We start from the raw sequence: 72,089 nt of genomic DNA, 5'->3' as shown, positions 1-72,089 counted from the left end.
CATCATACCAAACTTCAAGAGCATTAACTGAACTGACTATCAACCTAGAAAAATCACTTGCGGAGCTCCAAACCATGAACCACTTGAATTTAGGACACACATCAACGTCCCAAACATAATTCCAAATCCACAAATCAATATATTACAATGCGGAGCAATGGAGATCAAAATACTGAACACTGGCAATACTGAACAACTAAAAAATTGACCACAACACAGATACTCATAACTCACTCAACACTTCATGTGGACCTCTTATACTTGCACTAAATCAACTAGAGATATCACTCTACAAACCCTTTAATCCACAAACAATGATCATCAATATATAGTATAAACCAACTAACTAAACTTCACTGCATCATTGCACTAGACAGAGAAAATATGTTGACATCAATGACAATAGATCTCTCAAACACTCAAAGATATCTCATAAGCACATATTTGCAACACTCATCCAACAATATCCAACAATCTCCCCCTTTGGCATTGATGGCAATGTATGATGTGAAAAATAATCAATGTCAAAGAAATCAACAACTCTCTCAGATTACTCTCCCCCTTAATCATGACTCTCTCCCAACACTGTTTTTCACATGGATCTCTCGCCCTTTGACATCAATAGAAAAGGTAATTATTTGCAAACAAAAAATATCACAAATGTGAACATCTGACTACTCCCCCTGAGTAGCAGCCTCCACACATCAATCTGGATCACAAGATATGACTATGAAATGCACCGGACTGATGCATACCAATGCACCTTAGTTTTAATCAAGAGAGGAAATCACCCCTAACTTCTCTCTAAGATACTCAAAAGTATCTGATAGCCCTGAAAATTGATTGCATAAAATTTTCAAAATTTTTAGCCCAAAACATTGATTTTCAGGTTGTTACTTATATCCTCTGAAACAATTCAAGGCTTAGGGTTTAGGAGTTATCAAAACTTCTTATATTTTTGTGAAGAAAACCCTAGAAATGATATATTTTGCTGTTACTTTTTCCCACTTAAACCAAGGGTACCCTTTCCATGAACGGGGCCATTTTATTTCCTATGGCAAAATTTGGTCATCCAGTTTGTGAGATGAAATTTCCTAAGTCAAGTGCATAACTTCCCTATTATCAGTCCCCTTCTAAATTTTTTAAATGTTCGTGCTTCTTTTTTCTTAAGTCTGGCAAGTGCCAAATACCCCGACCATCTGATAAAGAATAGATATATCTAATGACAAGTGCTTCCCCATGATCAAACATGCAAGGATTTTAATGACCACGATATCACGAGATGATGTCACGTGTTATCAGTGAAACCAGCAGGGTTAGCAACATAACCGGTTGAAAGCTTTGTAATACCAGTTCCCAAGCGGTAAAGTCTGGTCTACTAACAATCTCATCAATTTGCACATGATCAGAGTGAATGGGGATGTTTTATCCTGAGGTAAAAGGTGCTTGAATTTTAAGTCCTGAAGGAATTGGCAGGCAATATGCACAGTGGTAAAGATCGAATAGATCGGGTGGCCCTTGTATTCCCGCAATGAAATTTGTGAGGTGGTTATGGACTGTGGTATTATAAGATGATACCACTTGTCCCTATCTGATCAAGAGGACTTGCAGGGAGGTTGCTGACGGAGCTTGATCAAAGAGTGATGTGGCACTATCCAGTCAAGATTTTGCGGGTCCACACATACAGTTGGAAAGTCAAACTACTAAGTTGGCAGGGAATGACCATTAGATTTGCCAAGTTAGATGAGAAGTTTGGAGGGATTTTTGGAGGTACCGGTTATAACTCACAAGAAAGGGAAAAATGAATGGGATTCAAACTTTTCAATTCAAGATTGATTTAACAGTCAAAGATGATAGCTCAGAGATGTGAAAGGATTTGGATAAGCTTCCAGTTCAGGTGTGATGAATCATGAGTTCTCTAATGAATTCAAATATGTGTTTGTCGATAGAAATCCTGAAGCAGGAGATTGTACACTAAAAAGCAAAATAAGATTAGAATAAAATCATTCACATAAGGTGAATGCATGCCAATAGAAAAGGAGTGATGGCCTAAGAAATGGTGGTGACTTGAGTTATAGGCATAATTGCTAGAATGCGTAGCTGACAGGTTGAGTAGAAGATTTCAAAGTGATGATTCTTCACATGGATTAGGACCACCATTTTGAAAGGAATTTATCATTATAAATTCACTAGGTAGATGATAGAATGAGTAGAAACAAATATAAGTTTTTTAATCTTTTTGAGAACAGGTTTTCATCTGTAAGAGGATTGTGTTCGAACAGAACTATGAATGGAGTCGTTGTGTATTTTATGACACTAGATGGATGATCTTTCTCTAGTTTGATGTTGTTCATTAAAAGAGGGGATGTGAAAGCTCAGGGGATTTCCAGAGAGGGTGTGAAATCCTTTTCTTTTCAAGAAAAGTCACCTCAGGCCAATTCCCCGCTCTTACTCTGCATTTTGTTGGTAGATTGTTCCAAGAGGGAGCTCGTGGGGAACTAAAACAAGGATTTGTTTGGCTGAGGACTGGCAACCAGTCATCTATGCAACATTAGAGAAGTTGTAATGCCTCCTCAACAAATCCTATTTATCCCCAAGTTCCTCTTTCCATTTTCTCCGATCCGGGGCATAAAGCCTGGAGATTTTCCTTTAATTTGAAGGGAAGTCTTTTTTCATGTCGGGATCTATTTTCCTTTTCAAGAAGAGAAATGCTATGGAACATAATGAGCATCTCAGAGTCCATCTAGGAGTGTCTGGGTGATATCGGCATGACTCGAGTATTTTTGTTTCTACCAAAAATCAATTGGAAATTTTGGTTCCACCTCATCATGGGTGCCTGCATGCAGATAAGGAATGTTTTGTAACAAGAATTGTGTACAACCTTTAAGGCTCAGTTCTGTTGACAAGTGTCTAATGGCCTGAAGTTTGTCGCTCCCTTGTTTTCTATAAAAAGGAATTCAAGGCCATTAGTTAAGGTCCAAATTTTTCTGAAAAAGATCTCTATAAAATAGATCTTTTCTGCAGGGTTAGGTCCAAAGTAGTTCTAGAGAGTCATTGGAAATAGCAGGAGACTATAATGTTATTTTGTAGAAAAAATTGTAATAAAATAGTTGCAGTTTCCCCTTTTCAAATGGGTCACTCTGTATTTGATTTTGTTAGCTATCATCTGATAAAAGATAGCTCATAATATTTGTAGACACCTAAAAATGGTCAACGCTTGCGGAGTCATACTTTAACATTTGCGCATTGCCTCGTTTTAGGTTTTTGCGTCGCATTAACATTTCTCCTATGATTCGTACTTGGTTTTTATCATTTGCGAACATTGAGTCTTTCTTCTACATTCTTCCTTTATCTCGCTCTCGAATTTGGTCTTGTCAACAACACTATCCAGTCATGATTTTAATCGATTCTATCTTATTGCATCAATGTGCGTGCTTATTTGTCATCATTTTGGACATCGTCAATCCTAATTAGGGTTTTTTCCTCCTGTCAATCTTGTGATCGATTTGTCATTGATCGTTGTCCTCTTATCAATCTTGTCCTCTGGCGATCGATTTATTATCAATCCTTATCATTTTCAATCTTGTCGTTTGACGATCGATTTGTCATCGGTTGTTGTCATGTTCGATTTTGTCATTTTGTGATCGATTTGTCATCAATTGTGGTCATTTTTGTCGTCTTGCAATCTATTTTGTCATCAATCCTTGTCCTCTTGTCAATTTTGTCATCTTGCGATAAATTTATCATCGATCATTGTCTGTCTCAATTATGTCAATTTGGATCAATTAGTCATTGTTCCTCGTCAATTGGCGCATTTGATCAACCAAATCATTTATCATATTGGTCATTTATCAATCCAAAATCAAATCAAATCGAATTAATTATCTTTCATCAAGACCTAATTCATCCTCTAGGGTTTCGTGATTTCATCATTTAACCTGGTTTGTTATTTCCTCCTTTAGGATTAATAAATTATTTATTTATCCTAAGTTTTCTTGTCACAATTAAATGTTCATTTAATTGGCTAATTATTCTTCTTTGTGAATTAATTAATAAATGACAAATTATTAATTAATTTACCTAATTTCTAATTTCCATCAATTTTCTAATTTCTTAATTCCTCATTTCTAATTTTCTAATTTTCTAAATTCTTAATTTCATTTCTTCCTATTTCTCTCCTAAATTCATGGGAATGACATAGAAGTTTGTCATAATTTGTCATAATTGACTATCAATCAATTCTTGACATAGAAATTTGTCATAAATTGTCATAAATCATCAATCAACAAATTTTGCATAGAAGGTGCATAATTTGTCATAAATTTGTCATAATTGACATAATTGATTTGCAATTTCCATTTGAATTGAATCATGCTAATTTGATCCATCTCTCCAATTTGTCTATAAATTGGATGAATTTCTTCAATCAAACCCCTTGATTCTTGATCCCTAATCAGACTATTGAATTTCTAATCACTTTGTCAAATCACGCTTTGAGTATTCTTGTGTCAATGTCAATCTTGCTTTCACAATTAGGTTTATGCACTTGAAGGTGAGATCTACAACAAAACTATTTGGAGAAGAAAGAAGAACAATGGAGCCGCATGAAGGGAACATCTGGTTTGCATAATCTTTTTGAATGTTTTATCTTTATGTCTCTATTGAATGTGTTTAGGATATATCATTGCAATTGTGCTTTCGTGATTGAGCTAATGGTTAGTATGTTTATCTTGTTTGTGATGATTTCCGAATTCCTATGCTACATTAATTGGTGAACCCAACGTGAACATGCTTGGATCTAATATTTTTTTGAATGTTTTGTGAAGTTGCAGATTTTTTTGTGGAGAAATTGCAGATTTTTCATCTCAAAAAAATAGTCATAATCAATTGATCACGTAAAATATTTCGTGTAGAAATAAAATAATGATTTTTGGGTGTATTAGATTACATTTTTACCTTTCCAGATCATTTTACGGTTTGTGATTTGGATAAATATTGAGGAAGTTATGACATTTTTAATTATGCTGTTGTAAATGGTCAAAATTTTCAAAAAACAAAATCATGCAACTTTCATCTAGATTAATTTAGCTTGGCAAATTAATCATCTATTCATGCAAATTTTATCTAGATTAATCTAGGGTGGTAAATTTGATAAATTTCACATAGATTAATCTAAGAGGACAAAGAATCACAACTTTTATGGATTAATTTTGATGGTGCTTCATTTCTCTTGATTCTCTAACATTGTTGGTAGCTTTGTGGCGAAATGCTTGACAAAGAATTATTTCACAAACTACTAATGAATTTTATGCAGGTTCGATAGTCAAAGACTAAACATATCAAACTTCTGACTTGGGTTTTTGCAGGTTGCCTTGGAGAAACAACTAAACTTGGTGTTTGTTATTAATGTTTTAGGCACCTAGTGATTTCTAATAGGTTGGAATGAACATGTTTTTTCTTTGATTGTTGAGTGTGACATTGGAGTAGGAGAGTATGCTCTCATCCTTTTAGGGTGATCAGAAATCCAGATCTTCGATACCATGCTTTTGTCTTTGATTGTGTGTCTCCTTTAGAGGGCCTGCCTTCCCGACCACTTTGCTTTTGCAAGCAAGTGATAATCGTGAGAAGGGAACGACCCAAAGTGAGTACGGCTAGAATTCCTTGGCATTCTAACTCACTATAAAAAAATACCTGATGAGCGAAAGCTTTGAAGGAAGGGTTACGTGAGAATTGCAGTTACTTGGGAAGTGATGACCCTTGAACTCTTTCTCATATCAACATCTAAGTAGGGCCTCTTGGTCTAAATCGTGCTTGCGCGACTACATTTGTTTGGTATCTTGATGGGCTTAATGTCTCAATCACGCTTGTGTGACATCAAGGAGTAACACTTAATAGAAATCCTTACTAAACACCTTGTTTTAGAGGCCAAAAACCCTTCTAGTTGCTTGAGAAGGACAAATTCGGATACTTGGAAGAGATACTAAGTTCGCCATGGGGAGATTTCCATGGGGACTGATGCTTGGCTGCCCTGAGAAGTGAGTGCCGTAGAGGGGAGCCCGTGGGGTCAAGCATCTATGTATTCTCCTTGAATCTCATAATGAGTCTACCTCTCAAGTACCTAATGTCTTTGCCTACCATAAGAAATGTGGAAATGAGCATGATTGTCTTGAGTCTAAGTTGCAATATCTTGTATTCTTTGCTTGTCAAAAGTTGAATTGCATCCCATTTCAAAAAGCAAAACAAATTGATCCAACATAAGATTAAACACAAGAGACATTCATCCAACAAAAGTTTATCAAGATTCAAAACTCATCTTCAAACATGGCTAGCAAACATTGTTCAAAATCTTATCTCAACAAGCATGTCACTTACATTTAAGTTCATCCTAGGTTGCATTTTGCAAAGTTCATTGTCAAGTACCAAGGTTAGGTTTCATCTAGGTCATACTCCTTTGCATATCAATAAGAATCATCCATTTGCATGTGTCCTCTTGCATTAGAGTCATACCATTGTCATACATTGCTTACCCTAGGTCTCTTCATTGAGCTTAGGTCATTCTCATATCATATAAGGTCACTTGCATATTAATTGTCCCTTTGCATATAGTCTCAAAAACTAGGTTTTGTCATACTTGAGTAATCCAAATCTTTGATAAACCCTAAGTCATTGTTAGGAAGTCTAGACCTTATCAAACCTTTTGTCCTTTTGTCATCAATGTCATTTCGTCAAACCTAGCTTAGTATCCAAGCATATAGGGGAGACATTGTCACTTTGTCCATTTGTCACTTGGTCCTTTTGTCCTTTGAGGTCTAGACATCATTTCAATTTCCTAAGGGTCTCTTTTAGATCTGCATTCCAAAAAGTTTGTCAAAATCTTGAAAAACAACAAAAAACATAGATTGCACTCTTGCCATAGATTGCATTTTCATCTATTTAGGTTGCATTTAGTTGCATATCATACATCATCCTTTTAAAATCAAAAATCCCAAAAACATTGCATAGTGACATGTCTATTGAAACAAGGTTTCAAGCACCAATGATGCAACAAAGATTGATGTATCAACCGACAATGCAATCAAATTTTAATCCAAGGCAATCACAATTATATCCAACCCAACAACAAAGCAACATTGATCAAACTTTTTATGATGTAAATGTCCAAATACAAAAACTAGAGGAGAAACTAGCTCAAGAAGAGGAGATATTGGAACAAAGAGTGAAAAACATTGAGAAGAATAGATCACAAATGTCCAAAATGTTTCAAAAATTGCCAGGTCGAAATCCAAAGATTGAGCCAATAGATGTAAGATCTCTTCTTGAACGATCAGACATACCAGCTCTCCTCTCACAAATAGAGATGATGAAACAATTTCAAGAAAAGAGACAACATCAATTTCAACATTATGTGCCTCCACAACAAGAACAAGAAGGTGTTTACTATCAATCAGATTTTCAACCAATGGTCCAACATATACAACCAATACAACCAATCATCCAACATATACAACCAATGGTCCAATTTCAACAATATGTCCAACCAACTATTCAATGTCAACAAATGGTTCAACCAATGGTGGAATATCAACAAGTTCAATCAACATATCAATGTCAACAACTAGAACCAAACATTCAAAAACAAAGGTTGCAGCACACACCAAGACAAGTTTCAAACATGTCAGAACAATTGAACCAAGTTCAACATCAAAACATGACATTAGATCAGAACCAACTCCTTGCCAAACAAGTTCAAATTCCAGGTCCAATCATGTCAAAACCTCGAAAGAAAGGTGGCTTTATTGCAAGGCTCTTAAGGAACCTACCAAGTGAGTTCTTTGAGGAAGATCAAGATAATACAACTATGTCTAGCAATGCCTCATCCCCCCGCAAACAAATTGACTCTCCAGTGGCATCTATCCCTACACCTCTAGAAGTTTCACAAGAACCTTCCATATTGTCCTCATCAAACAATATACCCAAGGATGCAATTATCCAAGGGCTATCCATAATTGATTGCCACGATAATCCAATTCATGATGCACATCCTTGTCATGTTTCAGAGATACAAAACCCAATGCAACCATGCACTTTATTGCCATTACCTATTTTAGAGGACCCCACTTGAAGTCCCTCTTCCTCATGTTCAAGCATTGATTCCTTGCCAGAATCCATCATAAATGTTCAAAGTGCATCCCCTTCATGCCAAATCATTGATTCCTTGTCAGAATCCTCCATGCATATCCAAAGTCCAACCTCATGTCAAGAGGATAATTTAGAGCATGAAGAAACGTGTCCTAAAGAAATTCAAGATCAAGATCTCGAAACCTTATCATCCCATCCAATTGTTGACCAGGACCCCATGTTCCTAGATACTCATGATGATTCCCCTATTCTTGTCCATCCTATCCAAAGTCCTATTGACACTCCATTCCCCAAGAAAGATCAAGATATCCCAGTTCATCCAATCCCAAATGATCCCCTTCCATTTCATGAAAAAAATGTCCTTTCAAATCCTATTGACATTCCACTTCCTAAGAAAGATCAAGATATCCCTTCCATCCTTTCCGATGATCCCATTGAAAGTCAAGAGCACAACACTTTTAAAGAGGAATCCAATGATCTTCCTCCTTGTCAAGATCAAAGTATCCTTCCAAATTCATTTCCAACACAAGACCCTATCATTCCTTTAGATCCTCCACAAGATCCACTTGTTCCTTCATCTCCTTGTCATAATGCTCCATATACACTCCAAGATCATATTTCTTGTGATGATCCCATTATTCCTCCCATTCCATCTCTTGAAGAGCCTGTCATTGAACCATGTCCACTACACAATCCTAAATCCCCTCATGATTCTAACGTGTCAGTGCAAGATGTTCATGAACCCTCGACATGCACAATGGGTTCTTCCACTTTGGTGCAATCTGATCCACTTCAAGATCTCATTATTTCTCTCATATCATATCCACCTCATAATGGACTCCCGTCTTCTTCCCAAAGAAAAGAGTATCCTACAAGTCAAGATATTCATAAAGGCAAAGGATTAGACCTTCATGAGAAAGAACCCCTCCATATCAAAGAATATACTAATGGTCATGGCTACAAAGCTCACACTCAAGGCACTGATATCCCTTCAAAGTCAAAATCCAAATGTCCACCTTCCCCATCATCGCTTCCATCCATTCTAGGTCCCTATATCCCTCCATCTCCTATGCAACATCAGCAAAGGCACACATCCTTGAGTAAATTCCATCCATCCAAAAGAACTCCATTTCATTCCTATCCATCCATGCATTCCTTTCCCCCTCCAAGCAATTTGGATGCCAAGCATAAATGTCATAAGTCTAGAAATCCACATGTATTCAAGGATCAACATGTCCAATCTAATCAACATGTCAAAACAAAGAAAAATATGATCTATAAAGAAAAAGAAATATCCAAAAGGCCACAAATGCCCACTAAGCAAAATAAAGCAAAGTCAAAATATATATGGGTTCCTAAATCCCTTGTGCAAGCAATGCACTCCAAGGAACCACAAAAGCATGAAAAAATAAAAACCATGTGGATCCCTAAGCAGCTTCTTGAAGCACAAAAAAAATCCAACTTGGCATCCAAAGTTGCTATTCCTCCATCCAAACCTCTCAAATCTGTTCCTCCATCACCTTCTTCATCCATTTTGGGCCCTTATGTCCCAAAATCACTATCCTTTCCTCCATCCAAATCTCAATATCCAAAATATGTCTTTCCTCCATCAGTCCATCACCCCTCAAGGTGTGTGCCAATGTCGATCTTGCCTTCATTTCCATCCAGTGAAGCTGAATTCTTCGAATACCCTATCCATTATCCAATTCATATTTTCCATCCTTCGATCCCTTTGATCCAATCCTTTGCATAAATCCTCGCCTTAGTTTCATCTTATTTTCCATGTCCTTATCCTACCAACGTCTTTGAGCATACTTTTAAAGGTCATGGTCCATTTATTTCAAGGCTACTATCCAAACAAAAAGGCACTTGAGTCCTTCTTTCATCCCCTATCATGTGTCCATCTTCTATTGAAAAAGTCAAAAAAATGCAAAAAAATGAAAAAAAAAAAAAGAAAAAAAAAAGAAAAAAAAAAAAGTAAAGCAAAAATAATTTGTCCACTGGTGAAAACCTAGCAAACAGGCGCCTTGGGCAAGTACCATGATGAAAACCTGGCAAACAGGCATCATGCGTAATTTATGAACTTCTTGCACACCACACTTGGGGGCAGGTTTTATCCTCCTTCATATCTTATTGCCCTTCATTATCCTATCATACCATGTCATACTCCTCCATTATCCTATTGTCCCTCATGTCCATTTCCTCTTTCCACCTTTGATCTTGACAAGGCTAAGGATCGTCATGAGCGTCATGCATATTGTTTGCAACTTTTAGTCTATCATAGCTTTTGGTCATTTATCCATTTGCTTATTATAACCTTTCATCCATATTTCCTATCTTATTGCAACTTTCTGCCACTATCCCTTAGCCAATCCCAACCTTCAGTCCATGTCCCTTATCCATTCTTGGTCTTGCTTATCCTATCCATATCTTATCACTATCCATACACTCTTTCTGTTCCTTGATCTTGATCTAACATAAGGACGCAAAATTTAAACATGGTTTCAAAAACCTCTTGACATGTCCCTCATGCCATGTCACTGCTTTACATTGTCATATCCAGTCTCTTGTCCCATCACGCAATAGCCTTGGAAATTGCATCTGTATTGTCTCCATGATAAAAGACCTTTGTCTTCCCTCTATCCACCAACATTTCAGCAATCCTATTTATTCACTTGTCATATTCCTTTCCTTGCTAGACACTGGGGGCAAAAGTCATTAAAAATGAAAAATGTCCTGAAATAAAATCATAAAAATTGAAAAATGTCCTGAAAAAATCTCTAAAAATTGAAAAATGTCCTGAAATAATTCAAAAAAAATAAAAAATGAAAAATTGTCCTGAAAAAAATCTCATAAAAATTGAATATGATCCTGAAATAATCCAAAAAAAATCAAATAATGTCCTGAAAAAAAAAAATCTTTAAAAAAATTGCATAACGTCCTAAAAAAATCCCTAAAAAGTCAAATAAAGTCCTGAAAAAAAATGAACAAATTTTTTTTCAAAACATTAAAATCCAAAAACACGCATTTTGCAATAAATGATCCCTTTTGTGCATAGACAGCTCATTGAGTATACCTCCAATGACTCGCAATCAAACATTGTGCTTTAATGGAATCATGCACTTAAACAAATGAACTTTTTCACTCAAACCAGACATTCAAACTGATCAACATTGTCATATCAATCACCCTCAAAATCATTCGTCCTTGGCACACTATCATGGGTCTTATACAGGGTGTGGTATACTCGAAACCAGACTGTGTCCTGTCTTAGACGGGGTACCACATGTCTTGAAACCAGATAGCATGATCGTCCTATCAGCACATTCAACTTTTGACAACGAAGATCAAGGTGTTTGTTTGATTTGTTGGAATTTGTGCATCTTATCTTTCTATTGATTTATCTTCAATCATGTTTCCATGTTGCTCGATGATGTCACTGAGTGATTTAGAGTGACCGGGATGGTTCATGGTCCTTTTCTTTTGATTGTGATTGTTGTTTGCCTATGATGTGTCTGTCTTTTGCAAAAAGGGTTGCATTTCAACTCTGGCCTTCAATGCCATGATGCTACGCATCCATTTTGCTATATTAAAATAAAGGTTCTCACCTACAAAGTGCATTACTGAAAGCAAGTTTTTCTTCATCTCTAACTATTCTCTGTTTCATTTTTCTTCTTACTAACATTTCTTCCGTCAGTTCAGATAGTCAGTTCAGTCTAGTGCTCCGATTTCCAACCATACATGCTACATCCTGCATCCATTTGGTTAGTACATTTGCATTACATTAAGCATCATATCAAGTCTTTTATCCATTTCGTATTATAAATGTATCAAAAACACATAAAAATGCATCCATACATGTTCCACAATGGTACATAAATACTGCATAAGTCATCCATACATGGAAAATAACATACGTCATAACATCATATCGATGCATATCATATATCATCATAATATCGGAGTACAAAATCAGACTGTCTGTCCTAAGTATGGCCCGCAGGCTGACTACAAAATGTCAAACTACATAATATCCACTGTCTGTCGTCAGGAGCACGTGCCTCTGTCACTGGGTGCTCCCTCTGTCCTCCTCATCCTTGCAAGGTCTTGCGGATGATGTCCCTCCTGGTCCTGGCTGTGGTGGTCTCATAGGTCCACTCACCCCCATGCTACTCAATGACCTCCGAGAGTGTGCCCTGCTCTCTGTCCTCGATCGTGCCCGATATGAAGGTGCTCTCTGCTCTGGTGGAACTGCACTCTCGTATAGTGTCCTCCAATGGCGTATCTCCTCTCCGGTCTCTACCAGCATCTGTCCTAGCTCCCGTACACTGGCATCCCGAATCGACCCAATATACTCAGTGACTCTCTGTTCTTCTCGCTGTGCCTGCGCTATAGCTGTATCTCGAGCCGCTGTGAGTCTGGCTATCTCCGCTCTGAACTGCTCATGCTCTCTCTCTAATGTCGCAATATGATCCTGCTAGCTCGCTATGGTAGCCCTGCACATCTCCATCTCCTCTGTCCTAGCTGTCTCCGGCTCTATGGGTATATCCTGCAATGCCTCATGCTCGCCTGAATCTGGCTCATCCTCGTCATCCCCATCATCCTCGTCTCTGTCCTCATCATCCCCATCATCCTCATCCTCATCATCCCCCTCATCCTTGTCCCCGCCCTCATCCTCCTCCTCATCCTCATCATCCCCCTCCTCCTCTCCTGTGAGTGGGAAGTCCTCTTGTCTCCTCGGCACTGGAATATCCGGATCTGTCAATGGCACTGGCCGTCATCGTGCAAACCATCTATCATACTCATATGTCATCCCAGTGTCTACCACATCTGATCTCCAATCCCACTATCTCTGCTGTAGCTATGAGAAGTCCGCATATGCTGTGTGTAGTTGAATCATACTCCCCCACTGACTCGTCTCTCTATGAGATCGGGCAAAGTGTGCAGTTCTCCTAGGTACATCCTGCCTCTCTGCAAACTGTCATCTCACTCTCTCTGGCAGGTACAATTCAATCACTCTCTGGCGATTCACTGGTCACCCAATCAGGTACCTCTCCTGTCTACAATATGGTAGCTCATCACTATCATCTGACCATCCCGGGCAATCACGATATGGCCTCCATATGAACTCTCTCATTCGGTCTAGCTCATGTCGCCAATATAATATGTATCCAAAAGGACCCTGTCTCAGTGCTCCCCCATAGCAGTACACATATGGTCGGTGTGGCACTACCTGTCTATCTGTAATCGGTTGACATATGGCTATGTGCTCAAATGCCCATACTTGTAGCAATGTGACTCCACAGCTCAAAGTCTGCACTCCCTGATATGCTATCTGATGCAGTTGAAAATAGAGCATAGCCAATACACATGGTCCCCATGCATACACTGTCCCCTCTGTCGCCATCTGCTCTAGCACTCTTCCCCATCCAATAGGGAATCCATGTCCTCGTCTGTCTCCTACTAGTAGACATGCTATCACCATGGCTATCACCACATATCATCGATCATACTCTGATGCCATAGTCTCCCAGCCAATCTCCCTCTCGACAATATCCAGATCATCTGCGTCACACTCAAATAATCTGCACAATGCATCTCTCCCTGTCACTGGGTCATACTCTATCATCTCTCCATGAATCGGATGCGAAGGATACGCCATACATCCTCCAGTGTCACCGTCGCCTCTCCAGTCGCCAGATGGAAGGAGGAAGTCTTTGAATGCCATCGCTCTGCCAATGCGGTAAGCAATCCTGTGTTTGCCCTAATCTCGGGCATGAATGTGACATAGTATATCCCAAGTCCTGCTAAGGTATCTCTCTCTGTGCTCCTGAGTCTATGTCATAGCATGGAGCAATCTGGTCAGTTCTCTCGCGTGATCAACGGATACTGTCGACTCTACGTCACAATTGGGGCATATTTTTGTCAGTTTTAGGGTTTGCTCCTACGGGTTGCATTTCCTCATTTTCATGCCTAATCAGGGTGTTTTTCATCTAATTTGACCTATCCTACCCTTATCCCCTTTTTCCAGATCATTTGCATGTCATTTTGACCAAAATTAGGGTTTGCATTGCACAATTGCGCCTGTGTTAGGTAACCTGTGCCTGTGTCAGGTAACCTGTGCTTGTGTCTCCCTACACAAGCGCAGAAGACCCCACACAAGAACAGGATTCGCCCTACACAAGCGCAGGAGTCCTCTTCTGCATCCCCTGTGGGCCCCGCAATGTCCCGTAAGCACTCAAAATTCATCAAATTGAAAACATGGGTTTTTGAGATCCATACCGCTGCTCTTGCATCGTCCGGTCGTCTGAATGTGCGTACATGTTCACCGAGGTGATCCGCCATTGGAATGTTCGCCATCTCTCTACAAGTGTCCTTGTCTAAAGCAACAAATCCTTCTCTTTGTCTAGTGCAAATGAGCAAATTGTCACTCTCTTGGTCTCATTTATAGATCTTTGTCAGTGCATAGATGGACGTGCACCCTCTCTATCTTATGTTGGTCGCGGTCTTTTGTGTCTTCAATTGCTTGTCCTTCATGCATCTGGTATCCGATTGTCAGTCCGTTCGATCCTATCCTTTTTATCGATCAATTGGCCTCTTTTCTGCATGTTTCCGGCCAATTCCTCGAGGGGGCATGCATATGTCATTATTATTGTCTGGGGCATTTTCATTAAGTTCTTTGAAACAACACTTAAAATCGCATTGTCTTAAAGAGGGGCAAAATGTAGACACCTAAAAATGGTCAACGCTTGCGGAGTCATACTTTAACATTTGCGCATTGCCTCGTTTTAGGTTTTTGCGTCGCATTAACATTTCTCCTATGATTCGTACTTGGTTTTTATCATTTGCGAACATTGAGTCTTTCTTCTACATTCTTCCTTTATCTCGCTCTCGAATTTGGTCTTGTCAACAACACTATCCAGTCATGATTTTAATCGATTCTATCTTATTGCATCAATGTGCATGCTTATTTGTCATCATTTTGGACATCGTCAATCCTAATTAGGGTTTTGTCCTCCTATCAATCTTGCGATCGATTTGTCATTGATCGTTGTCCTCTTGTCAATCTTGTCCTCTGGCGATCGATTTATCATCAATCCTTATCATTTTCAATCTTGTCGTTTGACGATCGATTTGTCATCGGTCATTGTCATGTTCGATTTTGTCATTTTGTGATCGATTTGTCATCAATTGTGGTCATTTTTGTCGTCTTGCAATCTATTTTGTCATCAATCCTTGTCCTCTTGTCAATTTTGTCATCTTGCGATAAATTTATCATCGATCGTTGTCTGTCTCAATTATGTCAATTTGGATCAATTAGTCATCGTTCCTCGTCAATTGGCGCATTTGATCAACCAAATCATTTATCATATTGGTCATTTATCAATCCAAAATCAAATCAAATCGAATTAATTATCTTTCATCAAGACCTAATTCATCCTCTAGGGTTTTGTGATTTCATCATTTAACCTGGTTTGTTATTTCCTCCTTTAGGATTAATAAATTATTTATTTATCCTAAGTTTTCTTGTCACAATTAAATGTTCATTTAATTGGCTAATTATTCTTCTTTGTGAATTAATTAATAAATGACAAATTATTAATTAATTTACCTAATTTCTAATTTCTTAATTCCTCATTTCTAATTTTCTAATTTTCTAAATTCTTAATTTCATTTCTTCCTATTTCTCTCCTAAATTCATGGGAATGACATAGAAGTTTGTCATAATTTGTCATAATTGACAATCAATCAATTCTTGACATAGAAATTTGTCATAAATTGTCATAAATCATCTTCTTGATCCCTAATCAGACTATTGAATTTCTAATCACTTTGTCAAATCAGGCTTCGAGTATTCTTGTGTCAATGTCAATCTTGCTTTCACAATTAGGTTTATGCACTTGAAGGTGAGATCTACAACAAAACTATTTGGAGAAGAAAGAATAACAATGGAGCCGCATGAAGGGAATATCTGGTTTGCATAATCTTTTTGAATGTTTTATCTGTATGTCTCTATTGAATGTGTTTAGGATAGATCATTGCAATTGTGCTTTCGTGATTGAGCTAATGGTTAGTATGTTTATCTTGTTTGTGATGATTTCCGAATTCCTAACGTACAATATTAATGCATATATAGTTTCCAAATCTTTACTCTCATGTGTGTGATCTTATCTTTCTTTTAAGAAAATGGGATCAAGGGTTTCTTTTGTTTATTGCATTTTTATGATGTATGTACTCTTTTATTCAATGCTTTAATCCAAGGGATTAATTAAAAATGCTTGAATAAGGCTATAGAGAAAATAAGGCTCGCCATAGGATTTGATAAGTAGTTCAGATAAAGGATCATAAGCAAAATAATACCAGCAATATTATTTCAAGGCAAGACCAACTATTAGATGAAGTTTTACTAGATTTTGAGAAACACTTTTCATCGACTTTGTAGCCCAAATGAATAAGGCATTGGTATTAGCTAGCAAATCTCATTAGGTTATCAATTTTCTGATTTTATCTTCTTCATGATCTTTCAGAACGAATCTTGTAAACAATCAGAACAATCATTTGATAAGATTTATTTTCTGAAAATAGTCTCACCATTTCTCATACTCTGGGTTAAGATTGAGAATCACTGAAGGATTTTCCATCCTTGAGCATTCTCCCTTTCTGTTGAGTTTTATTAATGAGATAATCTTCTTTGTTTTCAGTAAGTCCCTGAATATCCTTGTGGAGAGCAGGAACTTTCTTACTGAAGGGATCACCCTCCCTGGTTTTGTAGAGCCTAAAGTGTAGGAGGACCCTCTGTCCTTGTTATTGTTGGTCCAATACTGAAAGATATTAATAGTTGGAAGTGGCTCTCCATAGATATTTGGAGGAAATCGGCTTGGTCTCTGTCCTACGGGCAGTGTAAACCCGTCGTTCATTTTTGGGAACCAACAGTATCCTTAGGAAAAGGCTTTGTGAAAATATCTATAATATGTTCCTTTATGGATACATATTCCAACCTGATTTATTCCTCATTTACCTTCTCTCTCAAAAAAAGAAACTTGATAGATATATGCTTAGTCTTTGAATGCTATTAAGGAATATAGATCAGAGATAGAGAAAACAATAGTCTTTTCTTTCAATGTATATCTGATATATATATATATATATATATATATATATTTGATTTTGTCAAAGAATAACTGATTTATTATCGACTGCATCATCAATATCATATGTATATCGGTGAAGGGTTATATCTACGTAGAGGCATGACCCCTACATGGCATCATGCCACGTAGGGTCATGACCCTACGTAGCCATAGCGCTTCAATATACGTTGTCAACCATTATTAGTTATGCACCGAATTTACTTACGGTGCTCGATACTATCATGCTTGATAACAGTTTGGTAGTAGTAATACCGAATACGATTTGAAGGTCATCGGATACAATGATAATATGTTAATTTTATTTGAAAGTCATCAAATACAATGATAATATGTTAATGTTACTTTCATTGTGTGTCTCTATGTGTGTGTGTGTGTGTGTGTGTGTGTGTGTGTGTGTGTGTGTGTGTGTGTGTGATAATATATTGCTTGCTTCAATCTGAATGAGGCTACATCCTTAACACTCCCTCTTAGCAAAAGAGGATTGAATTTCATAATTATGTTTTAAGGAACAATATTCTAGATATATATTCATTTGGCATGAGCATATATATTCACTCAGTAATGCTTGCTAGTGAAATACTTGATATCTCAGGGATATATGAATTATCTGATATCCAGCACTCTGGGACAACAATTATATGAATTCTATCAGATAACAACCTTGATCTTAGTGACAACTGTAAAATTGGCATTATCACAGGTGCAATAATTTTGGTATCATGACATCCGACACATTCAAGGACAACAAATTAATGTATTCAATCATGATATGATTGTTATCATAATTTTTGACATATTTCAGAACAACAATCAAATTAATAACTAAAAATAACAAATTTAGTATCAAGATTTCTAGCACATTCTGGGACAACAACTTAATGTAGTCAATCTTGATAACAAACCAGGCTAATGTTGAGGTCGTCACCTTACAATAGGGATCTTACACATACATCACATGAAAAATCATCACCTTTCATGACATAACACACAATTGTAATATTACATCAAAAATATTCATGAATATATCAAATTACATATGACTGAGATTCAATATTAGAAATTTCAATTATAATTTAGTCATACTAAGTTTACCTCTAAAGTACTCCACTTTCAAATTTGCAAGAGGTTTGGTGAATATGTCAACACTTTGATCTTCAATGCTGATGTAGGTCAATTTGATAACATCTATGTCCACCATATCTCTTATATAATGGTAAGGGATCTCTATATGCTTTGATTGATTATGAAAAATGTGATTTATAGAAAGTTTGATGCAGCTTTGATTAATACAGTGAATCACAGTGGGGTTCAGGGGCTTCCCAAATAGTCTAACTAGCAATTTCCTTAACCACACTACTGCATGAGCTCCCATGGAGGCAGCCATATATTCGGCTTCAGTGGAACTCTGAGCGACTGCTGGCTATTTTTTGCTAAACCAAGATATCATAGTCGATCCGAGACTAAAACAACACCCCTTTTTACTTTTACGATCAATGGAACTACCTACCCAGTCAGAATCAGAATACCCTTGGAGTTGTATCTCAACATTTTCATACTTCAGGCCAAGTCCAATAGTACCATGCAAGTATCTCAGAATATGCTTAGCAGCCATTAGGTGAGTCTTCTTGGGTTTACAACTGAAATGAATTAACACATTAGTAGCATAACAAATATCAAGGCGAGTGTTTACCAGGTACATAAGAGATCCAATAATGTGTCTATAGTATGTAGGATTTGTAGGTTCTGAATCTACTGCTTCACTTTTGAGATTATGAAGATTTATTTCCATTGGAGTAGATAGAGGTTTACAATCCATCATAACAAATTTGGTCAACATATCAGTGGTGTATTTTCCTTGACTTAGGAAAATATAATTCTCTTTTTGCCATACTTCTAGACCCAGAAAATAGTGCAGAAGACCTAGATCCTTCATATCAAATTCAGCCACAAGATCTTGTTTGCATTTTGCAATAAGATGATCTTCTCCTGTTATCAACAATCATCAACATAGAGAACAAGTATTAACATGTTACCATCCAATATTTTGAAGTATATGTTAGGATCTTCTTCATTTTTAGAATATCCTAGCTTGGAGAGATAACTATATATCCTTTCATACCATGCCCTGGGAGCTTTCTTAAGGCTATAGAGAGCTTTTTTTAGTTTACACACATAGAGGTTTCTATCATGTGTAGAAAAGCCTTCAGGTTGTTCTATATATACTTCTTCCTCAATAACACCATTCAAAAATACTGTCTTTACGTCCATTTGATGTATCTTCCACCAATTAGATGCTACAATGGAAATAATGGTTCTTACAGAAGTATATCAAGCAACTGGAGAAAATGTCTCTTCGTAGTCAACTCTAGCCTTTTGAGAAAACCCCTTGGCAATGAATCTGGCTTTTTGTTTTTCAATACTACCATCTAGTGCATATTTTATTTTGAATAAACACTTTGAAGAGACAATTGATTTGTCTTTTGGTCTAGGTACAATGTCCCAGACCTCATTTTTTAAGATAGATTGGTATTCCTCAATCATTGCATCTTTCCAAGCTTGATGTGTTAAAACCTCTTCAACATTTGATGGTTCAGATTTTGTAAGCTTGGTCATGAGTGCAACATAGCATGATTGACTTCTTGTTTTCTTATTCTCTATGAATATTTCATCGGGTTCCACATTATTTTCTTCAATCATCTTTCTTACCCATAGTGGTCTTTTCTTGTTGTTAAGATTTTTAGCATTCTCAAAATTAGATGATTGAGGTTCATGATCTTCTATGCTATTCTCCCTCTAATTCTCAATTGTAGGATTTTCATCTGATTTTGTGGTTTGATCATCTCCTGCACTTAGAGAGAGTTTATAAGCATCATCTTCTTCCAATTTTACATCTCTACTAATTTCAATAGATCTTCGTCCTGGAATATAGACTCTGTATCCTTTAGTGGTTTCACTGTAGCAAAAAAATATGTGTTTCTTCCCGGAGGGTTCTAGTTTGGTCCTCTTTTCTTTAGGCATGTGAATATACATGTGACAACCAAATATTCTTAGATGGCTTAAATCTAGTTTATTCCCTGTAAAGGATTCTTCAGGTGTTATATTCTCTAAGATTGAATGAGGGCATCTATTTTGAATGTACACAGCTATATTTGAGGCTTCGGCCCAGAATGAGATATGTAGATTTTGATCATGCATCATGGATTTAGCGGCTTCGATGATGGTTTTGTTTGTCCTTTCTGCAACTCCATTCTATTGAGGATTATAAGGTACTGTATACTCCCTCTTAATCCCAACAGAAATGCATAATTCTTTAAAATTTTCAGAGATATATTCACCCCCATTATCTGATCTTAGAGTCTTTATTTTCTTCCTAGTTTGATTTTCCACTAAGGCTTTAAATTCTTTGAATTTCAATAACACTTCATTTGATTCTTTGAGTTTTATGAAATAGATCCAAGTCTTCCTAGAGTAGTCATCAACAAATATCACGTAATACAAAAATCCCCGTAGTGATGGTAATGACATTGGACCACACAAATAAGTGTGGACAAGTTCTAGTACAACTTTTGATTTGTGTTCACTTGAAGGAAAGGACCCTTTTGAGTTCTTCCCTAGAGAACATCCTTTACAAGTTCTAACATGATCAGATTTTAGATTGGTTAATCCTATGGTGATCTTTCCTATAGAAGGCAAGGCACTAAATTGAAGATGTCCTAATCTTCTATGCCAAATTTCATTAGAATTTTATACTTCAAGATTTAGTGCTTTTTTTTTAGCATTACATAGTTTATATAAACTACCATCTCTAGATCCTATAGGAATAGCATTATTTATGTTGGAATTTTTAGGCCAGAGTAGAACTTTATCTTCATGGAAGGTGATGTGATATCCTTGATCAGCTAGTCCTGAAATAGAGACCAAATTCCTTTTGATACCCGATACAAAAAGAACATCTTTCAATTCTAATGTAACTCCCATTCTTAATTGAATTCAGCAGGTCCCAATTCCTTTCACTAGATAGGTAGAATTGTCTCCAATTGTAACTTCTTCAGTTGAGTACCCTTCAAAGGTTTCAAATTGATCTCTAAATCCGGTTATGTGTCGTGATTCTCCACTATCGATTATCCACATATGTTTGTTTGAATTTAGTTCGCTTGATAAGGCTAAGAAGAATAGAGGATTCTCTACTTCCTTGACAGTAGCTATGGTTGCTTGGGCTTTCTTTCTTTCTGGGAAGAACCTATGAGTGTGTCCAAATTTATCACACTTGTAGCATGGAATCTTGGAGAAGTCTCTATTTTTGTGATTATTTCCTCTCTTCCTTTTGAACTTCTTTTTCTTCCCTTTGTTGCTTGTGTTAGCATGTAGTGCTTTAATTTCTCCCTCTTTGTTTGGACTCATCTCTCTTGTAATTAATTGAGATTCTTCTTGAGTGCAATCATTCTTGAGTTAATTGAATTTTGGTAGTGTCGATCAAGCACTAATGCCTTGAATAAAGGATTCCCAACTGGATGGTAATCCCTTAAGTGCTATTACAGATATCTCCATATCATCTACATTATTTCCAATAGTTGACAATTGGTCTTTCAACTCTGAAATCCTCATGAAATAGGATGTGATTGTTTCTCCTTTGTTCATGTTGATATATATTAATTGTTGTTTTAAAGTGAGCAATCTGCTTGCATTATTTATTTCATATGTATTTTGGATGGTCTTGAACATATCATAAGTTGTAGTTAGTTTTGATATGGTTGGAAGAATGTGACACTCAATTGAATCACTAGACTGACTAGGATACCAACTAAGACCTAGAGTATAAGGAAGGAAACATATGCCATCTCCAATAACTTTCCATTGGGATAAGGCATGCTCAGACCTGTTGTAATGCCCGCCAAAATACCCCAGAGAAATATAGCTAAATAAACACTAATTTTTTTTTTTTTTAACAATACAACACATAACGTCTCTTAAGCAATGCAATGAGCACACAAACAATATTTAAGTGTTATGAACATAGAATAATTTACTCAATCTATTTAAAAAATTACACAAGCGGAGCACAATAAATCATTACTACTCACTCCCTAGGGTATCTCAATGCCATTACTTAATCTACCTACATAAGCAATAAGCATTTACTTTCTTCCAGGTTAATACCTCATAATCTTAATCATTATACACACATAGGTGCATCATATCAATACCTAACACTCATGACATGCAACCTACTTATTCATTCATTTAATATGAGATTCTATCTTTCAATGTACAACTTTTTCCCTTTTCCATTAGGTTCATTTTATACACCAAGACCAAATGTTTCTATTACCTTTAACCAACCTTCGACTATGAACATCGCCATTCACATACCAAGATTAACCCTTACATTGCATTAACATAATTTCCATTTACAATTAACTTCTACATAGTTGTAAGGCCATACCCCGACTCATCCTAGCATTTCAGTGATTTTCATGCTGAGACTATTTTGGATGCTTTATTTTTATGCATTATGGATTTAGAACTTATATGATTCCATGATTTGGATAACATTGATATATATTGATGCTTCATTTCTATGCAATATAGACATAGAACTCTATATGATTCTAGAATAGGATAACTTTGTGATGATGTATGTCATTATTGGATTTGCAGGACTTTACTATGATGATAGAAATAGGATGCATGTCATACGTATGGATCAAAATTATGAAGATGATGATAATTACTTATGTGGATTTATTTTGATACAAGATATATTGATTTTTTTTAATGTCAGTTGTATGCAGACTGTTTGACATGTATTCTTATTCATGTGTTTAAATATTATATGAGCTTATTTGGAATTACTAATGTGTAATTGAGATGTACAGGAAAATTATCCATGTGACCATGGAAATATTATGGAGAACCAAACCTAGACCTATGTACGTTCGTAAAACCAGGGGTTGTCTATTTGGAGAGACAACACCTCGTATGTATCGTATTTTATTTGAGAAAGTAAATGTTGCATGTGTGTTAAATTGAATTATTAATTTGTGTAAATCCAACAAGAGACAAATTTCATGTGTAATTTTGTAATGTATTTTATTGTGTCACTTGACACGTGTTGATTTATGTCTTGATTTTTGACTTGTCTCTTGAAGGGAGTTGCTTCAACCATAGCCTTTTCAAACATTTGAATGGGGTTCTAAATTTTCCTTGGGTAGAGAGTCTTTGGAGTGGTCAACTCAAGTTTGACTCGAAAGTTAACTTTAGATGGGTTTATAAGGGGTCAAATGGACTCCTAGGGGTAGTTTAAAGGTGTTTCCTAAAGTCCATAAGGTATACCTATAGGTTAGGAGTATTTTTAGGCATGTGTCTACTCCCATGTGACTGTTTAGTCACCTCAAAAAGTGAGTTTCCTAAGGTGAGCGAAAATTCAAAATTAGAAGGTGCCATCTAGGTTAGATAACCTTCCTTTTGATGTGAGATCCTTTTTCCACTTTCTCTTACTTTTTCCTTTTTCAGTTTTAGAAACCTGTGAGAACTCTCACTGAGGTCTTTTTAGGCAAGAATGAGAGACTTTGTGGGTAATCACCCACTCTCCATTTTTGGAGATCATGCAATTTTGAAAAATATAGTTTTGGGATAGAATTTTGGCTAAGTGTAGAAGAAAGGATTTGTGGAATTGGGTTGCTCATCCTCAAACTAGTTCTAGCAAACCTTTGGGTAGATTGAAGGTTGGTTCTTCTTCTTCTTTTGTTTCTTTTTACGTTGCATGTTTATGTTGGAAAGATTGTTGAATGTAAAAGTTGTTTTCTTGTATTTTCTTTTGTGAAAATTATTATGCGACCTTTCTTTTATTCTTTTATGCATTTCCTTTGATTTGGGAGTAACCAGGGCCTTCTACTCTTGGGAGAGTAGGATGGTCTTGCGGGTGGTAGGAGTTTGATAGCCCTCAAGTGAGAGGCTCTCATTTTGAGAGTGAACTCAAGGGGTGTATATCTGACCCTTGTTGCATGGCCTGGTTTATGCATTCGGGGGTCATAAGGGGAGAAAGTATGGCATGAATGCCCTGGGGGGCATAAGGATGTGGGGTTAATGAACTTATGATATATCTTTGTTTGCCATGAGGTGGCTTTGTGATCTACCATTTTGGTAGTCTCCTCAAGGTATTTGGTCCACTACCACCCATGTAAAATCATCACATTTTGTGGTGAAGTGTAGCCTTGGTTGGGAAAGTGTTATTGTGTGTTTTTCCCTTGCTTGTTGTGTTTGCATGTGTGTAACCTGTCTAGGGCTTGGTTCTCCAAGCTCGAGGGTGGCTTCTAGTAAGCCTAGGTTGGGAGGTGAGCACTCCATGGTCAAGACCTTATGATTTATTTGCAGGATTGCTTGGAAAGAAAAGAAAAAAGACAAGCTAAGAGTTGTTGGTTTTTACTTGATTTGCAGAAAAAAATTAAGGAATGGAATACCATATTTTAGTTGCAGCAATATAAAGGGAGAACTATATGTTGTATTTATTTTGAAAAAGAAATGCATTCATTTTATTTAAAGTCCTCATTTAATAGAAATGAGAGGCTAGTTGGGTATCTCACCCATTTTTATTGTTGGCTATATTGTATTTTAAATACACTTTAAAGAAATGCATTATTTTTATTAAGTATTATTTTGTTGCAAAAATGAAATGTTTATCCTCGGATTAAGTTCCTATAGTTAATGAAATAATATTTGTTGTATGCATGTTAGTTTTGAAAATAAAAGTTCATTTTATCTCCTTATACATATTGAAATAATGGAAATGAGTAAAGTAGAAAGCTTGCATGTTAGTAAGAGAAAATTAAGCATCAGTCCTAAATATTTATTTCCAAATACAAATCATGGTTTATTAGATTTAACATGTCTATCTCTAAGGTTAATTTAAATGATTCTAGACTAATGTAGTTGCTGAATATAGTTTATTAAATTCTGTTATTTTCCTTTTTATTTATTGGAAAAAATAAATCTAAAGTTAATTAGTCTATCTCTAATTTTAGCAACAAGGCATTTAAAATAAAAAGAAATACATTGATTTAAATCTGAATATTTTAATTAATCTGTTTAAAAGTTATAAAAAAAAAGAAATATAAACAGATTGTTTAAAGTAACTAAAAGAAATTTTACTCCTATTTCGATGGAGTCAATATCTTATTAATTTCTGCATGATTTAAAAAGGTTAAGAAAAAAATATATAGATTGCTTAAGTGTGTGTGTGTGTGTGTGTGTGTGTGTGTGTGTGTGTGTGTGTGTGTATAAGACTACCTATTTTATCTAAAAATATCCTCAGCCTGTGAAACTGTTTGCTTGAAAATATTATAACCACGAAAAAATACATTTAGTTATACACACACACACACACACACACACACACACACACACACACACACACACACACACACACACACACACACACACACACATATATAAACACAAAAAAAGGGAGATTTCATTTATTTAAAAATAATAATAATAATAAGTAAAATGGGGGAGCCTCGGCCCCCCGCAATGTGGGCGGCGACCCCCAGTGGCGGCCGTAGCCGCCACTGTGGGCCGCAACCCACAGTCGAGGAGGCTTTGGCCCCCCCTGTGGGCGGCGCCCCACAGCGACGGTGCGGCCGGGCTGCGACTCACAGCGGCGGCCAAGGATGCCTCTGTGGGCCGTCCCTGCGGGGAGCCTCCCCCCCCCCGTGAGCTCCTCTAAACACCTCCGCCCCACTGCCACTACCTGCAACACAAAACCCTTCGCCATGCCTTCGGCCCCTCCTCCCTGCAACGAAAAAAAATCATGAAACCCTAACCCGATTTGGGTTAGGGTATTTCGAAATTATAAAAGGAATAAAAGAAAATGTTAGTGTAATTTCTTTTATTTATAACATTAAAATTTTAGGGTTCATGGTTATTTTAAAATTTAAGAACTTTAAACAAAAGATATGTATTGGATATATATATATATATATATAGTCGAATATATGAGTGTATAAATCTAATTATAGTTTAATTATTTTATTTATACATTCATATTTTATAGACGTTTATATAAACATTTAAATATGATGTTTTAAATTTTAAATTCTTTTGAAGCTTTATATTTTAGAAAATTATAACGATTTCTTTTGTATGATTTTTGGCCATAGGGGATTAACTTCAGTTCACCTAAATTTAGGCTTGTCGAAAATAAACTTTATAGGGCAAATTTTATTATGGATTTATTTAGCCCTTTAGTCAAATTTTAGACACATTATAATTATTGTTAAATTAATCCATGGGATTTAAAAATCCAATTGCTAGAGTTAATTTAATTAATTCCTACAATAATTAAAAAATAATAATTGAGATTAATAATATCCCTTGTAAATTAATTTAGGGGTTTTTGCTTAAATGGATTTATTATTTATTAATTGATGAGGTAATAATAAATTCTTTGGAGAGTTAATATTCCACATTTAATTTAAATTATTTTCACTTACTTGAGTTAGTGGTTAGAGTTAACTCGAAACATAGTTAAGACAAGACTTGATACTGCATTTTTTTTTAGCAAACTTAGCGTTATTAGGTTATGTTTAAAAAAAAAAAAATTATCCCGTTCGTGCCCAAAAGTTTGGGCATGACATTTTGGTATCAGAGCAAGGTTTCCAACACTGGGAACCTTTCTACATTACATTTCGCTTTAATTAGTTAATTAATTAATTTTATTTTATTATATTTATTTTTAATTAATTAAATTTTTCTCCAAAAAAAAAATAATTATTTATTTAATTCATTTTATTTTATTTTTCATAAGGATGCCTCCGACTACACAACAAGCTTGCAGACATGGTAGAGGTCCTAGGCGTGAAAGTATGGCACGTGAAGAGGTCAATAGGGAGGAATTAGTTCCGGAAAGGAACCCAAAGGCCCCTCCCGAACGATCGGTTGACCCAAACCGAGACATCTTAGAAGCACTCCAAAACCTGATAGGGATAGTCCAGGAATGGCTTCCAGTAGAGGATCATCATGTTGAAAACTAGAACTCAAGGAGCCATAGATCAGCAGATAGGGAACAGAGTAGGAGTCAGGGGGATCTAATCAGAGAGGTTATGCACCTCCAGCCACCATCTTTTGGGGAATCTACCGACGGGGTAGAAGCTGAGGCTTGGCTTTTGAGCCTGGATAGGTGCTTTGCATTGCGCTCTTATGAGAGCAATCTAAAGGCACATGTAGCAGTCCACCTATTGAGAGGAAAGGCCTCCGCATAGTGGAGACAAGAGGAATACAAGTGTGGGTTAGTTGCAGATACCCTCACATGGGAGATTTTTACAGAGAGGTTCAGGGAGAGGTACTTGTCAGAGCATTGCAAACAGCGTAGGATAGATGAGTTCCATGACCTCCAATAGAAGGGTCTCTCAGTGACCCAGTACGAGAGCAAGTTCTTTGAGCTCTTGCCCTACGTAGACTACCTGAAAGATGAGAAGCTTCTCGTCAACCATTTTATCAGAGGGCTGAATGTCGGCATAGAAGGACCAGTGAGGATGTCCACTCCAGTGAACCTTCAGGTTGCCATGGAGAAGGCCTTGATAGCAGAGGAGATTTAGGTCAGGCCACAGGATACAAGGGATCAGTTCTAGAACCGAAACCCTATACCCCAGACATATAGATTTCAGAAACCCCATTGGAAGTGTAATAACAAGCACACATCGGGGTTCTCCAAACCCCCTCCTCTACAACAATCACATCAGAACCAAAGGTAGAGGCCTTCGCAGAGTCAGCAGGGTGCAAAGCCCAAGCAGTGGCAGTCTCAAGGTCAAAGGCGAGATTAGCGATCTCAGGTTCCTTACACACCTCCGACGAGGACTCAGCAGTCCTCTAGAGGTGGGTACAATGGTTCTAGCAGGACAGGGGGACAGTCTTTCTCTAAGCCTCAAGGTGCCCAGTTTCAAGCATGCAGTGCTTGTTTCATGTGTGGAGCCATGGGACACATGGTGAGAGAGTGTCCTCAGGGTCAGATGGCAGGGAATCAGAGGATGGCAACTTCAGATCCTATAGTTGGAGATATGGGCAAGTCCCATAGGGTCTTCACAGTGGTTGACAACCGCCAGATAGAGCACCAAGCCATAGTCATTGAGGCTGCAGGTATGATCAGAGGTACCAGTGTATCTATATTATTTGATTCAGGAGCTAGTGACTCCTTTATATCTCCATTGGTTGTAGAGTGTTGTGGGCTAGTGGCAACTAGACAAGGTGTCAGTTGGGAAGTAGAGTTAGCTTCAGGGGCTAGAGTGTTAGTGGAATCAGAGGTTAGGGCATGTCAGCTTCAGATTGGCAATACCACCACCTTAGTAGACCTTAGAGTTAGACCACTTGGATCATATAGCATCATACATGGCATGGATTGGCTTTATGCCCATAGAGCCAAGATGGATTGTCGCCTGAAAGAAATCAAGTGTGAGGATGATCATGGTTTGCCCATAGTAATCACCGGGATTCAGAGACCCGTGTCTCTTCGTATGATTTCCGCAATGCAGCTTAAGCGGAGCATGCAAAAGGGATGTCAGTTATTTTCCATCACCATCAGTGATAGAGAGGAAGAGGATGATAAGGAAACATTGATTGATGACCATCCTATCCTTAAGGGATATTCAGACATGTTTCCTTCAGAGCTACCTCGAATGCCACCCCGTAGAGAGATTGACTTTCATATAGACCTTATACCAGAAGCTGAGCCACTTTCAAGAGAACCTTATAGGATGACCACAAATGAGCTTAATGAGCTCAAGATGCAGCTTGAGGAACTCTTGGAGAAGGGTCACATTCATCCTAGTGTATCCCCTTGGGGTGCACCAGTCATCTTTATGAAGAAGAAGGATAGATCTCTTCAGTTATGCATGGATTATTGTCAGTTGAACAAAGTAACCATCAGGAACCGATATCCCTTGCCCAGGATCAATGATTTATTCGACCAACTTTAGGGTACCAAAGTATTTTCCAAAATTGATCTGAAGTCAGGATACCATCAGTTGAGAATAGTGGAAAGTGATATCCACAAGACCACATTTCGCACTAGATATGGCCACTATGAGTTCATCATGGTTCCATTCGGTCTTACAAATGCTCTAGTTGTTTTCATGAGCCTCATGAGTGGGGTATTCCGCACATTTCTTGACCATTTTGTGATTGTGTTCCTTGATGACATATTGATATATTCTCAGAATGAGAAGGAGCATGAGGAGCACCTGAGGCAAGTTTTGCAGTGTTTGAGGGACAATCAGTTGTATGGCAGTTTGTCGAAGTGTGCATTCTTTTGTTCAGAGGTCAAGTACCTTGGGCACGTTATTTCTGGTGATGGGATCTCAGTTGACCCATCAAAGATTAGAGCTATTATGGATTGGCCAGCACCAACCAGTGTGACAGAGGTCAGGAGCTTCATGGGCTTAGCCAGTTATTACCGACACTTTGTTGAGGGATTCTCTAGAGTCACACATCCTATTACTTCTCTTCAGCATAAAGGGAAGAAATTTGAGTGGACAGAGAAGTACGAGAGGGCCTTTCAAGAACTCAAAAAGGTACTTACTAGCGCACCTATCCTTGTAGTGCCAGATCTCTCAACTGACTTCATGGTTTGCACAGATGCTTCCCTAGAGGGTTTAGGAGTAGTCCTTATGCAGGATGGTAGGGCTATAGCTTTTGAGTCTAGGAAACTTAAGACTCATGCACTTAACTACCCTACTCATGACCTTGAGCTTGCAACAGTAGTGCATGCACTTGTGAGGTGGAGACACTTCCTTTTGGGTCATCATTTTGAGCTTCATTCAGACCATCAGAGCCTTTAGTACATATTCACTCAGCCGAACCTTAATGCACGTCAGAGGAGATGGATGAAGTTCTTGTGCGAGTATGATTTTGACATTCACTACATCAAAGGGAAAGAAAACGTAGTTGCAGATGCTTTGAGTAGGAGACGTCACGAGGTATACACCATATCTATGGGCACAGATTTGAGAGATTGTATATTGCAACAGTTGCCAGAGGATGGATGGTACTTAGAGGTTTGCCAGATGGTTCGATCTCAGGATACTCTAGAAGCGAAATATGTGGATTATTCCTTAGAGTTTGATAGATTATTACGCCATAAAGGGTGCATCTATGTACCTTCTTCCAGGGGATTGCGAGAGTTCATTGTCACGGAGGCTCATAGAGCCCCTTATGCAACACATCCCAGAGTTAAGAAGATGCATGTTGACTTGAGATAGTTATATCATTGGCCAGGAATGCGGTAGCTCATTGCTGAGTTAGTAGCCTGATGCCTCAAGTGTCAGAGAGTCAAGGTGGAGCACCACCATCCAGGTGGGTTGCTCCAGTCTCATGCTATACCAGAGTGGAAGTGGGATACTATATCTAGGATTTCATCATTGGTCTCCCTATGTCATCTCGTCGCCATGATGCCATCTTGGTGACAGTTGACAAGTTGACCAAAGTGGCCCACTTTTCACCAGTTTGGACTACCTTCACAACACTAGCAGTAGCACAAGTGTTCTTGCGAGACATTGTCAGACTTCATGGTGTTCCACATAAGATTATTTCTAATAGGGATTCCCTCTTCACTTCTTCCTTTTGGAAGGCATTACAGGTAGCTATGGGCACCAAGCTCAATTTCAATATAGCCTATCATCCGAAAATGGATGGTCAAACAAAGAGGGATAACCAGGTGTTAGAGGAAATGCTTCGCATGTATGTCATGGATCATCAGACCAGATGGGAAGAGTACCTTCCCTTAGTGGAGTTTGCCTATAACAATGGGCATCATACTTCATTGGGAATGCCACCCTATCAGGCATTATACGACAGGCCTTGTAGGACATCGTTGAGTTGGGACCGCATAGAGGACAAAGTTTCTATTGGTCCTGAGATAGTTCAGGATATGGACCAACAGGTGGATTTGATTAGGCAGCATCTTAGAGAGGCACAAGACAGATAGAAGAAGTATGCAGATGCGAAGAGGATAGATCATAGCTACCCGGTTGGAGACAGAGTCTTCTTGAGAGTGCGACCGCATAAGTCCAATCCATTATGGAAAGGGTTCTAAGCTCGTACCTCGCTTTGTAGGACCATTTGAGATCCTTGAGAGGATAGGACCAATTGCCTACCATTTATCATTGCCACCTAGCCTGTCACACATCCATGATGTGTTTCATGTATCAGTTTTGAGGAAGTATATCTATGACGAGTCTCATATTTTAGATTGGGATGCCTTGCAGGTGGAGTCGGACAGGCCGCTAGCTTTGGAGCCCATTCGCATTTTGGCACATTGGATGTTGGCCCTTCGAGGTCGAGAGCTGGACCAGGTTAGGGTCCAATGGGATTGCTATGATGAGGCTATGGCTTCATGGGAGGACGCAGCACATATGAGATCACAGTACACCCATCTTTTTGATGAACTACAGGAAGAAGTTCATGCCTAGAGGGGGAGGGTGTGAGGCCCTACCCCAACTCATCCTAGAATTTCAGTGATTTTCATGCTGAGACTATTTTGGATGCTTTATTTTTATGCATTATGGATTTAGAACTTATATGATTCCATGATTTGGATAACATTGATATATATTGATGCTTCATTTCTATGCATTATAGACATAGAACTCTATATGATTCTAGAATAGGATAACTTTGTGATGATGTATGTCATTATTGGATTTGCAGGACTTTACTATGATGATAGAAATAGGATGCATGTCTTACGTATGGATCAAAATTATGAGGATGATGATAATTACTTGTGTGGATTTATTTTGATACAAGATATATTGATTTTTTTTAATGTCAATTGTATGCCGACTGTTTGACGTGTATTCTTATTCATGTGTTTAAATATTATATGAGGTTATTTGGAAGTACTAATGTGTAATTGAGATGCGCAAGAAAATTATTCATGTGACCATGGAAATATTATGGAGAACTAAACCTAGACCTATGTACGTTCGTAAAACCAGGGGTTGTCTATTTGGAGAGACAACACCCCGTATGTATCGTATTTTATTTGTGAAAGTAAATGTTGCATGTGTGTTAAATTGAATTATTAATTTGTGTAAATCCAACAAGAGACAAATTTCATGTGTAATTTTGTAATGTATTTTATTGTGTCACTTGACACATGTGTTGATTTATGTCTTGATTTTTGACTTGTCTCTTGAAGGGAGTTGTTTCAACCATAGCCTTTTCAAACATTTGAATGGGGTTCTAAATTTTCCTTGGGTAGAGAGTCTTTGGAGTGGTCAACTCAGGTTTGACCCGAAAGTTAACTTCAGATGGGTTTATAAGGGATCAAATGGACTCCTAGGGGTAGTTTAAAGGTGTTTCCTAAAGTCCATAAGGTATACCTATGGGTTAGGAGTATTTTTAGGCATATGTCTACTCCCATGTGACTGTTTAGTCACCTCAAAAAGTGAGTTTCCTAAGGTGAGCGAAAATTCAAAATTAGAAGGTGCCATCTAGGTTAGATAACCTTCCTTTTGATGTGAGATCCTTTTTCCACTTTCTCTTACTTTTTCCTTTTTCAATTTTAGAAACCTGTGAGAACTCTCACTGAGGTCTTTTTAGGCAAGAATGAGAGTCTTTGTGGGTAATCACCCACTCTCCATTTTTGGAGATCATGCAATTTTGAAAAATATAGTTTTGGGATAGAATTTTGGCTAAGTGTAGAAGAAAGGATTTGTGGAATTGGGTTGCTCATCCTCAAACTAGTTCTAGCAAACCTTTGGGTAGATTGAAGGTTGGTTCATCTTCTTCTTTTGTTTCATTTTACGTTGCATGTTTATGTTGGAAAGATTGTTGAATGTAAAAGTTGTTTTCTTGTATTTTCTTTTGTGAAAATTATTATGCGACCTTTCTTTTATTCTTTTATGCATTTCCTTTGATTTGGGAGTAACCAAGGCCTTCTACTCTTGGGAGATTAGGATGGTCTTGCAGGTGGTAGGAGTTTGACAGCCCTCGAGTGAGAGGCTCTCATTTTGAGAGTGAACTCAAGGGGTGTATATGTGACCCTTGCTGCATGGCCTGGTTTATGCATTTGGGGGTCATAAGGGGAGAAAGTATGGCATGAATGCCTTGGGGGGCATAAGGATGTGATGAACTTATGATATATCTTTGTTTTCCATGAGGTGGCGTTGTGATCTACCATTTTTGTAGTCTCCTCAGGGTATTTGGTCCACTACCACCCGTGTAAAATCATCACATTTTGTGATGAAGTGTAGTCTTGGTTGGGCAAGTGTTGTATGTTTTTCCCTTGCTTGTTGTGTTTGCATGTGTGTAACCTATCTAGGGCTTGGTTCTCCAAGCTCGAGGGTGGCTTCTAGTAAGCCTAGGTTGGGAGGTGAGCACTCCATGGTCAAAACCTTATGATTTATTTGCAGGATTGCTTGGAAAGAAAAGAAAAAAGACAAGCTAGGAGTTGTTGGTTTTTACTTGATTTGCAGAAAAAGATTAAGGAATGGAATACCATATTTTAGTTGCAGCAATATAAAGGGAGAACTATATGTTGTATTTATTTTGAAAAAGAAATGCATTCATTTTATTTAAAGTCCTCATTTAATAGAAATGAGAGGCTAGTTGGGTATCTCACCCATTTGTATTGTTGGCTATATTGTATTTTAAATACACTTTAAAGAAATGCATTATTTTTATTAAGTATTATTTTGTTGCAAAAATGAAATGTTTATCCTCAGATTAAGTTCCTATAGTTAATGAAATAATATTTGTTTTATGCATGTTAGTTTTGAAAATAAAAGTTCATTTTATCTCCTTATGCATATTGAAATAATGGAAATGAGTAAAGTAGAAAGCTTGCATGTTAATAAGAGAAAATTAAGCATCAGTCCTAAATATTTATTTCCAAATACAAATCATGGTTTATTAGATTTAACATGTCTATCTCTAAGGTTAATTTAAATGATTCTAGACTAATGTAGTTGTTGAATATAGTTTATTAAATTATGTTATTTTCCCTTTTATTTATTGCAGAAAATAAATCTAAAGTTAATTAGTCTATCTCTAATTTTAGCAACAAAGTATTTAAAATAAAAAGAAATACATTGATTTAAATCTGAATATTTTAATTAATCTATTTAAAAGTTCAAAAAAAAAAGAAATATAAACAGATTGTTTAAAGTAACTAAAAGAAATTTTACCCCTATTTCCATGCAGTCAATATCTTATTAATTTCTACATGATTTAAAAAGTTTCAGAAAAAAATATATAGATTGCTTAAGTGTGTGTGTGTGTGTGTATATATATATATATAAACACAAAAAAGGTAGATTTCATTTATTTTAAAAAAAAATAATAATAAGTAAAATGGGGGAGCCTCAGCCCCCCGCGCTGTGGGCGGCGACCCCCAGCGGCAGCCGTAGCTGCAACCCACAGTCAGGGAGGCTTCAGCCCCCCCTGTGGGCAACGCTCCACAGCGACGGCACAGCTGGGTTGCAGGCCGCGACTCACAGCGGCGGCAAAGGCCACCTCTATGGGTTGCGGCCGTCCCTACGGGGAGCCTTCCCCCCCATGAGCTCCTCTAAACACCTCCGCCCCTCCGCCGCTACCTGCAACACAAAACCCTCCGCCATGCCTTCGGCCCCTCCTCCCTGCAACAAAAAAAATCATGAAACCCTAACCCGGTTTGGGTTAGGGTATTTTAAAATTATAAAAGGAATATGCATAGTCGAATATATGAATGTATAAATCTAATTATAGTTTAATTATTTTATTTATACATTCATATTTTATATACGTTTATATAAACATTTAAATATGATGTTTTAAATTTTAAATTATTTTGAAGCTTTATATTTTAGAAAATTATAACGATTTCTTTTGTATGATTTTTGGCCATAGGGGATTAACTTTAATTCACCTAAATTTAGACTTGTCAAAAATAAACTTTATAGGGCAAATTTTATTATGGATTTATTTAGCCCTTTAGTCAAATTTTAGACACATTATAATTATTGTTAAATTAATCCATGGGATTTAAAAATCCAATTGCTAGAGTTAATTTAATTAATTCCTACAATAATTTAAAAAAAAAATTGAGATTAATAATATCCCTTGTAAATTAATTTAGGGGTTTTTGCTTAAATGGATTTATTATTTATTAATTGATGAGGTAATAATAAATTCTTTGAAGAGTTAATATTCCGCATTTGATTTAAATTTTTTTCGCTTACTTAAGTTAGTGGTTAGAGTTAACTCGAAACATAGTTAAGACAAGACTTGATACTGTATTTTTTTTTAGCAAACTTAGTGTTATTAGGTTATGTTTTTTTTTTTTTTTAAATTATCGCGTTCATGCCCAAAAGTTTGGGCATGACAATAGTCATTTATAATTCTATGCTCCTAGCATACTTATTACTTCATCATGATTCCAAAAGCACATAATGCAATACTCACAAAGATCCCTTAAACATTTAACCCATAGCTCGTTTAATACTCATAAAATCTTACACTATATCAATTAATCAACAATTCATCTCATTACAAATAAGGTAACTACACGAATTCATCTCAACACAAACTATGATACAATATCCTAATTCCATAACCACTAATAGCATCCACCAAATGGAGATATAATCTTAAACCATAACACATGATACATTCTAATCCTTTCCTAAAAGACAAGCATTCATCTTACCATCTACCCATACACTTGCTAGTAACTTCCACAAATAAGATTAGAAATTCATTCACTAAGAACACCCATACAATATTTTTATAAGGAACATTCAACTACATCCCAAGCATTATAAGATTTCAATCCAACCACTAGATCACTATCTACGAAGAATGATACAATAATTTTGAATTCTTTAATCACAACTCATAAACACGTCATAAGATATCTTCCAATATTACTCATACTCATACATTCTACCAAGGCATAACATTTCTTCCATTTAATGCATTAGTTAAAGACATAATTTAAGTCTAATACCATTATCATAACATTTATACTATTTCCTTTTAACATGGCTCATCAAGAATACAAATTACAACATTTAATTCAAAAACATATTACTTATCCACATCTCATGCATCCTTTTCATTTAATATAAATGTGTTACAATACAACTCAAGGTTCGTCATTACAATCATCTACCATAACCAAAGTTATCACTACAACTAGGACAACATAGTTGTTTCTCATAAACATGATTTCTTTTACAACTATTACATAAGAATTTCATTACATAAATCACATCATCATTTATATTCTTGCTGCAATTATTATCCATGAACAATATGAAGAAGCATCCTCATCCACGCAAGAAGAATCCAAAGACAGGAACATCCGAATGGTTTAAATGCACCAACCACCCCCCATGCTAGGAGATGACACAAGGTCCCACACACACTCTACATCTAGGCTGACACTCAAAACAAAAGAAACTAACCAACACAAGGACACTCACGTAAGAACCAATCATGAGATAGCACAAATAGAAAACTCTCAAAGGCTCACCATCAATAAGGCATCAATACAGCTCAAGCAAGAACACATGTAGGGGCGGAGTGTCATCACATGCTATCCTCCCCCATAATATTTCCAAAACACAACTCTTCACGACATAACCCTGATAGACATGTGGAGCCATTTCTACCCATGCGAGAATCAAGGGATATTTGACTTACCATCTTCACAGCCTTCTCATGCTTATCCTAAAACATCCTCCCTAGGAATCATCCATGAGGCTCAAACTATTAATTATCTTGTTTTAATGAGATCTAATTACCCATTCCAATTAATTCATTATTAATGTTATCACTTGTTTACAAATCATAGAAAACTCCAATATGCCCCGGTGGTCTAGACTTCATGCATCCTTACAAGGAACCTCATGCAAGCCTATCTCTCATGACCCCGGTAATCACAAGGAATCCCACTCCTCCTAACATGGCCCAACAATAAATAATAAGAGGCTCTAATTCAAATTCCAAGAAAAGATCCATAACTTCATCATGCATCCCAACAACACATGAAACATACAAGGAAGACCATAGCCAAAGAATGCAAAGGGCTTAAATCCATTACAATGCAAAAAGAGCCTCAAAGTGGAAATCCATATCATATAAGAAATATTCCATCAATTAAATATATCAAGTATGTTGTCTCTACAACAATATCATCTTGTTGTCCCCACAACATTAATATCTTGTTGTCTCCACAACAATAACATCTTTCCATTGTAACATCTCAATATAAGAAAAGACTCAAATCTTCAACAATAAGTCAAGAATATTGCAGCATATAAAACATAAAATCACATCAACTGATAAATAACAGTAACTGGAAAATGACTGCAGAAATCCCAAAAAGCCTCTGGAATGAAACCAAACTCAAGAATCCAAATTTGACTGGAAAACAGTGAAAACACCAAAGACAAGCAGAACAATGCTTTTGCAGTGAAGTTTAGCACTTTTGCATCATGGGTTAGCGCTTATGCATACAGGTTAGCGCCTGTGTTAAATAGTTTAGCGCCTATGCAGATAAGGACAATGCTTTTGCACAAAGGACAATGCATATACACCGAAGGACAACGCAAATGCATAAAAGGACAGCGCAAATACAAAATCAACACTTTTGCATAAAGGGATGGAAAAATCACAGAACTTTTGGTAGAGATTTAAAAATTAAACTTAAAACATTAAGCTTCAAAAAGTATATACTTAGAGTCGGCCAAAACCAACAAGTAAGAAGTAATAAATAGAATAAAGTTTAGTAAAATATAGAGAGATGAATTGTAAAACAGATCCATAGCTGGGAGACCCAAAACTCATTCACAGAGACATCTTTTGAGTCTGAAATACACAGGTAACTCTACCAACAACAGATACAGCCAATACTACACCAACCAAAACACCAATCACATGATCCAGACAATGATATAGGATCTCACTACAAGCAGCCATGAATCCAGACTTTTCAATGCCGTGAACAACAACATATAGGAGACCAAATATTTCTCCAATACAACTATACAAACACCCATATAAAATAAATTTTTCTCCACCAAATATAAATCTAAAAACTATAATAAACCAAATATTTCATCCCCAACTTCCGAAAGACATTTTCAGACATGGAGCATACATAGAGAGATTTCAATGCTAAAAAATAAACAAAGACAAGGAATCCAACTTGCACCCTGAGTGATGGATGAGAGTTGAGGTAGAGCTCCATCCAAATCCAAGGCCAAACCAAGAAACTCTAGCAACAATCCAAGCCAAAACCCAAAGAAAACTTTTGCAGAGAATATTTTTCAAAGAAGAAGCCCCACCCCCGAAAACTTTACGGGAAAGAAAATAAAAGACAAACATTAACCAAAAACCCTAGCCTCAATCTCGGCCTATCAAAATATTCCAACCTATAATATATTTTACCAACCCCACCATATAATATAATTTTACCTCCCTTTCCAAATTCAACCAATAAGAAAAGAGGGTAGGTAAGATAAATATAAATCATGCTTTTACAATTTGGTGGGAATGTTTTATCATTTTATTATAAAGTGTGTTTATACAACCCACTTAATATAAAAGTCAACTAATAAATAAAACATGAGCCACAATTAAATAAATCAAATGGGGAATTTAAATTAAATAAACCAAAGGCTCATAAATGAATTAAAGAAGCAAATACACATTAAATACCAAATAAATATTAAACCATAGGCGATTAAATAAATAAATAATTAAATACCAATAAAAGGTCAAATCACAAATAAATATAAAACCACAATATAAGCTAAACAATAAATATTAAATCATCATTAAAATAAGTAAACAATTAACTATCAAGTAATTAAATACCCAAAAGGGGCAAGAATCCAATAAATTAAATTAAACCTTAGATAACCAAATAATCAAATCGCTATTAATCAAAATAATTAAAATAAACATTATTGACTATTTAATCTTGTATCAATAACCAATCAACCTCAACATAAAAGGATTAACCAACCAATACTAACATACTCACGACATAGAAGAAACCAAGCTTACTAATTGACATGGCGACTTGCGCAAAGACGCTGACGACTCAAAGTGAACAAGATAGACCTAGAGTATGTGAGAGGAAATCGTGCCAACTCCGAACCACATACCATTGGGATTTAAAGACACGCTCAGACCTGTGGAGCCAGGTGGAGTCAGTGTTTGATACCTGCAAATATTGCATCCACAAAGCAACGATACGACATATGCATATATATATTATAACAGGCAAGGATTAGAGAATCGCAACGACACATCCCACTCACAATGAGTGATGTGGAATTGTCTCTATCCCAAAGACAATCATACAACAATCAAACACGCCATAAGATCAACTCATCATAGATAATCATTAAATATGGTTAGTACATAAAAACATCATCAACTGCATGATTAGTATAGTTCATGATTATAGTAAGGCATGTAAAATCCATCAACACTTATGCTCATCAAATCACATGATCAATATAATCTTATAATAGTAAATCTCATAATAAGTATATAGTGTCTAATAAATCACACGATCAATAATAAGAGTATCAACATCATATAAATCATCTGAAATAGCATATTCCCAATAATATCTATCATGCATGAATTAAAAGTCAACTCTAGTCAAAACAAGTCAAGTCGAGGGTGGACCCTACACCTGTGAAACCAAGTGGAGTCGATGTATGGTACCTGCAAACCTGTTACCACCAATATGTGTATAACAACATATACAATAACACATATCATATAAATAGACAAGTGAAGGAGAATCGCAACGTCATATCGTGCTCATGAATGAGTGGTATGACATCGTCCCTATCACAACCACAGTAGAAGACAAGACCTCAACAACCAAGCACTTATCATAATCATCATTGTATCATATGTAAGCATGAGATAGGGTTAGTACATCATAAAATACCATCAAATCACCATAGAAAAATATAAACCATACATCTAAAATGATTGCATAGGGATCATCAAATAGTAATCCATCATCATAATAGTCCAAGATATGTCAATCATCCATAAGAGACATCATATAACATATGTTAATATAAAAGGTCTATCATCATCCATAGCTTCTACTCATATAGATAGAGTCATAAACATGAATCAAATCATCACATAAGAGTCAAATCAACTCTATCGAGGCATAAAAAGGATAGATGAATAAGGGAGGGGCACTACATATCTAGCTTCCCCTTTGTAGTGTAAACTAGACACATTATCTTATTAGTTATTAGTTAGGTCCTATTTACACACATTCACATAATAAGTTTACTTAGCAAAATAGGAATATTTATTGAAGGTACTAGTTGTCTCATATCATAGGATTAAGACATTTTTCATGATATTATCTAATTTTATCTCTCAATTTTAGCTATATAAGCTAGGGCCCATATTTATATTAAATAATAAATTATATCAATATAATAATCTTGTAGCCATTATTGTAGATCTATGTTATTTATTTTTCTCTCTCCCTTAGAAGGAAGTTTTGGTTGCATGTGATCCTAGGATCTTGAGTCATTGAGTGACTCTAACATGGTATTAGAGCTTCATATATGAAATTTCCCTTCTTAAGTTTGAGAGTATTTTTGTGCATGAGCTATTGTTAGGTTAAAAAACTTGATGGATGTTGAAAGATTGAGTATGTTCTTCTCTTGCATCATACGATAACCTAAAGAATCATTAAAACTTGATAAGAATACCGGATTTGGGGGAATTTCCCTTTATTTCTTTGTATTACAAGTTAATTTTGTACATGTTGGTGCAAATTGGAACTCACCATTGAGTTCAAAGTATCCAAGAAAAATAGTTTGTTTTTTTTTTTTTTATCTAAATTAGACATGTGAAGTTAGATCTATAAGGGTTTCAAGTTGGGAGGTGGTTGCTAGATCTAGAAGGTAGATATAATTTTGGATAATTTTGGTTAAAGATACACCTTATCATTGCGTCCAAAAGGCCTAAATTATCAAATTGTTAAAAATTATGAATTTTTTCCCATGCCCTCAAAATATTTTTTTTAGCCCCTAACCATTAATTTTGTCTGTACATTTGTATGGAATTTGCACAGCACAAACCTATAACAAGTGTTATATTTAGAGTCATCAATGAAATATATTATATTTAGTAAAATATTACCCTCTTGCACAGTCTACAATATGATTCCTGCATTGACCTAGTATCATCACCATCGTAGGTATGAACTAGTCAACAAATTAAACTTAAAATTATTTCAATTTAATTTTGTGCCTATTTAATCATCGTCACCCAATGCCTATCCCTCTTGTATATCACCCCTAGTTCTATTGCTTGTAGGGGGCTTAACCATAGTGGCACCCCAGTGGATGGCATGAGACCTACTGCCACCACTACTCACCTATTGTTGCTTTGGAGGTATGTATTTTTTAAATGAGCGGAAAAGCTTAAAATCACATGGATGACCAACACCTAGGTTGCATAGCCTTAGAAACATTCAACTATAATAGCATTGGGAAAATAGTTATAAATTTTGATCAATGATCCATATTTTTGTAAACAATATATCATTGGAAAGATAGTTCCAACTACATTCTAGTGGTGTAGGTTTCACTATTAGATTTTACTACTATTACATTTTATTACTAATTAAATTTAGATCTTCCTTTTGGACCTCTAATCTCATAACTTTTTTCCAATTTATCTAAATCACGATTCTTGCAAAAATGTAAAGGTATTGAGGAGCTCTTTTATTCTCCTTGCACTTTTTATCAATTCAACCTCGGGTACATTTTATTTATTTATTGCAAACATCACACTATGACTAATTATTTGGACATCATGACACCTAAAGAAGTTTTGTCTTTTTTTGGGGGGGGGCTTCATTTTTAGTATTAAAAATAATTAGGATTTTTTAATTGATATTGAACATTATTGTCTTTTTAAATTAGGAGATCTAATAATTTAAACAATAAATCATGTATAAAGGTTACAAATGCACATATTGTGGGAGAAATCAATATGGGAATGAGTTATGTCCTCATGTCTCATGTATTATCATCCAACTCTTTCTTGAGTGTGCACATCATCCATCACCTATTGCTACATTTAATTCTAGAGTTTATACTTCTCCTCGTGTATATATAGTCATTGATCCATCACCACCATTGATTACTTATGAAAAACATTGATTGAGGCTCTCATTATTCTTGTTCAGTAGGATCATCATAATCTTTGAAGTTTAGCTTTATGAGATGATCATATTAGATTATTTTTTTTAATATTATATTTCATATTTGGAGGACACATTTAAGGGGTTATGTATTCTCTTTGATGGTATCCATTACACTACTGTTGTCAAAACATCATTGTCTATGGATATTCTTTATCATTTGTTATCACTTGATCCTAGTTTGTCACCTCCACTAATGATTGACCATGTATCTAATTTAATTATGGCATCATCTTTCATGGACATGGTGACAAATGAAAATATTATAGAGACATATAGATCATTCTTCCTATTAATTTGTATCTTGAATAGGAAGCAATTTTACATCTATACTTGCTTATGTTTCTCCCCAAGGGTAGGAATGTTGTATCTATAGAGTCAAAAATTGCATACCCCTTTTAAATTTAACATACACTTTAATAGCCACTTTAATTTCCATTCCCTTAGAATCTGGTAGGCTCATTTCAATCCTTGCATTAGTCTTTTCCCTCAAGAGACGCTTAGGACACCTTTTTAGTAGCTACCTTTCAATGTCAGTTTTGTGTTGATCGGGTGATTCTTTTGTCACCTGTCATTTTTTAGGATGATTTGTCTAAACACTAGTGTGCCACACGAACCTCCATGTTCCATGTAAACATCTCATTACATCTTAACATTCAAATGTCGATTCTAAGTGTTTTGACACTTGTCACCTACTTGTTGGTAGAAACTACTTGGAATATTTCAAAACAACTCAACAAACCTTCTTTCTCTCCTATTCTCTCCTTTTAAATCTATTATTTCATTCCATGCAATCTCTCTTGGTTCTTTTAGAAATCTCTAGTGTTCTCCTGTCTTTCACAACTTTCTCTTTCTCTCTTTCTCATTTGCTAAAACAATCCCTAGCTTTCTATAACAATCTTTGCATCTCTCTTGGATTTATCAAGCCTTGTTGGTACTATATATATGATTATATTATATTTTAGCATCTTGGGGATTCATCATATCCCTTATCTATTTGATCATTTTATCTATTCATCTTTTGATCTATCTATCTATCTATCTATCTATCTATCTATCTAGTTTCTATGGAGGTGGAAACACCAAAATAGGGATTGACTAAGGCAAGTGATGTAGGAATATCCCCGGTTCATGGCAATCTTGTATCAACCAAAAATATTTCCTTTTTGTTTTGCTTTCTATTTTGCAATTTTAGAATTTCATTCTGCATTTTTTGGCATTGGCTCACTGGATCTCGAGGAGTTGGATTTTTTCTTCAAGACTTGATCATCTACCTTATTCCCAAATTGCGGAGCATTTGGATCATTTTTCGGTAAGTTATTGTTACCGGTTTTCGAGACACTTTTATGGTACCAGTTTCCTAGACCTATTTACATTTGGAATCTACCAGATCCCTTTTGTACCTTGCGGAGCTTTGAGCATTGATTCTAATGCTCCTTGGCGTGTGGCTGATCTTCCCTTTGATCTACACTTCATCCTTTGGATTTTTCAGAGAAATTTCTTTGGCGAAGGCCAACCTTGTTGTTCTTACACATTAGGTCTTGTTCTTTAGAATTTTGATCCCTTTTGGGGTGACTAGTTCCCCTTGGATCATATAAATCATTGTAATTGAGCATTAGAAGAGAGATCAGTTAAGATATAGAACATAGAAGATAGATCTTAAGATTTGAGGTCTCGGTTGTCACTTGTTCTGTAATTAAGCATGTTTTACGAGGTCAGTGAGCCAGTTTCTGTAACCAGGTTGTTACCGGTTGATTGTAAACAGTTCTCATGATATAATTCATATCTTTGTGTTTCTATTGTGTTTACTCTTGCTAACTGGTCTGGATTGATCTCTTTCAGGTCCCTCCAAACTAGTGACTGCACCAAGTGGTATCAAAGCGAGATTTCATTTCAAAGATTGTGTTGTCCTAAGAAATTCTATTATAGGGTGGTGGACTGTGGATCTATCCTGCAGTTGCAGAGGACTGGCGTGAAGATGGCACGAAGAGGAAATAGGAATGGTGGAGCGCATGGGAATGCAGACCCTATTGTGATGGAAATGTTGTGAGGAATTGCAGCCCAGTTGGAAGTCATTGAGACACCCCATATAAGATGCTAACATATTGAATATGTGAGTGAAGATGAAGGATAATAAGCCCCAGTAGAACAAGTAAATCCACTGGAGATTGATCCAGACAAAGAAAGGGGGTTTTTCAGTAGGCTGAATACTAAATCTCATTTTACCCCACTAGAATATAATGGAAAGTTGGATTCTTGATGTATTGGATCTCAGAGATGGAGAAATATTTTGATTTTGAGAACACTATAGGAGAAAGAAAGGTGAAATATGTTTGTGCTTGGTTGAAAGGTCATGCATCTCTTGTTACTACTTATCAAATTGCCATTAGTTTCATATCCAAAGTCATACTATATTCTAGTTGGTTAGTATTACCGAATCATGCAGTCGGCACACACAGAGAAGTCGGTATGAACAGTCTAGTCGATTACAGAAGAAAGCAGTCACAGAACACAGTATTCACTAAGCTGTTTACCTAGACATGCACATGAAAACATGTTACAAGATCGAGGCACATCTAACCATTTTTGCATTGGGAATTGCATTAGGAGATTGTGTATGATTACAAGGCTAATCTAACCTATGAAGATATTTTGTTTAGTTATTCATTCGAAGACTCTTTTTGTAAGATCGAAGCAATGAATCAAATCGTCGCTGTAAGAGATCTATATATACAGCATGATTCTAGGGTTAGACATGATATGATATGAGATGCAATGAGATAGCAGTGTCTATGCATGAAGGAAGACTGTTACAAAGACACAGAGAGGTCACCGAGAAGGTTATCAATGAACAGTCGAAGAACAAAGTAAACAGAAGGGTTTACCGAGTTTCATTATGGGTTACCGAGGTATGCTACAAGCTAGGTAATCTTATCCAGAGCACATAGAATCTGCTTTAGCATTTCAGATGTAAAGTTGCAGATATTTGTAATGATTATATTGTAATATTTTGAAGTTGTAAGAGAAACCTTTAACAGGGTAAAAGACTCTAACCAAGTCTATAAATTGTAAATCCTTTAACCAAGTGCTACACTTATATAGTGTTGTAAAAATCCTTTAGTAAGGTAGATCTAACTGATCTTAATACTCCTAACAGGGTAAGCTATCAGAAATAGCTAAATGTAGCTCTAACCAAGCATTCTTTATTATTGCAGTAGTGAAGTTGTGGGTGCCATCCCCACTGCAATTTTTCTCTCTAACCAAGAGTTTCTGCGTAACCAAAATATATGTGTTATGGAGTGAATCATGTATGATTGTTATCTATTGATTATAGTTTTATTTTATGTTACTGCACTATTATGTTTATGCATAACAATAAGGTTATTATCAAGGAAAAGTTTTGGAGTACTGATTCACCCCTCCCCTCTCAGTACATTAGCTTTCTATATTGGGCCTAACAATTGGTATCAGAGCTTAAATCTTGGAAAAGGGTTTAACTACCTAAAGAGAAAGATCCTAGCAATGGAAGGCTACAAACAATCTCGGAGGATTGTGCATCTTCAAGAAGAGCTGGATAATGCAAATCAAGTGATTGCAGACATGCAGAGGCAAATGCAAAAATATCTGAAAGTAAGGAGAAGATTATCTGATGACCTGCAGGATTCTCAAGATCTAGTGGAACAAATCGAGACATCATCTGAGAACAGTATATCTGAAGAGATTGAAGAAATGATTGGAATGTTGAAAGAAAAGAACAAAGCATTGGTTGATCAACTAAAAGTAATGAAAAGAGAACATGAACATTTCAGTACACAAATGACTGAAAATCTAGATGCATTAAGGATAGCTGAGGATAAAGCAAGAGATCTACAAAGAGAGAAACAACAACTTGAAGCTCTAGTATCTGATAAGGATGATGAAATCATAAGGTTAACTGGTATTCAACAAAATATGACAGATCAACTAGGTTATGCACATCATGAAGCAATTCTAAAGAATGATGAAAATCAATCATTGAAACTTGAAGTATCAAGGTTGACTGGTGAACTTGAAATAGAAAAGAAATCCAAAGAATCATTGGAGAAAAGTTATGAAGCATCAAAGATGTTGGATGAGCAACTGAATACAAGAAGACTCTACAAAGATGGAGGACTCGGTTATAAAGGAAAAGACTCTACCGAGAAAGGAATTCATACTACCGAAAGAGGAGAATCATCAAAACAAGCTGGAAAAAGGAATAACATCAAAAGGAAGAAGCCTATTTGCTACTACTATGGAAATCAAGGTCATACTGCCAACATATGCCAAATCAGAAAAGGTAAGCAACCGAATATCTCTAAGTCCAATGGATATTGTTATAATTGCAATAAATATGGTCACATACCTAATCAATGTAGGACAAAGTCTGTTAACAACCATCAGAAGGCAAAATTCAAAGGGTTTTGTAAAAACTGCAATAGATATGGACATAGTACCAAGAAGTGTTGGTTTAAGCAAAAGAACTACATGAAGTATCCACATCGTGTAAACACTGGAGGTTACTGAACTCACACAGATCCTTACCGACAATATGCAGCAGTACCATGGGATTACAATACAAGGATATGGTGCGAATGTTGTGGAAGATATGGACATATAAGTGCCAACTATTTTATAAGGTTTGGAATGAACAACCGGAGATCATGGAGAAATCCCGGTATGGCATGTTTTCATTGTCACAAAGCTGGACATTTAGCTGGAGATTGCAGAGATCAACCGAGAAGAGACACTAAGGAGATAAAAGAAAAATTCAAGATGATTTGGAAAGAGAAATAAATTATGTCTGATGAAGAAAGCACCTTACCTACCGAGTTAGGTGCACCTATTTCAAATTAGTCAAGAAAAGGTATGAAGGGACTGCATTCTTTAAAAGTTAAATCATAACGGTTCCTATTTTATTATGAACAGAATTCAAAATCTGCATAGTTAAGATGCAATTAGTCAGTTTGCATACTACATAGGAAACTTGTCAAGTCGGTGTATACAGGAAACCTGTCAAGTCGGTTAATAAAGCAAAGTTGGGTACTCGGTGAAAATAGAAAATGGAGTAAATCGGTAAAAGGTGAACCGAGTGCATTTAATATCTTGACCTAACTTGCACAGAGCCCGATAAGGTATTTTTGAGTACTTAAAAGTGTTTTCGTGGTCATTATCATTCACCCAAGTTTTTGAGAAGAAGAGCAGAGTGAATCAAAGTGATCAAACTTCATTCAGAGCGAATTTTGAGGTATTTACATCAATCTATTCAAATTGTTTAGTTGGTTTCCGATCTAGTCAAATTGCTAGTGTCTACCGAGTGTGAAGAGTAAGTCACTTGTAAACCCTAAGGATAACCTGTCAAATTTTACTCGATATCTACCATGGCGCCCAAGATCCAAGACCCTGTAGTTGTCCAAAATATGGAGAAGCCATCTCTGAAGTATTCCCTAACTCCTAAAGTTGCCTCAGAATCAGATGATAAAATTGCATTTTCACTCATCCCGGATCGAGTCTTATTGGTAGAAGATGTCAGATTCTTTACCAAGTGTCATGTTGAGGAACTCGGTCATGTAGAGATTAGTGACACATATGATGAACTGTGCACTAATGGAAAACTGGATAGTAAATTTGAACATATCAGAATCAAGGGATTAACTGAAGCCCTAGTCTATCCTCATGTGTTCAAACCCCAATGGGTTAATTTTGTATTGAGCAGAGTACATGATGATTTCATGTGGCTACAAGAGCAACCATTCAAGATCACAAAGGAAGTCATTCACCTGATCACCGGATATCCCATCTACGATCATGATCATGCACAGAAAATGATATCACAAAAGGAGCTAATCAGTCTAACTGGAGTAGAATCCGATTATTGAGGACTGAAATTAAATAATGTCACTGATGTTGAACTAAAATATGCAATCAGAGTTTTTGGTTACTGTTTCTTCCAATCTGCAAGAGAAAACAATGTACCATGTGTTGCAGTGGACCTGGCCTACAAAATAGTAAAGAAGGGAATGAAAGTAGGCTTATGTGAAGTGCTACTAAAGAACTTATTTGAGAACCTAAACACAATAAGGAAGTCGAAGAAGAACAACTTGGAAAACACACTAAAGTTCGGTTCACTACTTGTATGTATGTTTTTCTATTTTGAGAAGTTCTTTCCCTCAGTCGATAAAGTAGTATGGGAGCTACACCGACCTATCACCCATCAGATCAATGATTACATCAAGAAGTTAGGAGATAACTTTAATGATATCATGGATGATTATTTTAGCAAATTCCAAGAGAAAATGCACAATAGGTACAGGATCTCACCACAGCTGGTCAAAAAATACAAGGACAATATATGTTTTGAAGTCGGCACTGATTATTGCTATGTAAATGTTGTTGAACCAAGGATTCAATCATTGCAACCAATGGGTTATGAAATTGATTATGATATCACACAGCAACAAATTGATGCCTATCTATCATTGCCAAGGCATGCAACTAAACTAAGGTATGGAACCTATGAAGAGGTGAAGGAGAAAGTAAAAATGAGCATTGTAGTTCCTAAGGCTACAAGAAAAGCTACAAAGATGATAAAAGCTTTATCTGAGAAATTCAGAGAAGAATCATCATCTACACCTATCAAAGGCAATCTTGCCATTACCGAGGAAGAATCAGAAGCACAAGAGGCTACAATAACATTGAGCACAGAGTTGCCAAAGGGAAAAGTTCTAAAAAGAAAGAAACGGGACATCACAAAGGCCCTGCCGACTCCACCAACAAAGAGACCCAACACCAAAGCATCAGCTACATCACTGAGCAAGAAGCAAAAGATTGTTGCCGCTCCTAAGGTAACTAAGACTTACAAGAAATCTACTCAGAGACTCATTTTGGCAAAAGAGTCGAGTGATACAGAGTTTGATGATGCAAACAAATTCCAGATTGTGAAGAGCAAAAAGGTAAACATTCACAGTGTTGAAAACTTTTGTGCCAATCTTAAAGAATACGAAGGATTTGCAGGATTTAGATATGTTAAGTATGAGACTAGGAGTAATGATGAGAAATGACAGATTGAAGAAGCTATCATATGTACACTTCTGAAGTTTTGGTTAGCACCATTAGAACTAGTAAAGTCACTTATGAGTGAACTCTACTCACATATTGATAACAGGTGGAAATATGCAATGGATTCGGAGAGACAAATAAGAGAAAGAAGTCTTGTCCATTTATTTCCTGACATGTCCAGAGCTGAAATTAAGGAGCATCTAATCACATACAATTCAAAATTTCTTGTGAAACAAAGAGCCTTAAAATTGATGAATGGGCTATATATTGATGTGGAGAATGAGACTAAGGCCAAGTGGCAGAAGATCTTCAAATAAAAGGATGTTGGTGAACAATCTCAAATTGAAATTATTGAGGTCACTGAGCAAGATCCAGATGTCACCGAGCAAGGTCCAGACCCGATTGACACTATACAAATTGATGAAGATGTAATGGATGAAGCCGCACCGGAGCAGGAAATGATTGAAGGCACCATTTATGCAAAACTTGTGTCTAGTGAATCGGTCTTAGAACAAGTTCAGCCTTATCCACCGATGAAGCCATTAGTCCCAACCGAAGCTCCCAAGGACACCAAACAAGTTACCGAAGGTAACAAATCTAAAGCTGCAGAAGATACAAGTAACAAATCTAAAGCTACAGCAGACACAACCAAAGATCAAACGTCTCAAGCACAGACAAGCACAGTAAATATTATAGCTGAGACCCCTAGCACCGAGCCATCCAAAGACACTGCAACTGCTACAGGAACAGTCCAAAGTGTTGCATCTACCGAGCAACCTACCAAGGGATAGCAAGCCTCACAAGCACTTGTCTTAGTGCCAAAGACCAAAGGAAAAGAGAAGAAGGTGAGAAAGCATGGTTTTAAATTTGACTTATCTAAACTGATCGTGTTACCCAATGTCGACATTTCCAAATTAAAAGGGCAAGCACTCACTGAATTCGGTGAACTATGCAAAGCAAAGGCCGAACAGGAGAAGCAACTAGCCATACAGAAAAAGAACAAGGTACATCAAAAGGTTAGGACACTGCTCACAGAAATGCTACCATCAGCAACAGTGTCAACCGATGCAGCCATCCATATTCAATTGGATGAACTCCTTTAATCAGATTGAAACATCTGGACTTGATGCATCTGAGTACCTAAGCAAGCTCAAGGCTAAAGAGCTCACAGCAAAAATGATAGAGGAAGTCCCAAAATCAATTGTTGTTGGCAAGGTAAAACTTGTCAAATTCATTGTTGAGTTGTCCCCTCAACTCAACCACATTCTTTATTTATTCTAGAAATTGTGTACATTTTTTTTATTTATTAAAGACATCAAAAATAAAACTGATGCAATTGAGAAAGAGATCACCGATCTCTCATCCAAGTTAACCACTGAGCCTAATTCAGTTTAGAATTTTTACAAAAAGCTACAACAGCTCATGGCTCAACAGTTAGAACTGAGGAATGAAGAGCATAAAATTAGGATGGATATAATGACCCTTCAAACATTATTTCTTCCTCATCTCTCATCAGTCCAAGAGCAGCTCAACTGAGCTACAAGCTTATCAACTACACAAGAGGGAAGCACTCTTGATGGCTTGATATCACTCTTATCTGATATTCAAGCACAGAACTCATTAATGGAAAGTCTCAAGGACTCACTCTCAGTCGCCCTCACTAACGCCCGGACCAAGTATAAGACTTTTTTTGATCAGTTACCACCTCCGGATGCAAATTAAGTTTTTAATGTTTGTCAAAAAGGGGGAGTAATACTATGTTACTACATAGAGGAAAACCCAGCAAAGGGGGAGTAATTCTACACTTGGAGAGTAGTACAGTTTTGATAACACAATTTTGAGTATTGTATACAAGGGGAGTATACCGAGCAGAATATATAGAGCATTCAGAGCACACAAGTACAGAACATAACCAAACATGCAAAATTCAGAGTTATGTACAGGATAATGATAAGGGGAGTATATCTGCATATACTATTGACTATTGTACATATTGTCAAGTATAGTCATTTTGTCAAGTATATAGTTTTTTTGAGTTATGACTTTGTAAGTAGTTTTTGTCAAACATCTCAACTAATGTCAAAAGGGGAGATTGTTACTACTTATCAAATTGCCATTAGTTTCATATCCAAAGTCATACTATATTCTAGTCGGTTAGTATTACCGAATCATGTAGTCGGTACACACAGAGAAGTCGGTATGAACAGTCTAGTCGGTTACTGAAGAAAGCAGTCACAGAACACAGTATTCACCGAGTTGTTTACCGAGTAAAGTTTCATGGCTACCGAGTGGTAAAGTTAACTCACCAAGTTGATATTCACCGAGTGAAACATTTTACGAGATACATTGAACCTGGACATGTACATGAAAATGTGTTACAAGATCGAGGCACATCTAACCATTTTTGCATTGGGAATTGCATTAGGAGATTGTGTATGATTACAAGGCCAATCTAACCTATGAAGATATTTTGTTTAGTTATTCATTCGAAGAATCTTTTTGTAAGATCGAAGCAATGAATCAGATCACCGCTATAAGAGATCTATATATACAACATGATTCTAGGGTTAGACATGATATGATATGAGATGCAATGAGATAGCAGTGTGTATGCATGAAGGAAGACTGTTACAGAGACATAGAGAGGTCACCGAGAAGGTTATCAGTGAACAGTCAAAGAACAGAGTAAACAAAAGGGTTTATCGAGTTTCATTATGGGTTACCGAGGTATGCTAGAAGCTAGGTAATCTTATCCAAAGCACATAGAATCTACTTTAGTATTTCAGATGTAAAGTTGCAAATATTTGTAATGATTATATTGTAATATTTTGAAGTTGTAAGAGAAACCTTTAATAGGATAAAAGACTCTAACCAAGTCTATAAATTGTAAATCCTTTAACCAGGTGCTACACTTATATAGTGTTGTAAAAATCCTTTAGTAAGGTAGATCTAACTGATCTTAATACTCCTAACAGGGTAAGCTATCAGAAATAGCTAAATGTAGCTCTAACCAAGCATTCTTTATTATTGTAGTAGTGAAGTTGTGGGTGCCATCCCCACCGCAGTTTTTCTCTCTAACCAAGAGTTTTTGCATGACCAAAATATATGTGTTATGGAGTGAATCATGTATGATTGTTATCTGTTGATTATAGTTTTATTTTATGTTAGTGCACTATTCTGTTTATGCATAATAGTAAGGTTATTATCAAGGAAAAGTTTTGGAGTACTGATTCACCCCTCCCCTCTCAGTACATTAGCTTTCTATATTGGGCCTAACATCTCTTTGGTGGGAGCATTTGTAGGTTGATAGATAGAGAAGAGGTAAAGAGAAGATCAATACATGGGATCGGATGGTTGCTAAGTTGAAATCAAAATTTATGCCAGCTGATTATCAGGTGAACCTGTTCTGGAAGTTGCAGAATTTGAGGCAGAATGAACCTAGTGTGAAGGAGTACACCAAAGCATTTTACAAGTTAAATATGAGATCCAGACATGTTGATGATGAAGTTGAACAAGTTGCAAGATATTTGAATGGATTGCAGATGTCAAGATGAACTCTATTTGATCAAATTGTAGATTGTTGAAGAAGCTTATCAGTATGCCCTAAAAGCAGTTTAGAAGCTGAACAAAAGACATGAGAAGAGGCAGAGAGGTAGAGGTGGAAGGTTTTCCAAAGGAAGATTTCAAGGAGGAAGAGGATATACCAGAGGTAGATGAACCTGTACAGATCATAAAAAGGACAAGAAAGTGAGCAAAGAAGGTAATTCATACCGGAAGGATGATATAAATTCCTACTAGAGGAGAGAACCAGATAACTACCAAAATGAGAATTTTGGAAAAGATGACAAAAGACAAGACAAGAGAGTGTTTAGAGGAACTTGCTATAAATGTGGAGGATAAGGACATCATGCTTTCAAATGTAAGAAGGTAGAGAGTACTAGGAGAACAATAGTGGTAGAAGAAAGCCCCACTGAATCAGCTAATAAACCGAAAGATGTAGAACTATTGATGATGAGGACAACTTTGTGTCATACTGAAGGAGATGAAGAGCCCTTGCAGAGAAAGAATTTATTCAAGACCAGATGTAAGGTATCTGGTAAGTGTTATAAATTTGTTATTGATAGTGATAGTTCAGACAATCTTGTTTCAGAAGAGATGGTGAATAAGTTTAATTTGGAAATATTGAAACACCCTAAGCCTTATCAGATAGCATGGATTCAGGATGATCATAAGTTGTTAGTAAGTGAGCAATGTTTGGTGAAATTGAAAATTGGGAATTTTCATGATGAAGTCTTGTGTGATATTATGCCTCTAGATATTTGTCACCTTTTGTTGGGTAGACCTTGGAAGTTTGATAGACATGCAATACATGATGGAAGAAAGAATACATACACTATTGTGGCCAATGGGATGAAGCAAACCTTGTTGCCCTTGGAAGAGCCTTTAAAGAGTGAAGTTTGTGTGAATGCTAGAATCTGTTTGGTAGATGGAAGGAAATTCCTGGATGGAATGAGACATGAGAATTTTTGTTTTTCCTTAGTTCCTAAGAAGATTGAGAACTCAGAGCATAAAGAAGAAGAACTGGAAGAGATAAAAGAGTTACTAACAGAGTATGAAGATATCATTTCATATTATGTGCCTGATGGATTACTGCATGTGAGAAGTATTAGTCATTGCATGGACCTGATTCCCAGAGCTAGTTTGCCTAACAAAGCTACACGCTAGATGACACCGGTAGAGAATGAAGAGTTGAATAGACAAGTGCAAGAGTTGTTGAAAAAAGGTTTGATCAAGGAAAGTCTGAGTCCTTGTGCAGTACCAACAGTATTAGCTCTTAACAAGAATGGATAATGGAGGATGTGTACTGATTCCAGAGAAATAAACAAGATCATAGTTAAATACCAGTTTCCTTTGCCTAGGATGGATGACATAATGGATTGTTTGAGTGGATCCAAATACTTTACAAAGATAGACTTGAAGAGTGGATATCATCAGATCAGGATCAGAGAAGGAGATGAATGGAAGACAACATTCAAGACAAATGAAGGACTATATGAATGGTTGGTGATGCCTTTTGGGTTAACTAATGCACCGAGTACTTTTATGAGGCTAATGAATGAGGTATTGAAGAAATTATTGGGTAAGTTTGTTATTGTATATTTGGATGACATTCTGATTTTCAGTAAGACAAAAGAGGAGCATTTGTTGCATTTAAGACAATTTTTGCAGAGGTTGAGAGAAGAAAATTTGTTGATAAATCTTAAGAAGTGTACTTTCATGAAGGAATAGTTAGTCTATTTGAGATTTGTGATATCTAAGGATGGTTTGAAAATGGACCCTAAGAAAGTAAAATCAATTGTTGAATGGCCTACATCGGAAAGCATTAGAGAGGTAAGATCATTTCATGGATTGCCTAGTTTCTAGAGGAAGTTTATCAGAAATTTTAGTTTAGTTTGTAACCCTATAACTGAGACAATGAGGGGAGATAGCAAGGAGTTCAAGTGGACCACCGAAGCAATCAAAAATTTTGAACTGTTGAAGTAGAAAGTGACTAAGCAACCTGTGTTAGCTTTACCAGATTTCAACAAAGTATTTCAAGTGGAACAGCAATAGGATCAGTCTTGAGTCAGGAAGGGAGAGCAGTATCTTATTTCAGTGAGAAGTTGAATGATGCCCGAAGGAGATATTTAGTGTATGATCAAGAATTTTATGCCATAGTTCAAGCCTTGAAGAAGTGGAGACATTACCCATTGCCTAAGGGGTTTGTGTTGTATACTAATCATCAAGCTTTGTGGTATTTGAACAATCAGAGTAAGTTGAATTAGAGACATATGATATGGGTAGAATTTTTGCAGAGTTACACCTTTGTGTTGAAGCATAGAAGTGGGAAATATAACAAAGTTTTTGATGCATTGAGTAGAAAAAGGAATTTGCTGACAGAGATGAGAATGACAATATTATGATTTGAGGAGCTGAAGACCTTGTAGAATGATGACCCGGATTTTGCAGAACCTTGGAGAACATGTAGAGAACATGTTATGGTAGATAAAAGCAAGTGGTTGGATTACTTCATTCAGGATGGAATGTTATTCAAAGGAGTTAATTTGTACAAAGTTGTAAAGTTTGCCAAGTTGCAAAGGGTAGTAGTCAGAACATGGGATTGTATAAACGTTTGATAGTACCAAAGACCTTGGGAGGATATAAGTATGGATTTCATACTTGGATTTCCTAAAACAAAGAGAGGGAATGATTATATATTTGTGGTGGTGGATAGATTCTCAAAGATGACTCATTTCATACCTTGTAAGAAGACATCAGATGCAGTGCATATAGCTGACCTATTTTTCAAGGAAGTGGTGAGATTGCATGATATACCTAAGAGCATAGTTTCAGACATAGTAATAAGTTTGTTGGTTATTTTTGGAGAACACTTTGGAAGAAGATAAAGATAGATTTGAAGTTCAGTTCTACTTTTCACCCATAGACAGATGGACAAACAAAAGAAGTTAACCGGAGCTTGGGAAATTTCTTAAGATGCTTAGTTGGAGATAAAACCGGAAGTTGGGATTTGATTCTTACACAAGTAGAGTTTTCCTACAATAATTCAGTAAACAAGAGTACTGGAAGGACACCTTTTGAGATTGTTACCAGAGCACACCCTAGAGGTATATCAGAATTAAGAGATATTAGCAGTGAAGACCAGACAAGTTTAGAAATAGAAGAATTTTCAAATCATATAAAGGACTTACATATTCAAGTTAAGCAACATTTGGAGGACATGAACATCAAGTATAAGGAGAAAGAAGATGAGAAGATGAGATATAAGGAATTTAAAGTTGATGATGAAGTGATGGTGTATCTGAGAAAAGAAAGATTCTTGGTTGGAAATTATAATAAGTTGCAGATGAGAAATTTTGGACCTTGCAAGATTTTGAGAAAGTTCAGTTTCAGAAATGCATATGAAGTGGAGTTACCAAATAGTCTAATTATTTCACTTGTATTTAATATTGTAGATCTACATCGGTATCATGAACTAGAATTCAGTGAGGACAGTATTGCAGACATGGAGAAACAGTTGCCCCGGAAGGAACCGGATCAGATTGAAGACATTTTGGATAGTAGGATTGCGCGTAGTACCCAGAACAGTTAGTATAAGGAGTATCTAGTAAAGTGGAAGGACAAACCAGCTGAAGATTCATCTTGGATTTATCGGGTAGAGGTAGACCACCTTGGTTTTCCTCTAACCACAGCAAAGTCAGAGACTCACTTTTTCAACAACCCTAGATGTCTGATGCAGGAGCATCCCTGGTTCATGGCAATCTTGCATCAACCAAAAATATTTCCTTTCTATTTTGCTTTCTGTTTTGTAGTTTCAACATTTCATTCTGTATTTTCTGGCATTGGCTCACACGATCTTGAGGAGTTGGATTTTTTCTTCAGGACTTGATCGTCTACCTTATTCCCAAACCATGAAGCATTTGGATCATTTTCTGGCAAGTTATCGCTATCGGTTTCCAAGACATTTTTCTAGTACCATTTTTTTGGACCTATTTGCATTTGGAATCTATTGGATCCCTTTCGTACCTTGCGGAGCCCTGAGTGTTGATTCTGATTTTCTTTAACGTGTGGCCAACCTTCCCTTTGATTTACACTTCATCCTTTGGATTTTATGGAGGAATTTCTTTGGTGGAGGCCAACCTTGTTGTTCCTACACGTTAGGTCTTGTTCTTCGGCATTTGATCCCTTTTGGACTGACCGGATCCCCTTGGATCATATAAATCATTATAATTAAGTATTAGAAGAGAGATTGGTTAAGATATAGAACATAGAAGATAGATCTTAAGATTTGAGGTCCCGGTTGTGACCTATTATGTAATTAAGCATGTTTTAGTAGGCTAGTGAGCTGATTTCTATAACCCGGTTGTTAGCAGTTGATTGTAAATAGTTTTCATGATATAATTCATTTAGTTCTACATCACCTCCATCATATCCTTGTATTTTTGTTGTGTTTACTCTTGTTGACCAGTCCTGATTGATCTCTTTGAGGTCCCTCCTAACTGGTGACTACACCAGCAAGTCCCCAAATAGCCCCAATTATTTATCCTCTTTTTCTTTTGTATAGGTTTATTGGAAGCAATCAAACACAAAGAGTTATAAAGTATTTTCTATCTAGTATTTGTTATCTACTATTTTTTGTTATGTCTCTAACTTCTTTGTTTTACAAGCTAGTCAAAGTACAAAATTGGGTTTTTTCACTTTCTAAGTCTTTTTTTTTTGTTTATGGTCCATATAAGAATATAGTGCATTATGTAGACGCATGTGCACCACACTGGTGTCCTTGGTTGACACGTTTAGATTTGGAATGAAAACTCCATGTTGTCTAATCTTTCCATTTCTATAATCAAAACATTTATCTTATTTATCTATAATTATATATCTTCACCAGTTGTACTAGTTGAAGGTATCTAAATGTAGGTTTTGAAATTGGCTCTCAAAGGAACATAATTTCCTTTCTGTAGGGTCAAATTTACTTCATTCGAATTGGTCTCATCTTAACAATTAGACTTAATTCCCTCTTTGTTGATAATTAGCTAGTCATTAATTATCAACCTCTTTATCAATCAATTTCAATCAGTCCTCCACGACACTTTATCAGCCTTTCATGGCACTTTATTAAACGATCTCATCAATCCTTTATCAAGTCATTATCAATTGATCTTATCAATCTTATTAGTCTTTTATCAAAATCATTATCAATCTTGGGTCTTTTTCGATCCTTTGTCCTATTTTGTTATCAACCTCAGTCAATTGTCATTAATTTTTATCAATTATTAGCCAATCAATCATCATTATTGGGACCTAGTTCATCATTAGGGTTGGTATCTTAAACTATTCAATTCATTTCTCAAGGTTGGTTGATTAATTAAATAATTAATCAACTCCTTTGTTAACATGTCCCTTTTTGAAAAAAGGACTAGGGCGAGTATGAAAAAAGCTGCCTTGGCCTCTTCTAAGGAAATCCCTGAGAATTCAAATCCCAATTCTCAGGGATAATATCAAAGAAATGCAAGGGATTAGTGGAAAATTGGCTAATGCCCTTAAAAACATTAAGTAATTTGTTTGTTTTTTGTTTTGGCTGGATGTTGTTGGTTGTGTTGGGATTTTGTGTTGGCTTTTGCCTAGTGCTTTGCTGGTTTTTTTGTAGTCTGCCATGTCTTGTTTCTTAATGTTCTTATCTTTTAAGGTTCTTATGTAAAGGGTTTTGGGGTCCCTTCAAAACCTATTTTTCCCGTAATAAAAAACATGTCCCTTTTTGAATAAATAAATTTTTATTTATTTATTCACCCTCTTTGTCCATTTCACAATTAATATTTTTTATATATTAATTGGCTAGTTTGAGTTATGAGTGGAATTAATAATTTTTAATTATTAATTTCCACCTCATTTCTCCCTCTCCCACTTCTCCTCCTCTTTTTTAGCTTCCCTCCTCTTTTCCATCTTTCCCTCCTCTTTACTAGCCTTCCACTTTCCTCATTTTTGAATGGCAAATTTCCCTCCACAATTCACTCATTTTGTCATAAAATGACAGCAATTTGTCATAATTCCTTGCATAGCAACTTGTTATATTTCTTGACATATCAATTTGTCATAACACTTTGCATGGCATTTTGTCATAAATTTGACATAGAAATGTGTCATATTTTGTCATAATCATTCCCTTTTTCGAATGAATTTGCCTCTTTCACATTTTTCATTCCAATTTCATATTCTCATGAACTTGCCTATAAATTGATCTCTTTCTTCATCATTAACATCCATATTTTGAGTAACAAAATATTGTCAAATTAAATTAAAATCTTTGAATCTTCTCGCCCTTGCTTTCAACACATTTGCAATTTGGAGTTTGAGAGCCACATACCATTTGATTAAAGAAGAAAGAAGGACAATGGAGGGGATCATTTCAAGCATATGAAGGATGGTTTGCATTTTCTTACCTTATTTCCTTGTTTATTCTTTATTTTTGTACCTTCATTGATGTGGGATTTATGGATTTTTATTAAATGCCTAACTTATCCTCTCACAAACACTACTTCTACATTATTTTTAAATTAACATTTATCATTCCGTCAAGCACTCAATATACCCTTTAAAAAGAAATGACAAATCAAATATTTCTCCTTCAAAAGAAAAACATTTGGGGTGTTGTGATGAACCCCATTCCATGCCATCAATTTTGAAATGATATATCGACCTTCAACCAACTTCTTTATGAATTATTTTTTTTTAATTTAACTTATTAATTTTTAAATGTATATGTTATCTTATTTTATTAATTTAGTCTCTAGTTTTATTCAAAGTACTAACAATGTTCATTTTTATGCATGTGATGGTGACTTAGATGTTCCTAGGTCGCTCTATGTCTTTGATCCCTCTCACAAAGTTTTTTCTATTTTTTAGGATATTTTGTTACAAGAGGATGATATCATTAATACTTTTCTTAATGTTACTCTGCCTTCTCTTTATTCCAATGCACTCTCTTCTAGAGATGATGCATTAGTGAATGATAAATCTCATCTTGCATTTGATCTCCCATAGGTTGATGTTGAGAAAACTCCTTCAGCTAATTATTCTATAGGTTGTAATGAGTCTGTGAATATCATTATTGTCTCTGTTACCCCTAAAAGGTATAAGAGACCAATCATTTGTGTGACTGCAACCATTATTTCTCCAAAGAAGGTAATTTCTATTCATGGTGTTCCTTTTAAAAGTGATTCACTAGATCCTTTTACAAGGTATACATAGTCTAAGGCTCCTTCTTATAAAATGGTAGCTCGTACTTATAACACTCATAGAAATAAGAATATTGTTGATCAACCCATTTTTTTATTAAGTTCTCAACCAGATCTCCTCAAGCTTCTAAACCTTCAATTAAGCAACCAAGTGATTACAATCTTATTGAGCAACTTTGTGTTTCTCCTGCTAAGATCTCACTTTGGTATTTTATTCATACTACTCCAATTTATTAGGGTATGATTAAGGAAGATCTTCAAAAAGATCTTGTTGCCTTCTTCTACTAGGCCTTTGGATGTGAATGCAATGATAGATCATATTCATGCAAATTCATCAAATATTACATTCTATCCACATGAACTCCCGCCTCTAGAAGTACCTAATCAAGTAGATCTGTTAATGATAAATATTTATGTTAACAATGTCAGGATTGGGTGGACTCTCATTGATATTGGTTCAACACTCAATGTTTGTAGTCTAGACTTATAGCCCAAATAAAAGTGAGATTCTGATGCAAGAGCATCCCCGGTTCTTGGCAATCTTGCATCAACCAAAAATATTTATTTTTTGTTTGTTTATGTTTTGGCAGTTTCAGCAGTTCATTCTGCATTTTCTTGCATTGGCTCACCGGATCTTGTGGATTTGGATTTCTATTGAGGACAAGATCATATTCCTTATTCCTAAACCGCAGAGCATTTGTATCATTTTCTAGCAAGTTATCAATTCCAGTTTTCGAGATAGTTTTCTGGCACTGGAACCGTTTGGACCTATTTACATTAGTGAATCTACCTTATGTAGCCTACGGAGTCTTATGCATTGATTACAATTTTCTTTGGCATGTGGCCAAACTTCCCTTTGATCCATACTTCATCCTTTGGATTTTCTAGAGGAATCTCTTTGGTGGAGCTTGACCTATTGATTTTACATGTTTGGTCTTGTTGTTCGACATTTGATCCCTTTTTGTGCTGACCTGCTCCAATTGGATTGTATAAATCATTATAATTGAGCATTATAAGTCAAGTAAGTAAGAAAGAAGAAATCAGAGAGAATATAGTAGATAGATCTCAGGTTTGGAGGTCTGGGAGTGACCTGTTCAGTAATTAAGCATGTTTGTAGCAGGCCTGTGAGCCGAATCTTGTAACGTGGATGTTACCGATTATATGTAGTCAATTTTCATGATCTAATTCATTCAATTTGCATTTCCTCCATCATATTTTCTTGTTTCTATTGTGTTTACTCTTGTTTCCTAGTCTAGATTGATCTCTTTGAGGTCCCTTCTAACCGGTGACTACACCAAGTGGTTTCAGAGTGAGATTTCATTCTGGAGATTACGTAGTCCTTAGAATTTTGTTGTAGGGTGGTGGACTATGAATCCGACCTGCAGTTGCAGAGGACTAGCATAAAGATGGTACAAAGAGGAAATGCAAATGGTGGAGCGCATGGGAATGTAGACCCTACTGTGATGTAAATATTGCAAGGAATCGCAGCCCAGTTGGAAGTTGAGATAGCCTAAAGAAGAGGCTGAAAAATTGAAGATGTGAGTGAAGATGAGAAAGAAGAGGCCCTAGTAGAACAAGTAGCAAATCCACTGGCGATCGATCCAGATGAAGAAAGTTTCTTGAGGGTTTTGAGTAGGGCGAACACTAAACCACATTTTACCCCATCAAAGTATGATGGAAATTTGGATTCGGATGAGTTGATGGATTGGATCTCATAGATGGAGAAATATTTTGATTTTGAGAACACCGCTGTCATGCCCAAAATTTAGGGCAAAAAAAATGGAATGATTTTTTTTTTTTTAAATAACTGGGTAACATAAAGTTTGCTAACACGACATGCACTAATGTATTTTTCCCAAACTATATTCGAGCTAATTTTGTTATTAAATCAAGTAACGAAATTAATTTAAAATTTATTGCGGAATACCATGAGAATATATTTACTAACTCGTCAAGTTGGTTAATAGTTATTTAAAATCAAAACTCCCTAAAACATTTGGCGAGGATATTATTAATCTCCAATAAGTCCATGTTATCTAAAATTCATTTTAAATCAATAATTAAAATAATCGATTAAAGTGTCAATTAATTTCTTAATAAATATCTCCCATAAGTTTATTTTTATTAAAATCAAAAGAACACAATCCTTTTCTTTTATAGTTCCATGATTGGCAACCAACTCTTAATTAAATAGTTGATTTACCATTCGTCCTATAAACAACCTTATTATTAATTGTTTAAAAATAAAATAAACATTAATACACATAATGTATCCTAAAATATCTTTATTATATGTAACTAAATTAGATATATTTTTCCTTAGCAAATATTAATACAACGTACTCATTCTCGTTCAAATATTTTAACTCTTAGAAAACCCCATGCAAACCCTAACATTTAAATTACGATACTAAATACCCTATCTACACTTTTTTTTTTTCCATTCATATCTAATTCGTATCTCCACCATTCTTATAACTATATATATAACTCTTAGAAAACCCCATGCAAACCCTAACATTTAAATTACAATACTAAATACCCTATCTACACTTTTTTTTTCCATTAATATCTAATTCGTATCTCCACCATTCTTATAACTATATATATATATGTGTGTGTGTGTGTGTGTGTGTGTGTGTGTGTGTGTGTGTGTGTGTGTGTGTGTGTGTGTGTATGTGTATACATATATATATATGTATATACATATATATATATATATATATATGTATATACATATATATACATACATGTATATACATATATATATATGTGTATATACATATATATATGTATGTATATATATGTATATACATATATATATGTATATATATATATATACATATATATATATATAACAATATATATATATATAATTATTTATGTTTTTATTCTCCATCTAACCCTAACCCTTTCTTTATTTTCTCTTTATATATATATATATATATATATATATATATATATATATTTTAAAACATCACACTTCACTTATTTACCCTAGCCCTAACCGGGCTAGGGTTCCATTTTATTTCCTATGTTTTGTAGGGGGGGGTGCTCAGGTGTTTTGTGCAGGGTCAAAACCCATCGAGCGGCGGCCATGGTGAAGTTCGCAGGTCAAAGGGGCGATGGGGACGCCACTGTGTGTCCACATAGTGGCGGCGCGGCACCACTGTGTGTCCACACAGTGGCGGCCGCAGCGGCCCACACTGTGTGACCACACAGTGGAAGCCACGGTCCACACTGTGTGTTCACACAGTGGAAGCCGCGAGGCCGACCACTGTGTGTAGGCACAGTGGGGTTCGCGGCAATACTAAAAAAAACCTTTTTTTTTTAAGTTATAAATATTTTTATTTTTATGTATTTTTATTTTTTAAATAAATATATTTATATATATATATATAGATATACACCTCTCTTTTTTTTATATTTAGATATATTTATTTTTAAGTATGTATATATATATATTCAACGCATTTTATTTTATTTTCTTTTAAACATAGTTATAATGATATACATGCAAACTGCCTTAATACTATATTTGTATGAATTTACAAATTCCATGAGGCATCCAATTAAAATAAATAGGCTCTAGTATTTTGATTTAGATGAAGAGGATATAGATGGGTTAATGATTTTCAAACTTCATTCTACTATATTGCTTTTACAGAATACAGAAATAAATAATTTATTTTTTGATATACAATATGCATGCAAATCTAACTTATACCTTTTCTATTTAATTTTTTTTGAATGCCTAAGAATGGAATAAATTTCCTGCTAAACTATTTATCATAACACATCGGATATATTTTTTTTTTCTGAACTTAGGGAATACTAGTTTAGGAATACATAATTTCTTTCTGCAATAAATATATTTACTGATTCTGTAATTACTACAGCAACTGACTAGATATTTTTATTAAAATCTAAGAACAACTACCACTCATATTTTTTGCAATTAAAATGAAGACAAATTCACAGATAAAAAGAAAAACACAGAATTAAATAAAACTGACTTTCATATTTCAATGACTATTGCATGCAATTCAAAAGTAATTCTTTTCAAATAGAATATAGGAATATATCTAGCTTTTTACAATATTAAAGATATTCTGCAAAGTTTACAAGATGTTTCTTTATTTAAACACAATAACTAATCTCATTTCTATACTTCGAATTTACAATTAGCCTCTCATTCCAATGAATGAGGGTGTATTTCTCCTTTTAAAACTAATAAATACAATTGCAATTAAATTTCTGCAACAATCATCTCCTGCAACTTTTCACTTGTCCTATTCTTTTCTCCCGACAATCCTGCATAATAAATCACAAATATGACCATGGAGTGCTCACCTCCCAGCCTAGGCTAACTGGTAGCCACCCCCGAGCTTGGAGAACCAAGCCCTAGATGGGATACAAACATGCAAACACATAGAAGACAAAAATACACACAGATTTAAGACACACTCCCATCCCGGCTACACTGCACCACACTTTGGTGATGACCTTTTTAAGGGTGGTAGTGGACCAATATCCTGAGGAGAACTGCAAGTATGGAAAACATGTAGCCACCTCATGGCACAAAAAATACATCAATAATTTCACCCCCTTATTCCTTATGCCCCCCAAGGCATTCTAGCCTTATATCCCTCCTTATGACCCCCATTGCACAAACGGGCCATGCAGCAAGGGTCACACAAAAATCCCTTGTGATTGCTCTCAAAATGAGAGTCTCTCACCCGAGGGTTGTCACTGCTACCACCCACAAGATCCTCCTCTCTCCCAAGAGAAAGAGGTCTTGATAAACTCCCAAAACACATACCAAAACATAATGCAAAATACCAAATGAAATTCCCAAAAAGGACATACAAGAAAACAAAGTTCTTACACCAACATACCTCCAAAACACATGCAAACAGAAGTCATTTAAAGAAGAATGTAACCAACCTTAATCTGCCCAAAGGTAGGATAGTATTTGAGGAAGAGCTGCCCAATTCCATGGATCTTCTTCTTCTACCCTTAGCTAAATTTTACTATTCAAATCTATTCTATTCTTTTTCAAAAATTCTCTTGTCTCCCAAAAATAGAGAGTGGGTGATTACCCTCAAATTTTCAAATTCTTGATTAAGAAGCTCATTCTCCCAGTTCTCACAAGTTTCTAAAAACTAAAGAGGAAGGTAAGACAAAATGGGAAAGAGAACTCTCATTCGAAAAGGAAAGTTTACAACTAGGTCCAAACTTCTAATTTCAATTTTCGCACAACTCAGAAAAGTCAAATTTTAGAGTGTCAAAAAGGTCACTTAGGAGTAGAAACTTGCCTAAAATTACCCCTAACCCTTAGGTATACCTTATGGCCTTTAGGAGACCCTATTAAACTACCCCTATGTGTTCATTTAACCCATTTTAAACCCCTCTGAAGTTTATTTTCGGGTCAAACATATGTTGACCTCTCCAAAGATTCTTTTCCCAAGGTATTTATGACATCACGTTACATTAATTGAAAAAGCTATAGTTGAACACTTTCCCACCAAGAGACAAAAATAAAACATTTAAACTTAAATCCACACATGTATCAAGTGACACAAATAAAACACTTTTACAATTTAAAACATGAAATCGTCTCTTGTGGATTTTACACAATAAATTCAAATAACACTTAACACACATGCAGCATATACTTGTTACGAATAAAATACAACACAAACGGGGTGTTGTCTCTCCAAATAGACAACCCCTAGCTTACGAACATACATAAGTCTAGGTTTGGTTCTCCGTAAATTTTTCATGGTCACATGGTTAATTTCCTGCGCATCTCAATTTACACATTAGTACTTTCAAATATCCACATATAATATAATTCCAAGGAATAATAATACACATCATCACTTGCATACAATTTACATCTGAACAAATTAAATACATCTTTTATCTAGGCAATTTCACATAAGCAATTCATCCTAATTCTGATAAACTTAAACATACATCATAATTCTATTATCATAGTAAAGTCCTGCAAAATCAATAACGACATTTATCACCGCAATTTCATCTTATTCAAAAATCATGTAGTGTTCTATCTCATAAAGCATATAATAAATCATCAATATATAGCAATGTTATCCAAATCCTGAAATCATATAAGTTCTAAGTTTCAAAATGCATTAAAATAAAATATCCATAATAGTCTCAATATAAAAATCACTGAAATGTCAGACTGAGTTGAGGTGAGGCCTCACAACCGCAGAGGAAAGAAAGGTGAAGTATGTTTGTACCCGATTGAAAGGTCATGCATCTCTTTGGTGAGGCATTTTCAAGTTTATAGATAGATAAGAGGTAAAGATAAGATCAAATCATGGGAGTGGATGGTTGCTTTAAATTAAAATCGAAGTTTATGCCAACTAATTATGGTGCAGGAGCACCTCCTTACTCATCAGGCCTCCATGAAGTCAAATATGGAAAACAAGTGTTTTGATGAATTCTCAATGTAAATAAGGTCAATTATGATCATTTTAATGTAATAAGGTCATCTAAACCAATGTTTGTTATGTTATGTCATAAGTTACTCATATTCGCAAAATTGCTCAAGATTGCTCAAAAGTTGTAAAAAGTTGTCAAAGAGTGCTCAAGGTGTCTAAATGGTCCATTTTGATGTAAAATATTATTTGAATATGTTCTTATGTCCATTTTTACCTATTTTGATGTTTCAGGGGTCATAGGTTTGTCTATGTTCGAAATTGTCAATGTTGTCAAGGCAATTTTTGCTTTGTAAGAGCAATTAGGGGTTGGTTAGTTGAATCCAATTCAAAAGGTAGTTATAGACATTGTGGAGGATTGGAAGAATATATAAATTCTTTTCCTTGTTCTATGAGGGGTTGGAATGCAATGCATTAAGGAGAAAACCAATAAAAGTTGAAGTGTACTACATTTTCAGTGTATTCTACCACGTAGCAGTCTGATTTTGTTCGTTTCTCAGTATCTAAACTCAAACATTCACCTAGAAACCCTAGTGGATATTGATAAGGAATGACTATACTTTAATTTCTCTTTTGTGACATTTTATTTAATTAACTTTTGAGATAGATATCTTAATTTTTGTCAAAACTATCCAAAACCCTTCCTAGGGTTGACAGTGAGCAAATAAATTGTAGAACTTTATTTATAATCTTTGTAAAATCCCCAAAATGTGTGGAATCCTATATTTTAGTGGGCTCTTTCATTTTATATTGGTTTCAAGTCTCTATGATGCATTTTGCATGTGCCAATGATGTCAAAGTGCAGGTTTGACAGGGCCACAGTCTGAAAGTACAAAGTTTACATGAAGAATTGAATGGTATAAAAGAAACAAAGGTGTGGAATGAGTGAGGGTTCCCTTGGCATGGACCAAGTGTTGTATGAACAAAGAAGTTAATAAAACCATGATGACACATGATTGTCCTAACATTTACATTGATTGTCCTAGTTTGACAGTGTACACCGAATCATTGCACTTTACAAGTTTATGAAGGGTTGAGTTTTAAGTTTAAAGGTAAGAGGGGTAGAAGGGAGAATTCTCATCTTCACTACTTGTATTTCAAAGGTATCTAAACAAAGGTATGCCCTTGTAAGCATGACTATCTCAAGCCTATGTGATTGTCACAAAAGGATAGCATTGCAATAGTGAGACTTCTTTTATACTTTGGGTGGTTGGGAGGGTAGAGAGAGCCTTGTCTAGGAATGTTGGGAGTATTTGAAAGTGTATCTCAAAACAAGAGTATTGTGTTTACATAAAGACTGTCTAAATGATGTGTTTAAGACCATTATAATGAGTCTAGGCAATAGATTTTCATGAAGACTTTAAGAGTGGATGTAGGAATTGAACCTTGTGAGTTTGGTCAAGGAAAGGAGTATGAGAATGTGTGGATGACAACCCTTAGGTTGGTGGATGATTTGTGAGTTTGTGAGTCCTTAGTAAGGAAAGGTGTTGATGAATTGTGAGTAAGAACACACCTACTAGATAGGTGAGTTGGGATAGGTTGTCCCTTAATTGGTGAGCTTATGTGTGGATGCTTTGCATCAGATTATCAAGTGAACCTGTTCTAGAAATTGCATAACTTGAAGTAGAAGGAATCTAGTGTGAAGGAGTACACCGAAGCATTATACAAGTTAAATATCAAATCCAGACATATCGATGATGAGGTTGAATAAGTTGTGAAATATTTGAATGGATTACAGATTTCTATACAAGATGAACTCAGTTTGATCAACTTGTAGAGTGTTAAAGAAGTGTACCAGTATGCCTTGAAATCAAAAGAGAAGCTAAATAAAATACATGAGCAGAGACAGCAAAGTAGAGATGAAAGGTTTTCTGGAGGAAGATTTCAAGGAGGAAGAGGATTTACTAGAGAAAGAGGAACCTATAGATATCAGAACAAGGACAATGAAGTAAGTAAAGAAGATAATTCATACCGGAAGGATGATCAAAATTTCTACCAGAGGAGAGAATCAGATGGCTACCAGAATGAAAATTTTGGAAAAGATGATAGAAGACAAGGTAAGAGAGTGTTTAGAGGAACTTTCTATAAGTGTGGACGAGTAGGAAATCGTGCTTTTGAATGAAAGAAGACAGAGAACACTAGGAGAACAACATTGGTAGAAGAAAGCCCCATTGAATCAGCTAACAAACCAGAAGATGGAGAACCATTGATGATGAGGAGAGATTTGTGTCATATCAGAGAAGATGAGGAGCCCTTGCAAAGGAGAAATTTGTTCAAGACCAGATGTAAAGTATCCGGTAAGTACTATAAAGTTCTTATTGATAGTGGTAGTTCATATAATCTTGTTTCAAAAGAAATGGTGAATAAGTTGAAGTTGGAATGATTGAAACACCCTTAGCCTCATCAAATAGCATTGATTCAGCATGATCATAAGTTGTTAGTAAGTGAGCAATTTTTGGTGAAATTGAAAATTGGAAATTATCATGATGAAGTCTTGTGTGATATTATGCCTATGGACATTTGTCACCTTTTGTTGGGTAGACCTTGGCAGTTTGATAGATAGGAAATACATGATAGGAGAAAGAATATATACACTATTGTAGCAAATGGGATGAAACGAACCTTGTTACCCTTGGAGGAGCCTTTGAAGAGTGAAGTTTGTACAAATTCTAGAATCTGCTTGGTGGATGGAAGGAAATTCATGGATGGAATGAGACATGAAAATGTGTGTTTTTCCTTAGTTTCTAAGAAGACTTAGCATCTGGAGCATGAAGAAGAAGAACTGGAAGAGATAAAGTAATTACTGATAGAGTATGAAGACATCATTTTGTTGGTATTATGGATGTGTTGCATTTGTGTTGTCATTGATGTCATCACTTATCAACACTTATCCTTCTGGAGATCTTTGGTTATGTTCACCGGCAAATTCAATGACTTATGCACAGTCACATGTTATATTGTTCAACGACACTGGAGATGACTTGTTATCATCTGGAGATGACTTGGTTATGTCGAAGACATGGTTTGGACACTTGGTTTTGGTATTTTGGTTATTGGTCTAATCAGGTTGACATATTACCTATTACCGGCAAATTGGTCTAGGTTATGGACCGACATGCATTATCTATTCCAGATCAGCATGTCACGTTATGTAGATGATTTAATCAATTGGATATTGTTGTAATTGTATTGAGCCGACATGATGCATCACATCTTGACTTATCTGTAATTGGTTTAATTGTAATATTCTTAATTAGTCGACCTACACATTTGGTTTTAGGTTTTGGTATATATGTAAGATCTCATTTGTGAGATGATGTAAGAAAGAAAATAGAATAGAGAGACAGTATATGGTTATAGTATTGTAACATGGTATGTGTGAATATTGAAGATCTTATGAGCAGACCATAGAGAAGGTTCAAGGAAGGTTTGAAGGTGATTATTAGAGCTTAACCGGTACTGAATCCAAAATTGGAGATGCTACTTTGAGCAGTACATTATCATTAGATTTAATCATCCAATTGTAGTCAGTGTGACTCCTATTTTGTGATTGAGCAGTGAGCTCTAGGCGGTTGGCCTTTTTGCATGTGCAGACCCCATTTGTATACACATACTATCTACAGTAGTATCATCTGATTGTGGGTAAGGTTTCCCACCGTGAATTTTTCCCTTACAGGGTTTCCACGTACAAATCTCTGTGTTATGTGTTGTGGATATTGTTTCTCTTTCTGTTATATGCATTGAGTTTCACCGGTATTAATATTAACTGCTAATCTGTCAACCGAAATTAAGTTTAGTTTACTGGTATTATGTATCAAGTTTGATTAAGCTATATTTGGGTTGAAATTAATTAACAATTGATTCATCCCCCCCCTCTCAGTTGCCTTCGGATCTTAACATATTTGAGATAATGTGCCTGATGGATTACCACCTATGAGAAGTATCTGTCATTGCAAGGACCTGGTTAACAGAGTTAGTTTTCCCAACAAAGTTGCACACCAATTCACACCAGTAGAGAATGAAGAGTTGAATAGACAAGTGCAGGAATTGTTAAATAAAGGTTTGATCAGAGAAAGTCTGAGTCCTTGTGAAGTACCAGTAGTATTAGCACTTAAGAAGAATGGAGAATGGAGGATGTGTATTGATTCCAGAGCAATAAACAAGATCATAGTGAAATACCGGTTTCCTTTACCTAGGATGGATGATATAATGGATTGTTTGAGTGGAGCCAAATAATACACAAAGATAGACTTGAAGAGTGGATATCATCATATCAAAATCAGAGAAGGAGATGAGTGGAAGACAGTGTTGAAATCAAATGAAGGATTGTATGAATGGTTGGGGATGCCTTTAGGGTTGACTAATCCACCGAGTAATTTCATGAGGTTGATGAATGAGGTATTGAAGAAATTTTAGGGTAAGTTTGTTATTGTATATTTGGATGAATTTCTAATTTTCAATAAGACAAAAGAGGAGCATTTGTTGCATTTAAAACAAGTTTTGCAGAGGTTGAGGGAAGAAAAGTTGTTGATAAACCTTAAGAAGTGTACTTTCATGAAGGAAGAGTTAGTCTATTTGGTATTTGTGATATCTGCGGATGGTTTGAAGATGGTGTTGGCCATTTGGTGGAATTGATTATGTGTTACATTGATGTTTTCTCATTGATGTTAACACTAGTTGTTTGGATGCTTTACTGGCACCCTTCTAGTCTCGGTAGGTTAAGTGGTTTCTAGTTAACTTGGATCTGGTATGATCTGGTAGGGTTTGGTATAGTTTGGTGATGGAATTGGCCGGTTCATGATACTTATACTCACATTTAGTTAGTTGGTTTTGGTCTAGTGATTGGATGCTATCCCACTTGCTTAGAAGATTGGTTTCTGGTTCCGGCAAGGGTTTCACCGACAGATCTTTTAGTGGAGATCTTTGATGAATTGCATAAGTTGTGTTGGTGCAGCTTCTGATGGAGTTTCAGGATGTTGTTGGTGGTCATGTTCGAGACTTGGCAGATGGAGATCATTGTCAAAGTGTGTGGACCTATACTTGGTCCCGGTTGATCTAAGTTATGGACAGGCTTTAATGTAGCATGTGGATAGGACCTATTGATGTATTTCTAAGATGCCTTATGTGTTGATATTACTTGTTTGGTCTAAGGCCAACATGGTTTGTAATTATGTAATTGGTTTATTGTCTGGTGGCTGACCTGATTGTTTAT

This window comes from Cryptomeria japonica, chromosome 8 (genome assembly GCF_030272615.1).
Source record: "Cryptomeria japonica chromosome 8, Sugi_1.0, whole genome shotgun sequence".
NCBI lineage: Eukaryota > Viridiplantae > Streptophyta > Pinopsida > Cupressales > Cupressaceae > Cryptomeria > Cryptomeria japonica.
This window is presented reverse-complemented; position numbering follows the sequence as displayed.